This window comes from Pinus tabuliformis, chromosome 8 (genome assembly GCF_031772625.1).
Source record: "Pinus tabuliformis cultivar Carrire ecotype Pingquan chromosome 8, CPIR1, whole genome shotgun sequence".
NCBI lineage: Eukaryota > Viridiplantae > Streptophyta > Pinopsida > Pinales > Pinaceae > Pinus > Pinus tabuliformis.
Genome location: NC_142294.1, coordinates 217175187 through 217247275, shown reverse-complemented (window position 1 = coordinate 217247275; position 72089 = coordinate 217175187).

The window sequence follows — 72089 nt, the reverse complement described above, 5'->3', positions numbered from 1 at the left end:
CAATAGGGGAAAGACCTACTTCTATAAGGAGAATAAGGTAGGGTGTATTACTTTTAATTTTCAGTTTATACGTTATAAAACACTTCTGGATTTGCTCAATCTTTCTCCAGGATTCTCTAGAGATGTTGCAACCCCAAACCTCACATCCATATAAGATAATAGGAGTGAATAAAGTTTTAAAGAGGAACTTCTTTTTATCCCCCATTACGAGGTTTGTCGTTTTACAATTATTTTCAAGACGAAAATAAGCTTTCCACCCCCCATTAATCCTTTTCTCAATGTTATAGTTCCAGTTGAGCTTGTGATGAATATAAATTCCTAGGTACTTATAAGAATACACTTCCTCCAAGTTATTATTGTCATACATAAAATTAGCGTAAGTGTCCTTCTTGGATTTGATAATCATAACTTTTGTTTTGTCAGTGTTAACAGTCATACCCATGGTAGAGCAGAAATTCTTAAGAAGCCTGAGTTTGATAAGATCAGATGGGCACCTTGTGAGAAGAACAATATCATCGGCATAGAGAAGAAGGATGCCGACTATCCTTGCTAAGATCATGCTAGCACATCCTACTTCCTCTAAATAGCCTTCGAGCTTGTCGATGTAAATGCCAAATAGGGTAGGGGAGAGGGGGAAACCTTGTTTAACTCCGATATTACACTTAATATCTCTCGACCACCCCTCATTGCTCTTTAGCTTGGCAATTACATTCTTGTATAACCTTATAGTGGCAACTCTCAACTCGAAAGGAACCTTTATCTCTTCTAATCTATTCCAAAGGTTGTTTCTAGGAACCGTATCAAAAGCCTTTCTAAAGTCCACAAAGCAACAATAGAGATTGGATTTATCATTACGACTTTTCTCCACAATGATCCTAAGCATAATGAGGTGGTATGTTATTGAGTGATGCCTTCTAAAACCTGCTTGGCCTTTAGCCCGCTTACCTTCACTTTCAAGCTATATGCTTAGCTTATTTTCCAAAATACTACCATATAACTTGGCTAAGAGAGGGCTGATCATAATTGTCCAATACTTAGAGGGGTTATTTGTATCCCCACTTTTAAAAATAGGGATAATGAGGCTCTCAGTCCAAGGTTTAGGGAACCCTTGCTTGACTACTTGATTGAAAAGCTTGTGGATGTGGGGGATGAGGACATGACCTCGAATTTTTAAGATTTCCACCTAGTAACCTTAAATGTCCTTAGATTTCCCATTAGCCAGGTGATTAAGCCCAAACTCAATGTCTTCTAAAGAGAAGACTTATTTCATTGTGAGCAGGTTTTCCAAGTTATCCATGGCATTTGGAGATTCATAAATTTTTTTAAGATAGGAATTCCAATTGTGTGAAGCAATTTTATTATTATCTTTAGTTTTCCTAGTTAGGATCTACCTCCAAAATTTCTTAGGAGCTACCTTAGAGAGGTGTCAGAGATTCTCTTGTCTTTGACGAATGTACTGCCTCTTTCTCCTTTTAATTACGACTTTGTATATTTTTATCTTGTCCATTTTAAGAGATTCATCAACAACTTCCTTAATTTCTCTCGTCGCAATTTTTCAATCTTTGTCATACCATGGGTTAGTTCTGCTATTTCTTTTATTATTTGGAAATTCAATTGAGAACTTGTTAATAGAATATGAGAGGGTTGCAGTAAAATTATGATAGAGGTCTTCTATGTTGTCTATACTAGATAAATGAAGCAAATTAGTTTTTAATTCATTTAGAAAGAGATCATTTTTATTTCTATCAAATATTAATTTCTTTTGGATATAAGGATTATTTTCTATTGGATCTCTATGCATGACAAATTGAGAGTTATAAGTAAAGGCCTATGATCAGAGTTAGGCTGATGGTCATTTAAGATGTCAAAATTTATTATTTCATTGTATAATCGGTGATCGGAAATAACATAGTCTACCACGCTGCTACCAAGTCCATGGATGCAGGTCATCTTGTTGGAATTGGGCCACTTCTTTAGACCATTGCAAATTATGAGATCCTGAGCACTACAGAGCTTGACTAGCTCTGACCCAAACAAATTTTCCCCGAGGTCTTCAGAGTTCCTTTTGTACCTACTAGCCAAAGTAGGGTCTTCGTCTAACCAAAGAGGATTAGGGTTGGAATGATTTCGTAGAATAGTAGCTTGGTTGCTTGAAGTTCGAGCATTAAAGTCACCTACTAAAAGGATATTACCTTCATTCCTTAAGCTAGAAATATCATTCTCTAAACCATTGTAAGGGCTATCTTTATCTAGATTCTTCTTCTTATAGAAGTTAGAATTGATGGGGGGAAAGTAACATATTGCTATGTAGGTCTTTTTATTATTAATGTCACTAATCTCTATCCAACTATATTGGTTGTGACAGTCGTTTTTATAAATCCTAGCATGGGGGGAGATGTTCTTCTTAATGTAACAAGCTATGCCCCCAATGCGTCTAGTGGAGGATCGCTTGTTCCACGTAGACCATAACATAAAGCCATCTATGTTAGGGACCTTAGATTCTTCATGCTCCCAAGTTTCAATAAGCAAAGCAATATCAACATCATTTGAGATCCAACTTAGCTTGGGGCCTTTGATCCATTGGAAACCTCGACAGTTCCAAGAAAGGATCCGGAGCATGTTGAATTGCTATTTATTACTATCTTTTTGGTTTCTATCTCGAATAAAGGCTTTTCTATTTCTGATTATTGCCTATTTTCCTTTCTTTCTAGCTTATTTTACCATTTGAACCTCATTTCTTAATTCTTCTTGATATTTTGGAATGAGATCTTCATTTATAAATATTCCTATTCCTTTTAGACTTGAGGTTTTACTAAGTATGTTGTACTTATGATCAGTAGAGCTCACCTTTATTCAGATTAGTCTTCCTTTATTCGCGGTTAATTTCCCCAACCTTGTTGCTTCTATGAGACAAGTTGTTTCAAATTGTAATATATTATGTAATTATGTCTGGGCTATGGCTAAAGTATATTCATATACTTCCTCTTTTAAACTGAAGATTATAAGGTTCAAAGACCTTTTGTTACACTCGTGGTCTAATTCTATTAATTTTTTCATTTCATCTTTAATTGGTTTGATATCTAATTTATCTACCAAATTATTTAGGGTGAAGTGGCTATTAACTTTTTCTTCTAGTTCCTTAATCATGTCTTTCATTTTAAGACTCTCTAGAGTATCAACATCTCCTTGCTGGGATGTTTGGTTAGTATCTTGTTTTTGTTTTTCTATAACCTGCAGCCTAGTCTCCATTGCTTCCATTTTATTCTCCAATAGTTCTATTTTTTTTTTTTTTCTTTTTTTTTATCATGTCTTCAATAGATGCAAATTTATTTTTCAGCATGGCTTCTAACTCTGTTTGTAGCTTGGCTTCTCTTTCTTCTCTACGTTTTTCTAAAGAATCTATATACTCAGAAAGGCCTTGTAGAGTAACTGTGCTAGGTCTTCCTTTGGTAATCTTTGATAGCTTTGGTGAAATATTCATGCTTGAAAATATATGAGCAAATATGTATTAGAAAAAGAAAAATATAAGGAATGTGTGCACTTGATATCAGCAAACCTGACTGCAGATCACCTGTGCCCACCATAGCCTGCAGACCTGACTGGATCAAGAGAAATATTCTTGAGAACAATGGTCGTTGCAATTTCAAAATGTATACCAAGTAATTATGATCTACGAGCCTCAGAATATTCTTTGCCTTTGTCAAACTCGTTAGGGGTTAGGGATTGCTTCAACTATTTGGAGTTAGGGTTTGCCTGCACTGTTGTAACATTTGCTTCTGCACCTGTTCTCTAGCTGCCCCTCTCAAGCTCGCAAAATCGAACTTGTGCGGCGAGGTTAAATCGAACTCACAAAATTCAAATCCTCAGCACAAACTACCAAGCCCAACTGCACTTCGCCTGAGTCCACACCCTTCGTGGATGTGATCGTGCTTGTACTGCGATCTTCCTCACTACCCACTTACGGGGCCTTCCATTTCCCCTCGCTTCTACATGTGTACTCACATACCCTTCTCACCACGGCAAAGCCACAGAGAAGCTGCAGAAACCACAAAGGAATATTAGAAGCCGCATAAAATTTGAATGGAATTCGTTGAAAATATTAGAAGTCCCAAAAAATATGGAAGGATAGCGTAGCGGAGTATATGAAAGGAAGTCATAGAAAGTATTAGAAGCCACAAAAAATGTGGAAAGGAAGCCATAAAAGTATATGAAAGGAAGCCACAAAAAATATTAGAAGCTGCGAAGTCACGACCTAGAAGGGAATTCGGGAGGTACTCGAAATGTTCAAAAATTACCTTTTACTTTATATATATATATATATATATATATATATATATATATATATATATATATATATATAAAGAATCAAATATAATTATTTATATCAATTTATATATAAAAATTAAATACTAAGGTTTTAGTAATATTTGATTCTTTTTATTTTATTTATACATAAAGATATAATCAAAGATTAAAAACTAATAATAAAGATTAAATTAATAATATTTACATTATATTATATAACTAAAGATAAAAAAACTAATAAAAAAGAGATTCTAATATATATATATATATATATATATATATATATATATATATATATATATATATATATTAAGCTGTGGTTCATGGTCACTAAGTGGCTGCTACATCCACGGTAAATATTAGGGTGGTTCCACTCGAAGGGATCTGCCCGTCGGCCAATCTTAACAGGCCTAACCCTGAGGGCGTCGAGGAGATTTGACCCCGTGACCTTCCAATTGGGAAAGTGCTTAGCAACGGGAACTCGACCATTTGAGCTATCCCTTGGGGCTTAAAAAAGAGATTCTAATATTACTAAACACTAGTATAAATAATAATAATGCTAATATTTATATTATTAATAATAAAAGTATGGAACATAATAATAATAATCCAAAAAAAAACCAAGGGGTTTGGACAAAAACATAGAAAATTAAGAAGAAATGAGGAATCTTAGCGATAACCCTAGCCTCCTCAATGAATATATGATGCTTGGTGTTCTCTACATGTTTAGCCAAAGCTAAAGATTTGGTCCTCCGGTGCTTGATATGGACAACATGTTCTTTAATCCTCTGGTTAATAGAACGACAAGTTTCACCGATGTATGAGGTTCCACAGGAACAAGGGATGATATAAACACCTTTCATATTCATAAGGTTCACGTGGTCTTTAACAGACTTAAGAGAACTTCTAATAGTGTTAAGGGGTCTAAAGGTGGATGGAATATCATGCTTCTTCAGGATTCTTGCAATCTTTTTTTTCGTCCCTTGGATGAAGGGGAGGTGGACTCCTGAACTGCGATCAATGGGTTCTTTCTTGACCTTCGGATCTTTGCTAACTTTGAGGAAAGCTTTGACACGCTGCTGCCTATTATAGCCATTTTGGACAAAAACATTAAGGAGATGGGACTTTTCCTTAGAAAAGTGGTCTTCATCACAAATTCTAAAAGCGCAAGTGTTTAACCTCATGAGAACACCTATCTTTTGAGCACGAAAATAGTGGGAATTGGCATGAAGATATTGCTGACATATCTTCTCAGTAGGGAAATGGTGGGAATTGGCATGAATATACTAATCAGTATGAGTAGTCTTTTTTCGATATACCTCATGGGAAAAAGATCCATTTCCTAGAAAAGAGGACATCAAGAAAATGAACACTGATCATTGAGATGTTGGGAAAAAAGATCTAATTGTTAAAATTGTATAAGTTTAGTGTTTTGAGATTTTTAAACATATTGAATAGATTTATTTAAATAATAATGATTTTAATTCAAAACTAAAATATAAACTATTCAATAAACATTGTTACTATTTTTTTTAAATATTATTTCTAATTTTTTTTTAAATGATAGAGAATTATTAAATTTAGGAATCTCATCAAAATTCATAAAGATTTTGATTTTTGCTTCATTTTTATTAATTACAACATGGAACACAAAATAGATTCACCTAGATTGCCATAATTTCAATGTCAAAAAATTGATTCCCTAAATTAAATTTATCACTAAATAAAATTATATAATTTCATAACAATTTCACCTTTCAACAATCCAAATTTCAATTTCCATATATTTAAACTGAACAACACATACTAACTACAACATAACACTTATTAATCTATTATAATTAATAATTATATTTTTTATTTTCTTTGAACAAAAATATATTAAACTACTCACTAATCATTTCCTTTATGTATTATATATTTATCTTTTATTTTTTAGTTCTGGTGTTTACTCCCTTTAAGTTTAATTTCCTTCTTATTATTTATTTATTACTTTTCTTACCCATAATGACTCTGGTATGTATTCAAAACGATAATATTTTTTATTTTCTTTTAACAAAAATATATTAAACTACTTACTAATCATTTCCCTCATCCATTATATATTTATATTTTATTTTTTTACTTCTAGTGTTTACCCGTGTTTTTATTTTTTTACTTCTAGTGTTTACTGGTGTTTGCTCCCTTTAAGTTTAATTTCCTTCTTATTATTTATTTATTACTTTTCTTGCCCCATAATGATTTATTTATTACTTTTCTTGCCCCATAATGACTCTGGTATGTACTCAAAACGTGGATTAAAAATGATCATGGTAAATAAAAACTCTGGAAACATATTTCTCAAATTTTCTAACTTTAAAGAATTAAGTTGCAGTGCTATGTTATATCTTTATTTTTAAATTACTGTTTAATAAAATTGAGTTAACATTGTATTTTTTTAAATTTTTGGTTCAGTTGTTTCATCCAGCTAGGGTCTTTGGTTCAGTAGTTTCATTTTGAGTTGTGGTCCATGGGATTTTCTATAAATATGATCTGACTTTCTACAACTTTCCTAGCAATTTCTCTGGCTAGTTAAACTATAACGTTTCCAAATGCTCCATTATATTCACACTTTATGCACATGGTTAACTAACACACGTGTAGTGAGTTGAGTGGTGAGTTATACACATGCAACGGCAAAAACACTAAACGTGTGGGGACTGAGAGAAGCCCTAAGCGTGTAACGGTGGGATACTTCTGTACTAAGTGAGTCACGTGTTCTAAACGACTCTAAAGCGGAGCACTCTATTTTCATGACCACTAAACTATTTTCATGACCACCAAAGAGACCTATATATCAAGCCAAAAACTTGCAGATGAGACTCCATTTTTTATTTGTAGGGTGGATTAGTAGTCTTGTAATGAATTTGACTGGTATTCATTGTAATATCTGAAATAGTGAGTAGCAGAGTTTTCATTTCCGTTATGTCTGAGACTTGCGTGAGAAATATATATTATGAAGCATGATGGAAGAAATAGAAACATGGATGCATTTTGTGGAATGGGTAGAATTGAAAAGAATGAAAATCGTTGGAATCGGTTATTTTCTTTGTCCATATGTAGCTTGTGCACCGTTTATTTATGCGTTTCCTTTCTCTGGTACAACCGAAACGCGAAACTTCGGGTCTCTTTGAGGGCATAGTAGGAAGTAATTGTCTTTGACAAGTAAATAGCCATCAAAGCCAAGAATTTAAGGTAATGTTGCTAAAGAATTTAAGGTAATGTTGCTAAATCGACGTGAATTTAATCTTATTTTAAAGTTGGATCTGCTAACTTAGCAACAAAGTCGTCCGTCCACAAACAAACCATGAGATGGTATGCTGTGAAGGCTAATCATTCAGACGGTTATAGCATAAAGGCAATAGAAAAGACAAAGCATCGGCTCTCGGAGCTGTTAAATACATTGTGAAAATGATTGTTGTCATTAAAGTGGCATCAAAAGAAGAAGGGAAAGGGAAAGTAGTATGAAGTTGACGGAGGAATATTGTGACAATGCTGTTACAATTACAACCCACAGCATAGCGGGAAAAAAGCACCAGCAATGTCTTTATGACCCGAAGAATAACAGAGATTATGTGAATCAATAGACCTTCTCGATCAATGGTGTTAACGTTTTTATTGAACTGAAGCAATTGGTGTTACAATTACAACCCACAGCATAGCGGGGAAAAAAGCACCAGCAATGTCTTTATGACCCCAAGAATAACAGAGATTATGTGAATCAATAGACCTTCTCGATCAATGGTGTTAACGTTTTTATTGAACTGAAGAAATTGTACTAACGCTGTTAACGTTTTTTTTCAACTGAAAAAATTGTGCCAGTAACAAGCTCTTAGGCACAACACCCATAGACTCAGATCGCTGTTAACTTAGTGTCAGGTTAATGTAGAGGGCATTCTTGCCAGTGTTAGCGGAGAGTTTATCGAAATCAATTTGGTGGGAAGTTTCTTAGTAGCCTCTAATAATTTTTGTTTAAATATGGATAGAATTGATTTGATTAAATTTAAAAGCAATTTTACAATATAATTGATTTTATTAATTTTTTAATATTTTAAAAACATATTAATTAATAAATTATATAATTTTTAGTGGAAAGAACATATATTTTTATTTTTAAATTCAAGAAACATAATTTTTATAAGTCAAATGTTGCATATGGAAATTATTTATTTTGATTTTAGGTTTTAAAGTAAAGATTTTATTTTATAATTTCATTACTTTTGTTTATGTCAAGCAGGCGTAATTCATCCACATCAACTTAGATATTAAAAATTAAATATCCATAGACTAAAAAAGTAATGGCCACATCAATGTTTTTATATATAAAAGTTATAAGTATAAATATATTATTATTATATATTACAATATAATCTATATATATAATCTATATATATATATATGAAATTTTAAAATTTTATAGGGATATATTTTTAGGAAAATAAATTACATGAATTTTTTTTCCGTTATTAAAAACTCAAACACAATAATCAATTTAATGGTTTAAAAAATAATTTCTTCTGAGAAAAAAATTCTTCAATCACAGCTAAAAATCAAAATTTGCCTTATCACAATCTAGGAGATTAATCATTTGTATATTTGTCTTCAATAGAAGATTCATTTAATAATAACCGCCCTCAATACAAAAGTTATGGAGAAAAACTATGGTAAAAATTCACCTTAATTTTTTTGCAACCTCCAATCATGAATGAATATCAAGATATTTAAAAATGTATCAGTAACCATTTGTTCATCAAACACTATCATTGGATTTGGATTTCATGTAACATGTAACTAACCTAGATTTACAAGGATTTGCACACCCTTATCTATATTGCTTATTTGAACCCCACTTAAAAATATATTTAGTAACAGCTTGTTATTCAAACGCTAACAAGAGATTTCATGTAACGAACTATTGGATTTTATATAACACACCTAAATTTGCGAAGATCTGCACTTTCCGATGTGCACTTCCCTCATTCATATGCACAAACTTAAGATTGCTTCCCAAGATTATTCTAACAAGGTGAAAGTAATGCAATCTATCCTTCAAAATATATATATATATATATATATATATATATATATATATATATATATAATAAATATCCTAACTAATTAATTTTAAATTAACTAATATTCGAAAATCTTTATACCTGAATATCCTTTCATTACTAAATTATTATTTAATTAACTAAAATAACATAGGATTGAGTACAAGTTATAATGTATTTGTTTTTGAAGGAAAATAAAAATTAAGTGATAAACCAATATTTATATTATCATAACAATATTAAGTCCAGCTGAATCCATGATATATTTTCAGTTTGACGCGACATTAATGTTGGTCAATTAAGTCGTAAACGACGACTGAGAAATTACAGTCCAAGAATTCACAAGCACTCGGGCTTTTAAATTTTATTTAAAAACAATAACAAATACATTCCACAACTTAATCTTGGCATCTTTGTAAGCGGATCATATCACGATATCCAGTAATAGCATCATCTATATATATATATATTCTTTGTATTTGTATATTCAATTTACTATAGTGAAATTATAGTTAACCTTGGTAGTTTTAACTGTTGTTAATCATGGTGATAATTATTATTTTGCTAACTTGTTCTGTGTTTTCATATGGTGTACACTGGATCACAGTTATCGCGAGCATACCGTTCGCTGTGTAACGTATGTAATAATTGATAATTCGGGAAATCTCCAGATCATGGAGGTTAACCTTGAGTTGCGATTGATTTATATCAATATTTTAAATTGCATCCAAAACCGAGAAGAATCAGAACTTTTGGTTCAAGGTTTTAGAATTGATTTATATCAATATTTTAAATTGCATCCAAAACCCAGAAGAATCAGAACCTTTGGTTCATCAAGGTTTTAGAGTATTTACTCTTATAAGATCGATAATTTTCATTAGTATATGATTTGGCGAGCAGCTATCCTTAATGTACATGTACATATAATATCTTGATTATGGTAAAATACCAATAGAATGCATTCATCAATGATATATATTGAATGAATTTCCAATGAATTATATTAAATACTGGGTACCCTAATTAACTCGATAAAAATAAATTGAAGATAGATCCCCTCAGATTTGAAAATTCTGAATACTGATAAACTTCCTATTTCCGTACTAATACATTAGTTACACAACAATTTCAATTAGATAATAATTACGATATCTACAATTACATCTTACTCTTGCATCTTTGGTTCCAATTCTTATGGAATGGATATTTCAATTCTAGCTATGATCATCTCTATGCATTTTGTATGTTATTCCAAAACGAATCTATCATTCTGCAAAAAGTTAATTTTAATTGATTAACTACCTAAGGTTTTAACTTTGGAGATAAGGATTCACCTTATAAGTGCCTAAAGGCCGGACTCTTGGGATCCATAGAACGTTGACTCCATATTCCAAAACCAATCTATCATTGTGAAAAAAAGTTAATTTTAGTTGATTAACGACCTAAGGTTTTAGGTTTGGAGATAAAGATTCACCTTATTAGTGCGTAAAGGGTGGATTCTTGCCACCCATAGAACGTTGACTCCATATTAATCTTTCATCTGCATTGAACTTTTAGCTATTCTTTTAATATAAGAAAACAATTTTATATTATGTTAATTTTAATTTGTTCAATAGGATTTGGAGTCTTAGGGCAAGAGGTGTTCTAATCTCATTTTCAATCCCAAAGTTTAGGACATTTTATGTTAGGGTAGCATTCACGCAAGTAATTATAATTTTTGGTTTGGTTACCATTCATATGAGTAATTGTAAATTTGAGATATCTAAATTTTCATAATATATTATTACATTGGAATAAATTAAACATATTAGTGATGTTAGATACTCTAGCCACTTTCAAAAACCCCCTTCACCTACTTCTTGACACCTCCTTACTACATTTGCCACAACTACACCACCTATTCCCTCTTATCAATATATCAAACACACATAAAAATTTACACTAAGACATGTGCATATATACTCCTACAACTTTTCCATGTACAATTCCCAAGGACAACGATCAACCAGCCCTCTATATTGAAAAGATTCTAGACTAGTGAGTGCAAAACCATTACTAGAATCCCTTTTGCTAATTTCAGATAAGGCAACAAGCACAACGCAAAAATTCTCACATGCTTTTGTCCTATAATTTTTCTGCCTACCATTATAGAATTGTTGTAGCTAGCATATACGTTTGAGAACTTCAAACTGTCCAAGTTCTATGTTAGCATATAGCTCTTAGAACTTCAAATCTTCAACTTGTCAAGGTTTGTTCTTCACAAAGCTCGTTGATTTGTCAAGATTTGTGCTTCACAATGATGCTTGATTTCCTACTCCAAATATTTATATTAGGAGTGGATGGCATCCAAACAATTCAAAAATTGGAATATTGAAGCATGTCCTCCTCTACGATCAACACACTATTTAATTGCATGCTCCAACTAAAATTTTAGGATTGGAGTTCTCACTTGAGCATAGAGTGGAATTTGTGGAAAAGAAATGTACTGATGTGGGTGCATTGGGTGTAGGTACAAGCTCAAAGTTGGTTGAAATACAAGCTCAATGTACTAATTTTGGTGCATTAGCTACAGGTACAAGCTCAAATTTGGATGAAATACAAGCTTAGCGTTAGGATGGGATGCAAATATATATGGTAAAATATTGTATATCTAAGTCATTGGGGTTTGTAAGAATTTTAATATTAGATATCAGGCATCCTATTTTTCATGCTTGGTGTCAGTTAGATATTTGCTTGCTTGTACCTCTCTATTCCCATGAATAAATTGGAATACTTTAGAGCTACAATCACAATAATGATATAAGAGGTTGATGGGGAAATCTAGAGATCTTTCTCTTTATTACTAGTAGAAAGGAAAGGGATTATATCATCCCTTGAAGCTTGACACTGGAAATATAAATTTGTTTATTCTTGTCCTTCCTAGTAGTCCATGAATCTGTACCTTATTAAAGGATCAACCTAAATATTTCTACTCCGGGAAGGGATTTATAAAAGTATTAAACTCAATCTTAAGAAGAGAGTTTTCTTTCAATTTAGGGGTTTTATAAATCATAGTTACTATGTTCCATTAGATACCACAAATTCATCTATTTCCTACTAATAAAGACAAAATATCCATATTAGTCATTGGAAGCCATGATTGTGCTTTTAAATAGTTGTCCATTTGAGCCATAGGTTGTGCCCATGCACATTTATGCTCAGATTTAAAAAAAAATGAAAAAGTACTAATGAATGAACTTAATGATGCATGAACAAAGGCTTTTGTTGTAGATCTTTACCAAATGGAATGAGGAGCCCAAGACGAGCTAGGGAAGATATGGTAGTTGAGAAAGCACAGTAGGATAGCAAGAACTAGTACCTGACAATGAAACATTGCTAGAATGAGTACCTTACGATGCATCCCTACTTGTTTGAAATGTGGAATTAGTAGTTTCAGGTGGTCTTGCAGTGGCCTTTCCCTAGACAGACACCTTCTGAAGAGACTCTCCCTCACAAGTATCTAGTTAGTGCATTGGTGACTTGTCCCTATCTCACCTCTCACACTAGTTGGAAACATTTAAACAAATTCCTTAGTTCAACTAATTCAAACTAGCTTGGAGGTTTGTGGGAGGTTTTAGCCTTATAGATCCATTAAAACCCAATTAATGGCCTCATCTTGATGGAGGCATATTGCAGTGGGATAATTGTTCCATTGTTGTACAAATCCTTTGAAGGAAGTTGGAATTAGGAAGAAGAGGATGAATTTTTGGCTTACTTTTGTTGGTTCTTGAAGATGGATTGAGCAAATGCAAAACAACGTGGTAGGCTTGAATAGAGCTGAAGGACTTCAACGTGAGATATCTAATATTTTTTTTTATAAAGCCTTTGCTATCAAATCCTCATTTCTTCTTTTATAAGAATTTCCTAATTTTATTCCTTTCACTTTAGGCATTCATACTACATACCCTACTTTAGTAATCTCAATTATAATATTTCAAATATCTTTGTATAGGTTATTCCAACCTACAAATATAATACTAACATTAACATATTTTGTTGATTTATTTCTCAATATATACACCTTTTCAAAAAAAGTATCTCATATAAAAAATAATGATTTTAATGTTTTTCATATTTATTTTTTCCTATTAATATTTTGATTATTAAATTTGTTTTGAAGAAGATACATTCTCTTTTCTTAGTCCTTGTGGAAGGGTATGTAGAGACTCTGGAAAGGTATGTAAGGGTATGTAGAGACTCTGGAAAGGTATGTAGGGAAGTTGAAGTCTTATAGTAGGTTTTATGTGTTCCAATGTATTATTTTGTTTGATGCAATATTTTTTATTTAAAATTTTGGATCAAACCAAATGAAATGTTTGGGTTAGTCTGAAATCGAATTATGATACATGAGATGACATTTTTTCAAAGTTTCATATAGTACATGAAAACAAATTTTGGGCACAGGAAGTTTCATATAAGACATGAAATAAGAAAATTAACTACTCCATTGCTTTCACCATTAAGCAAATCGGTGCAACATCTTGAGCACTAAACCAAGAACATATTACATAGTCTAAGACCATCCATCCCCCAACATCTGATTTTGATCAAGAGCTTGATACTTCACTGGAGGAGTAAGGCAATAGGGCTAAGGAAATAGGGTTATTGATGGAGGATTCAAGTCAATGTTGATGTTATTCAAACAACCATGTATGAAATTTTCATAAAAAAAAATATTATAAATCGATGTTTTGAATAAATTTACAAATTTTCATTCAAAGAATTCCATATTAAAATTTCAGAAATTGAATATTATAATTAGAAGGCTTCAATATATTTACAAATTTTGATTTTGTAATGAATATTGTAGAATTTTAAAATAAATATATTTGTAACTCTTGAAATATATCTTTGCAAATTGCATAAACAAAGGAAAATAACTTACCACTCTCCTTCACATCCCTACAAAAATATGCCTGTCACTCTCTTGCAAAAATATCCCTATAAAAATCTTTATAGAATAAAAATTTAATATAGTAAAACAAAATAGAGATATTTAACATGATAAAAGAATAGGGATGGAACATATTTCCTATTATCGCAATATCTTTACAAATTGCATGGAAAAACACAAATAACTTAGATCCATTTTAAAGTGTAGGAATTTACAAGGCAAGTTCCTTAGATTGAATACCAAAGGACACCTCTCACAAATAGATCAGAGATCAGTACACCAATATTCTTGGTGTGGTTAAACCCCTTCAAGAGGGAAACCATCCACAACCTGAGCCAACGCGACCACTTTAGGAAATATTATTAATGCAAAAGAAATAAAATTTACATAAGCTTCTCTCCAAAATGGTCTCAGACAAATGACCACATATGCTCTTTAAATAGAGATCATGGACCAATCAGGTGTTAAGCCATGTATCAAGTATCGATAATGCCAAGGAGATAATGAGTTGTTAGATCACTTCAAGTCTAGAACATATCGTGACCGCCGGATTGTAAGTTACAAAAAGTACATATTAAACAAACACACTTTACCTAACTATACACTAGACCATGTTATACTTAATTATTTCCTATGTGCCAGAATATCCTAACATTCCCCCTTAAGAACAACTTGGGATAGGATTGAAGGATGTACAAAGATGACACAATATGAGAAGGAAGGAGGCATTAGAGCCTATCCCCTCGTAATGAAAACTTCCTGAACTCCAACCATAAATCAAATTTTAGTAAACTTCATCTTTGTGAGAACCTTTGTAAAGATATCTGCAACTTGATCATCAGTTGAATAATATTGCACTTCAAGAACATGGTCATGAATGAGCTTTCTAATGAAGTGCATGTGTAGTTCAATGTGTTTGTTGCACAGATGTTGGACTAGATCTTTGCATAGTTGAATGGAACTTTGATTATCACACCAAAGTGTAGTGAGATGCTTTGCTAGAAACCAAACTTTGATAGGATTTGACAAAGCCACAAGGCTTCCTTACTAGCTTCAATGGTGCCACGATACTCTGCTTCTGCTGAAGGAAGAGAAATGGCACTTCATTTCTTGCAAGTCCATATAATAGGTCCAGAACCAAGAGTGAAGACAAAAACTGTAGTAGACTTCAGATCATCAGGGTCACCAACCCAGTCAAAATCAATGAAACAAACCAAGAGAGGAGATGCTCTTGCACTATAATGAATCCCAAACTAAACTGTACCTCAAGCATAACAAAGTATTCTCTTATATGCTTTCGAATGGATTTCATGTGGTATGTGCATAAACCGAGCAAGAAGGCCAACAATAAAGGAAAGGTTAGGATGGGTACGGGTCAGATACAAAAGTTTTCGAACAAGCTTGTGGTATAAGGTAACATCAACCTCAGGGGAAGTATAAGTGACTAAAAGTTTGATTCGAGACTGAAAGGGAGAAAGGGTTGGCTTATAGTCTTCCATTTGAAAATGGCATAGAAGATGACATGCATACTTGGAATGAGAAAGCGAAATACCTTCTTTGGCTTGCAAGACTTGAAGATCAAGAAAATAATGCAAGTGTCCTAAGTACGTCATTTCAAACTTCTTTTTAAGGCTAGAATTCACATGGTTTATAAGGTTGGGATCACTACCAGTAAGGATACGATCATCAACATAAAGAAAAAGAATGATTAGGGACTTATCCACTTTCTTGGTGTAGATAGTATTGTCAGAATGACACCTAGAAAAGACAATATCTAAAAGAAAGCTATCCATTTTGGCATACCAAGCACGAGGGGCTTGCTTGAGACCATAAAGGGATTTCTTAAGCTGACATACAAGGCTAGAGTATTTTTTATAAAGCGTGGAGGTTGTTCCATATATATTTCTTCATGCAAGTCCCCATGTAAGAAGGCGGATTTGACATCCATTTGATGGACTTCCCATTTGAAAGAGGCAACAAGGGAAAGAAAAAGGTGGATAGATTTAATTTTGGCAACAGGGGAGAAGGTTTCAGTATAGTCAATGCCTTCAACATGTGAAAAACCCTTAACAACAAGACGAGCTTTATGTTTATCAACTTTTCCATCTATTCCAAACTTGGTTTTCTAAATGCATTTGCATCTAACAAGTTTTTTTCCATTTGGAAGAGGAACACGGTCCCATGTATCATTTTCCAATAATGAATGATATTCTTCATTCATAGGTGTATCCAAATTTGGATGGCATGAAGCTTCTACAAAGGTGTCAAGACCATAATTCGCTGAAACTTGAGCCAGTAAAGAAGAGTCTCTATCGAATTGAGAACATGTACGATGCCAATCTGTAGGATTACCTGCAAGTGCACCTGCTGCATCTCGAGTAGCGTGGACCCATTTTGGAAGCTAAGGAGTTGAACGAAGATTTCAAGAAGGTGGGGGAGGATTTTCATCCTCGTTGTCATCATCTGAAGAAGGAATATTTTCAGAAGTAAAAGAGATAGAGAGAGGTGGCACATCCGTCGAACTATGCTTGTAAGCTGATATATTTTCATCAAAATTTATATGTCTTCTAATGATTATATTTTTGGAGTTAGGTTGAAGAAGTCTATATCCTTTGACATCTTCAGAATATCCAACAAAAATACATTTTTCACTTTTAGGTTCGAAGGCTTTATGTTTCTCATCTAGAATATGGGCCTACGCTTCACTTTCAAAAACACGAAAGTGACTTACATCTGGTTTAATTGAGCTCCATGCTTCTTTTCGAGTAAGATTATTTAAAACCTTAGTAGGAGTGTGATTTACTATGTAATTTACATAGTTAATTGCTTATGCCAAAAAATTAAGACTAAGTCCTTTAGATTGAAGCATACAATTAGCCATTTCCTTTAAGGTGTGATTCTTCTTTTCAGCTACAACATTTTGTTGTGGAGTATATGGAACAATATGTTAAAATTTAATTCCATTCTCAATGCAAAAGTTGATGAATTTTTTGTTAAGATATTCTCCGCCATTATCAGATCTTAGCTTAAGAATTTGATGTCCAGATTGTTTCTCAACAAAGGCCTTAAAGACCAAGAACATATTAAAGACTTCACTCTTGAGTTTTAAGAAGTATACCCAAGTGCGTCTGGAGAAATAATCAATGAAAGTTAAGAAATACTTGTAAGAAGAGAATGAAAAAACTAGAAGTGGACCACATAAATCACTATGTACAAGCTATAAAGGGGCTGAGGCGTGCCAAGAGTCACATTTTTCAAAACTATCCTAACGATGTTTTCCAAGTACACATCCGAAACAAACACTATCTTTGCAAGATACCATAGGAAGACCTATCACCATATTTTCTTTACATAGATTTTCAAGGGAGCGATAGTTCAAGGGACCAAATCATTCATGCAAAAGTTTTCTCACTTCATCATTATGAGAAACAAATACCGATGGAAGAGTGGATGACCTAAATTTTTCAAACTTATACAACCTTATAGAATCATTAGCAAGCAAAGTCGCTAAAATCATTCTAGGATTTCTTAGGTCCTTAATTACAACATCATGAGGTGAAAATTTGACGGTTTTACCTTCACCTGAATGAGTTATATGATATATAGATAGAAGGTTGTAGGATAAGGTAGGAACACATAATACATCATTAAATTGACCATTGTTTATATGAATAGTGCGGGTCCCTACAATATTAAGAGAAATATCATCACCAACACATATATTTTTGGTGTTACAATCATTTAAAGAAGAAAACATGGCTTTGTTTTTGGTCATGTGCTAAGAAGCTCTAGAATCAATGAGCCACTCATGAGAATGAGAAGAAGAAGATACATTTAGTGCATAACTAGACCGAGATGCTTGAAAACCACATGCAGAAAGTGTTATTCCTAAAGATGAAGTTGAAGTTAAAGAGTACTCCAAATGGATGTTATGCTTCTTCATTGGTGCTTCCAAGGCTTACATCTTCTTAAAGCATTTGGATTCTAAGTGACCATCATGATTACAAAAGTTGCAATGTCTATCAATATTCTTCCCTTTGTTTTTATTTCACTTATCATTTTGTTGAGTTGATTTTTCATTTTGATAATAAACTTTCTTAAGACCCTTGTTTGGTTTAGGACCATTTTTTTCAGGATGTTGTTTCTTAGGATTCTTTGAACTTGGTTGTTGCTTGGCTGCTAAGGATTTCTTAGAAGATATTCCAGTATTAAGAAGACCAATATGTAATATTTTTTCTTGTTCTCTTATTAAAGAATCACAAAATGCATCAAAAGAGGGGGACTTGTAGTCATTTCCTTAAGAAATACAAGTTTCTCTAGTGGAATGGAAGGTGGAAACAAACACAGAGTAGGCTGGTCCTAACTTGGTAAGAATGGAATTCATAAGGCTACCATCTTCCTTCTCAAACTCAACACCTTCCAAGAGAAGTATATGGGTCTTGAAATTGGACCAAAAATCTTCAATGGAAGAAAAATTATTGGAGTCCAAAGTAAGCAGATTATTTTCTAGTTGATGAGCTGTAATTTCATTTTTAATTCCAAAAGCAGTACTGAAATTTTTGATTGCTTCATCAGGGGTATCAATTTATGCGATATGGAATATAAGTTCTGGAGAAATAGACATCCCTATCAACCCACATGTTTTATCTTTCTTATTTTCCCATTTGGCTAGCTTATATTAATCTTTAGGTTTAGACTCTTGGCATGTGGCTATTTTGTAAAGACCTTTACTTCTAAGTAAATCCACCATGTAGGATAGCCATTGGAAGTAGTTGGTGTTGTTAAGAATAACTAGGCATGGACTTTATATTTTAAAAGAAACTGAAGTTGTAGATGATGAAACTAAGTGTTCCAACAGAAATATCTTAAAAAAATAGGATGATTAAAAAAAACGGCTCTAAAAATGGCTTTCAAATGAAGAAGTTATGCCTTTTTGAAGAAAGGTTGTTGAAGATGCCAAGAAACTACCTGAATGTTTGGAAGTTGATGATAATGTTATTTAAAAAAGATTCCCCCCTTTTTTCCAAACTTAATCTAATTAGCTCACTTTAAAAAAAAATAACTTTATGTGACCCACTTTTATAAATAAGTGAAAGTCACTTTTACAATGTTACTTTATGAACTATCCACTAAATTGTAACTTAAATAAAAGATAAAGTGACTCACTTTTTATAATGGGTGAGAACACATTTACATAAAGTAACATTAAAACATAAGTTACATGTGGTTTCTGAAAAAGTAACTCGACAAAAGGAAATACTTGAACGTAAGACCTCCATTCTCATAAAGTAACTTTAGACCAAGTGAACTAGTTAAAAGATTTAGTAATTGTTGGAAAGGAGGAGGGGGATTATTTTTTATTTTTTTGTCATCGGAGGTTTGGGATGCATGCTTACTTGAAAAACCCCTTCTACCTACAAAACAAAAAAGCAACCGTACAATCCAAACAAACAAACAAAATTATGCAAGTTTACGACTTAAATTTAGATTTGGGGTTAGTTCCCCATAAACTAGATATTTTACTCAATGTTTCTGATTTTCCGAGATCGCACTAAGGCACAGTGGAAAATAGCATACACATGAGAAAAATCCTTTTTTTTCTGTTTTTGGTTTTCCGAGACCGCAGAGAGTCACAGGGAAAATAGAATATATAGAAATGAAAGGTATAAATCCGATAATAAAAAATTATAGATGACTATAAACCAAAATAAAAAGCGAGATAAATAACTATAGCTACAAATAAATACTATATACCTCAAGATTTGAAAAATGACATAACTAGGGCTACCAAAAACCTTTTTGCGTGAAACAAAAGGGGTTCCTCACTAGAACGAATGCTCCTAACACAATGGAGTAGTCGGGTCAACTCGAAAGTGATTAGAAATGATAGATATAGGAAACTACAATTGGACGTAGTTGTATCAACTTTGGATTTGGATCACCAATGGATGCGACCCTCGAATGGCTCTGATACCATGTAGGGATTTACGGGGTAAGTTCCTTATGTTGAACACCAAAGGAAATTGCTCTGAAACATATCACAGATTAGTACACCAGTATTATTAACGTGGTTAAAAACCTCAAAGAAGGAAACAATCCATGGCCTGAGACAACGTGATCACTTCAGGTAATATTATTAATGCAAAAGAATGAAAATTTACATAAGCTTCTCTCCAAAACGGTCTCAGACAAATGACCCTCCATTCTCTTTAAATAGAGATCATGGACCAATCGGTGTTAAGCCACAAATCAAGTATTGATAATACCAAGGAGAGAATGAATCGTTAGATCACTTCATGTCTAGAACATATCCTTATACAAAACCTTTTCATTGAATATGACATCTCTGCTCCTAAAGATTTTGTGTTTTTCATAATCATAAAAGTGATAGCCAAAATCATTGACACTGTATCCAATAAGGTACATTTCTTTGATTTTGCCTCAATATCTGTTCTATTTTCTTTATTAATGTGGACAAAGGCTTCACAACCAAAAGTATTTAAAAATAATTAGTTTACCTTTTTACTTGTCCATGCCTCCTATGGAATATCAACATCCAAGGAACTTGAAGGCCCTTTATTTATTAGATAAACAACAATATCTATAGCATCTACCCAAAATTGTAAAGGCAATCCTGCATGCAATCTAATGCACCTTGCACACTTCATGATTGTCCTATTCATCCTTTCTCACACACCATTTTGTTTTGGTGTTCCTAGAACTATCTTCTCTATGCAAATTCCATTGTCTGAACAGTACCTATCAAACTCTTTGCTGCAATATTCTGCTCCATTTTATGATCTAAGACACTTCAACCTTCTTCCTGTCTCATTTTCAACCAAAGCTTTCCATTTCTTGAAAGTATCAAATACATCAGATTTATTTTGAATACATTAAATCTAGGGCTTTCTGGTTGCATCATCAATTAAAGTAACATAATAACAAAAGCCACCGAGAGATGATACCTGAGTAGGCCCCCATACATCTGTATGCACAACTTATAATTTTTTGCTCTTGTTTTCACTCCAAACTCAGAGGAATCTAAATCTCTTATGTTTTTCATAAACAAATTTTCACAAAATTTTAGATCAACGTGCTTCAAACCTGAAAACAAATTTCTTGAGCGAAGAATCTGCATCCCCTTCTCACTCATGTGTTGAAGCCTATGATGCCACAATTTTGTATCTAATCCTGTAGAGGTTAAAGCACTAAAAAAATTAGAAATACCATTGCATAAATACAATGTACCCACCTTTTTTCCTTTTGCTATTACCAGGGATCCCTTAGTGACCTTCCAGGTTTTATCTATAAAATTAGTCACACAGCCTTCACCTCCCAACTGCCCTGTTGAAATTAGATTTTTCTTCAAATCTGGAACATGCCTTACCTCCTTCAATAGCCATTGATTTCCATTCTTTTGTTTTATGAAAATTGTACCCATTCCAATGATTTTATAAGGTTTATCATCACCCAATCGAACTAGTTCAAAATCTCCTTGAACATAATCATGAAAATGTTTTCTATTAGGTGTGGCATGGAATGAGGCCCCTGAATCTACCACCCATGCATCAATAATATTTTCTAATGAAGGAATCAAAGCATCTTGCAACACATCACCTGTCACATTCACTTCATGGATGTTTTCTTGCTACGCGTCTCCTTCTTTTCCCTTCCAAGACTTGTAGTATTTCTTCAGGTGTCCTTTCATCCCATATTTCCTGCACATTATTCCCAATTTGGACTTGGATCTGCCTTTCCTTGACTTACTGGGATATCCTGGGCCCTTTCCTCTTTCCATTTTTCTTCCCCTAGTCTCTGCAATCAAAGCATTACCTGATGTCTCACCGAAGCTTTTATTTCACATTTCCTCGCTAAGGATTGCATCAACAACATCATCAAACTTTAAAGTACTAGATCTAGAGGCATAGTTACTAATGGCCATAACTAAACCATTCCAACTTTGTGACATAGTTGTAGCCCTTAATTATTCGGTTTATGTAAAAGATATTCAATGATAGAAACATAATTTTTACTTCTTGCCGATGTGTCTACTTAGAGAGTGCCGAAGAAATACTCGGAAGATGCGTCATTAATGGTTGTTCAAGTCCACTATAGATGTGATTAGTGATTAAAAATTTCATGGTCCTTAATTTTTACATTATTTGTAACGTTATGTTTTTTTTTTTTTTAATAAATTGTTTTAATATCGGTATAAAAAATGAAATAAATAGCTTCTATCTTCGGACCAGCTAGCCACTCATATGTAGTTTTTTTTCCCGTTTATGACAAATGGTTAGTTCTACCGATTTCATCTCATTCATTTTTATTGGGGTTTTTTTTATTGATCTTAATATTTAATTTTATTGGCCATTTTTGTAACATGATTGAAAATTATTTTTGAGAAATATCTGAATATTAAAATCATTGGATTACATTAATGAGAATTTTTGTTATATAAAAATAAAAAATAAAATAATAAGAGGTAAATTTTTAAATGTTTTTCAGATTAAATTTTAAATGATTAATTTTTTTGGTATTGAACTGAATTTGAATTAAAACATGGTAACTATGGTTTTTAAGATAAACAACATATTATCTTTTAACAAATTTAATGATTAAATAATAATGTTCTTTTTTAGTTTTTAATTTTAGTTATTTATAAAAAACTTTTTACTTTTTGTATATTAAATTTAACTCTTAATTATATATTAACTATTGGTTCTATTTTTAAACCATTTGAAGCAATCACACAAAATGAAATCTGTTAAACAGAACATCAACCAACATCAACTAAAATGAGTCCATAAAATTAATTGTTTCTCTGCAAAAGTTTATGTTAGTGAACTTTTGTTTGGAAGATATTAATATCATTGCCAAGGAAGATCACTACATCAAAAGAAGATTCAGAGAAACACATGAGATATAGTAATGGCTACTATATGTCTTCTTCCCATCAGAACAATGAGATTTAAATTTTCAATCTTTTGAGTTTCAACGATTTCACATTTACTGGATTAACCAATTGAAATGCTTACTGGATTAACCAATTGAAATGCCTCGAAAACTAACTTTTATATATTATTTAAACTACAATATCACTATATTAATATTATGTTTAAACTGATTTTTAATTTTAATATCTTAGATTATCTATTAGTTTGTCTTTGACCAAATTTATTTTTTGTCGTTTATCTATAGTTTAACATTAGGAAATCAATTTTTATTATTTTTTAAATTTATTTATTTGTAAATTGATTAGTTGAGGTCTTATTATGAGTTTTTGAGTAACTTCTTAATTTAATAGTTGCTAATTATTTTTTTTAGTTTTATTTCCCTTTTATTTAATTTTATGATTTTTTTTTTATTTAACTTTTTTATTTTTTGGAAGTAAAAAGAAATAAAAAACTTATGATTTAGAAAAAAAAAATATTGTAAAAAAACTTATAAAAAAATCAATATTAACCCTGGTTTTATAAATGATTTGTGATCTAATATATTTTATTAGAAAATTGTTAATTTTTAAATTTATGTTAAAACGTAATATATAAAATCTATATTAATATAAAATCCATATCAATATAAAGTAAAATAATCCATTCAAAGATGAATGTGAAATTTTAATATTACAATTTGGACTTTCATATAAATGAAATTAAATAATTTTTCTTTCCTTCTAATTATCACTATTTTTTTTCTTTTTGAGTTACTGTTTCTTTCTTTTTTTGGTTTTATAATAGAAATATTAGGCTAAGTCAAAGTGGAAGAGGACTCCAGTTGGTCAGAAGATTATGGATTTAGCTCCCCTAGATAAGATCATTGCCAATATTTCGATAGGTTAATATATTTTTAATGAATTACCTAAGAACATATGTAACCTCCAAATCACCATTCTTATTTGGCAAATTGAAGGGTTTGGCGAAAGGTGAAAGGTGAAAGTTACAAACAGAGAGGGGAAGAACAACAGAGTGGTAAAGTTTGGTGAAAAATAGAGTGGTAGTGTTTGGTGTTTTATGGTTGTTGCATTGGATGCACATAGGCCATTGACATCGACCATTGACAGTGCTATTCAATCTCCATTATTCAGATTTTTAGATCTTTCAATGACTAAATGTTTTATTTATTTATATTTTCTGGGTTTGTTTTGATTTTGTGGTATGTCGACTTGGAATCCCTCAATTCTGAATATATTTTCGGTCTTTTGATATCTTGGCTATGTTTGTTTTTATGTGCATCCATTGTCAAACATATTGAAAGCCTATTGAAGTAGCAGATCCTCATTGAACTCCTTTGCTAAATCACTAAATCAAAACCAAAGATAATTAAAGGAAAGTTTTGTTATTTGGAATGCAAACTGGTTTTAGAGTAGATCCTCATTCAACTGCTCTACTAAATCACTAAATTAAAACCAAAGATAATTTTAAAGGAAAGTTTTGTTATTTGTAATGCAAATTGGTTTTAGACAAATTAAACCTTTGAAGTTCACAACGAATAACCGGTTTGTAAATTTTTTGAAAATTTATATATTTACCTATTGTTATAAACTCTTTTCATCTAATTGAAGTAATTACACATATTCTTTATTCACATGCCTTATTAAATTCAAATATATTTTATTTATCTTAGCTCAATTACATTCAAATATATTTTATTTATCTTAGCCCAATTACATTTGATTATGTTATTACATTATATTTTGTTTATAGTCTATAGTGTAATAATTTTTTGTTCAAGTTTGAATATGTGATGATTGTATCTGAAGATTTTTATTAATTTTAAATTCAATAATAAAATATTAAAATATTTTTTAAATTTATAAAGATTTTTTCAAAAGAAATCACATTGAAGATTTTGGTCAACCTGTTTCGAACTAATGAGTGTGGTTCATCTTCACGACATGATGAAGAAATAGTTCTATGAAGAAGGTTAAATAGGGACAGCGGTCAACCTAACAGCTAGAAGATAACAACTATATTTGACTAGGGGAGGGAAAGGGGAATGTTTAATAATATTTAGATAAATTTTATTAATTTATTGATTGTTTATTTCACACACACACACACACACACACACACACACACACACACATATATATATAGATAGATAGATAGATATCAACTTAATAATATCTATACTTGATAAGGGTTTTAATGATATTTGACTCTTTAATTTTATTTATCAATATAACCAAAGATTAAAAAATATAATAATTAAAGATTAAAATAATAACTAATCATAATTTTATTGTATTATATTAAATTAAAATATAATATACTAATAAATAATATTTATATTATATATATATATATATATAAATATATAAATATTATATAGTAATTTATGATGATGATGATGGTGGTGGTGGTTAACGTCCGCTGAGACCAAACTTTGGTCTATCAAACCTAAAGAAACAAATTATTTAGTTTGATTAAAATTTTATTTCTATGTTCAAAAAGCTTGGAGAGAAGCTCACTATAATTTTGACATTGTAAAAGGCTAGGAAGGTCAGTATTGCGACAGAGATTATGAAACTGAGATCTAATGTGGTTGTATGCGGGGCACTCAAAGAGGAAGTGGTTTTCATCCTCGATGTTCCTATTCTCACATAGATGGCCGATTCTTTCCATCCATGGTGTTTTAGGAACTGCCCAACGACCTGTTTCACTATGGAGCTCATGAGAATTCATTCTAATCTTTGCTATATTAATTTTCTTCTTTGAGCTAGTTAAAATAGAGAGATACTTTTGATCTTCTAGGGTGGGATTGATGCCATTATTATAATAACTTAATTTTCTTTTAGCCGCTAAATCTTTTTGACACCACATTTTTTCTTTGAACTTAGAAGTAACAATATCTTTAATGTTATTAATGTTTTGCAATGCATCATTTTCGTTGATCTCCCAATAGTTTAACCAGGCCCTCATGTCTTTATACCACCCCTGTTTGAGCCTTACGTGGTTTTGGTTGGAATTTAAAGCTAGTTTAGGAAGTCTATGATCTCCTATGTTATTGAGTTTGTGCTTGTACAGCAAAAGCCTAATCATAGCTGGGCTCTCAATAGGGGAAAGACCTAATTCTATAAGGAGAATAAGATAGGGTGTATTACTTTTAATTTTCAGGTTATACATTATAAAACACTTCTGGATTTGCTCAATCTTTCTCCAGGATTCTCTAGAGATGCTGCAACCCCAAACATCACATCCATATAAGATAATAGGAGTGACTAAAGTTTTAAAGAGGAACTTATTTTTATCCCCCATTACGAGGTTTGTCATTTTACAATTATTTTCAAGACCAAAATAAGCTTTCCACCCCCCATTAATCCTTTTCTCAATGTTATAGTTCCAGTTGATCTTGTGATGAATATAAATTCCTAGGTACTTGTAAGAATACACTTCCTCCAAGTTATTATTTTCATACATAAAATTAGCGTAAGTGTCCTTCTTGGATTTGATAATCATAACTTTTGTTTTGTCAGTGTTAACAGTCATACCCATGGTAGAGCAGAAATCCTTAAGAAGCCTGAGTTGCTTATCAAGATCAGATGGGCACCTTGTGAGAATAACAATATCGTCAGCATAGAGAAGAAGGATGACGACTATCCCAGCTAAGATCGTGCTAGCACATCCTGCTTCCTATAAATAGCCTTCGAGCTTGTCGATGTAAATGCCAAATAGGGTAGGGGAGAGGGGGCAACCTTGTTTAACTCCGATATTACACTTAATATCTCTCGACCAGCCCTCATTGCTCTTTAGCATGGAAATTACATTCTCATATAACCTTATAGTGGCAACTTTCAACCCGAAAGGAACCTTTAGCTCTTCTAATCTATTCCAAAGGTTGTTTCTAGGAACCATATTGAAAGCCTTTCTAAAGTCCACAAAGAAACAATAGAGATTGGATTTATCATTACGACATTCCTCCACAATAATCCTAAGCGTAATGAGGTGGTATGTTGTTGAGTGATGCCTTCTGAAACCTGTTTGGCCTTTAGCCCACTTACCTTCACCTTCAAGCCATATGCTTAGCTTAGTTTCCAAAATACTACCATATAGCTTGGCTAAGAGAGGGCTAATCATAATTTTCCAATAATTAGAGGGGTTATTTGTATCCCCACTTTTAAAAATATGGATAATGAGGCTCTTAGTCCAAGGTTTAGGGAACCCTTGCTTGATTGCTTGATTGAAAAGCTTGTGGATGTGGGGGATGAGGACAGGACCTCCAATTTTTAAGACTTCCACCTGGTAACCTTAAATGTCCTTAGCTTTCCCATTAGCCAGGTGATTAACCCCAAACTAAATGTCTTCTAAAGAGAAGACTTCTTTCATTGTGAGCAGGTTTTTTAAGTTCTCCATGGCATTTGGAGATTCATAAAGCTTTTTAAGATAGGAATTCCAATTGTGTAAAGCAATTTTATTATTATCTTTAGTTTTCCTAGTCAAGATCTACCTCCAAAATTTCTTAGGAGCTACCTTAGAGAGGTGTAAGAGATTCTCTTGTCTTTGACGAATGTACTGCCTCTTTTTCCTTTTAATTACAACTTTGTATACTTTTATCTTGTCCATTTTAAGAGATTCATCAAAAACTTCCTTAATTTCTCTCCTCGCACTTTTACAATCTTTGTCATACCATGGGTTAGTTTTGCTATTTCTTTTATTATTTGAAAATTCAATTGAGAACTTGTTAATAGAATATGAGAGGGTTGTACTAAAATTATGATAGAGGTCTTCTATGTTGTTTATACTAGAAAAATGAAGCAAATTAGTTTTTAATTCATTTAGAAAGAGATCATTTTTATTTCTATCAAATATTAATTTCTTTTGGATATAAGGATTATTTTCTATGGGATCTCTATGCATGACAAAATTGAGAGTTATAAGTAAAGGCCTATGATCAAATTCAGGCTTGTGGTCATTTAAGATGTCAAAATTTATTATTTCGATGTATAATGGGTGATCGGAAATAACATAGTCTACCACACTGCTACCAAGTCCATGGATGCAGGTCATCTTGCTGGAATTGGGCCACTTCTTTAGACGATTGCAAATTATGAGATCTTGAGCACTACAGAGCTTGACTAGCTCCGACCCAAACAAATTTTCCCTGAGGTCTTCAGAGTTCCTTTTGTACCTACTAGCCAGAGTAGGGTCTTCGTCTAACCAAAGAGGATTAGGGTTGGAATGCTTTCTTAGAATAATAGCTTGGTTGCTTGAAGTTCGAGCATTAAAGTCACCTATTAAAAGGATATTACCTTCATTCCTTAAGCTCGAAATATCATTCTCTAAACCATTGTAAGGGCTATCTTTATCTAGATTCTTCTTCTTTTGGAAGTTAGAATTGATGGGGGGAAAGTAACATATTGCTATGTAGGTATTTTTATTATTAATGTCACTAGTCTCTCTCCAACTATATCGGTTGTGACGGTCGTTTTTATAAATCCTAGCATGGGGGGAGATGTTCTTCTTAATGTAACAAGCTATGCCCCCAATGTGTCTACAGGAGGATCGCTTGTTCCAGATAGACCATAGCATAAAGCCATCTATGTTAGGGACCTTAGATTCTTCGCAATCCCAAGTTTCAACAAGCAAAATAATATCAACATCATTTGAGATCCAACTTAGCTTGGGGCCTTTGTTCCATTAAAAACCCCGACAGTTCCAAGAAAGGAACCAGAGCATGTTGAATTTCTATTTATTACTATCTTTTTGGTTTCTATCTTGAAAAAAGGCTTTTCTATTTCTGATTATTGCCCATTTTCCTTCCTTTCTAGCTTCTTTTACCATTTGAACCTCCTTTTTTAATTCTTCTTGATCTTTTGGAATGAGATCTTCATTTATAAATATTCTTGTTCCTTTTAGACTTGAGGTTTTACTAAGTATGTTGTACTTATGATCAGTAGATCTCACCTTTATTCGGATTAGTCTTCCTTTATTCTCAGTTAATTTCCCCAACCTTGTTGATTCTATGAGACATGTTGTCTCAATTTGTAATATATTATGTAATTCTGTCCGGGCTATGGCTAAAGTATCTTCATCTAATTCCTCTTTTAAACTGAAGATTATAAGGTTCAAAGCCCTTTTGTTACGCTCATGGTCTAATTCTATTAATTTTTTCATTTCATCTTTAATTGGTTTAATATCTAATTTATCTACCATGTTATTTAGGGTGAAGCGGCTATTAACTTTTTCTTCTAGTTCTTTAATCATGTCTTTGATTTTAAGACTCTCTAAAGTATCATCATCTCCTTGCTGGGATGTTTGGTTAGTATCTTGGTTTTGTTTTTCTATAACTTGCAACCTAGTCTCCATTGCCTCCATTTTATTCTCCAATAGTTCTATTTTATTTTCTATTTTTGTTTGTATCATGTCTTCAATAGATGCAAATTTATTTTCCAGCATGGCTTCTAACTCTGTTTGTAGCTTGGATTATCTTTCTTCTCTATGTTTCTCTAAAGACTCTATACACTCAAAAAGGCCTTGTAGAGTAACTGTGATAGGTCTTCCTTTGGTAATCTTTGGTAGCTGTGGTGAAATATTCATGCTTGAAAATATATGAGCAAATATGTATTAGAAAAAGAAAAAGATAAGGAGTGTGTGCACCTGATATCAGCAAGCCGGACTGTAGATCACCTGCGCTCACCATAGCCCACAAACCTGATTAGATCAAGAGAAATATTCTCGAGAACAATGGTCGTTGCAATTTCAAAATGTATACCAAGTAATTATGATCTATGAGCCTCAGAATATTCTTTGCCTCTGTCGAAATTGTTAGAGTTAGGGATTTCTTCAACTATTTGGAGTTAGGGTTTTCCTGCACTGTTGGACCCTTTTCTTTTGCACCTGTTCTCTAGCTGCTCCTCTCAAGCTCGCAAAATTGAACTCGTGCGGTGAGGTTAAATCAAACTCGTAAAATTCAAATCCTCAGCACAAAACTCTCGCTACCAAGCCCAACCGCACTTCACCTGAGTCCACACCCTTCGTGGATGTGATCGTTCTTGTACTGCAATCTTCCTCACCACCCACTTACAGGGCCTTCCATTGCCCCTCGCTTCTACACATGTACTCACGTACCCTTCTCACCACTGCAAAGCCACAGAGAAGTCACAGAAACCACAGAGGAATATTAAAAGCCGCATAAAATTTGAATGGAATTTGTTGAAAATAATATATATATGTGTGTGTGTGTGTGAGAGAGATATATAAAGAATCAAATATAATTATTTATATCGATTTATATATAAAAATTAAATATTAAGGTTTAGTAATCTTTGATTCTTTTAATTTTATTTATATATAAAGATATAATCAAAGATTAAAAACTAATAATAAAGATTAAATTAATAATATTTATATTATATTATATAACTAAATTTAAAAAGCTAATAAAAAAGAGATTCTAATATTACTAAAACACTAGTATAAATAATAATAATGATAATATTTATACTATTAACAATAAAAATATTGATCATAATAATAATAATCCAAAAAAAAAAACCAAGGGGTCTGGACAAAAACGGAGAAAATTAAGAAGAAATGAGGAATCTTAGCGATAACCCTAGCCTCCTCAATGAATATATGATGCTTGGTCTTCTCTGCATGTTCAGCCAAAGCTAAAGATTTGGTCCTTCGGTGCTTGATATTGACAACATGTTCTTTAATCCTCTGGTTAATAGAACGAAAAGTTTCATTGATGTATGAGGTTCCATAGGAACAAGGGATGATATAAAAAGCTTTCATATCCATAGGGTTCACGAGGTCTTTAACAGACTTAAGAGAACTTCTAATGGTGTTAAGGGGTCTAAAGGTGGATGGAATATCATGCTTCTTCAGGATTCTTGCAATATTTTCTATCGTCCCTTGGATGAAGGGGAGGTGGACTCCTAAATTGCGATCAATGGGTTCTTTCTTGACCTTGGGAGCTTTGCTCACTTTGAAGAAAGCTTTGACACCCCGCTTCCTATTATAGCCATTTCTTGCAATATTTTCTATCGTCCTTTGGATGAAGGGGAGGTGGACTCCTAAATTGCGATCAATGGGTTTTTTATTGTGTTGAAAAGTGTGCAACAAGAAATGCTTGTTGATAATACAACAAGATGATGGAGCTTAGTGAAAAGAGTCGCCTTCACTAAGTGGGCCCTCATGCTATTTTTGGCGCAAGTCTATTTTTAGACTATGTCTATTTTTAGACATATGGATCATGTCTATGTTTATGGATGATTGATCAAGTTGGGAAAAATAGATGGACTTCTATTTTTGATGAAAGTGTGAGTGATCACAGTGTGAGTGATCAAAGTCTATTTTTAGACTGGCTGTCAAAAATAGAAAAGTCAAATATTATTATCTCACAATAATATTTGGACTATAAACTTGATCTTAATCTCTTGGAGCACTTCAGTTTGAGCTACAGAGGTGGCACATGCAGTTGTCAGAAGGAAATACGCTTTTCTTATGAGTCAGTTGAGTTGTTGCATGCATGACTTCAGTTAGAACTCAAGTGAGTTGAGTTTAGTGGACTGGAGGTACAGTTGATGGGGTTGTGTTCAGTTTGACTTAGTTAAACTAGTTGTAGTTAGTCTAACTGCAGATAGACTAATGATGAGTTGTTAAACTAATTATTAACTCATAATACAACTAAAGAATACATCAGTTAACTCAGTTGCATGTCAGTGCATGTTCAGTTCAACAGAGACAAGCGGTAGAGAATCAGATTGCTATCAGTTGTGACTATAGTTGTGCATCAGATCTTGCACAATCAAGGGATTGAGTATGCCAATGAGTTTGATCACGTATTTGGCCCACATTTTAGCCTTTGCTCACGTCCACAAAGTGTGAGTGACTATTTTGCAGGTTAAAAACGAGTTTGGGAAGCCATTCTCATCAGTTCTTGAGCAGGTATTGAGCAATGGAGGCAGGCAAGCAGCGGAGGAGATTTGGAGATCAAATCTGAGCTGTATTGTGTGTAACAGGTGGAGATACTTGTGAGAAGTATTATGCTTTGTATTGTTACATGATTCAATCAATATAATATACAGATATTGTAGGGTTTTTAGCGAGATGCTTTCCCCGGGATACATACTGTGTTTATGAGTTTGATTGATGCTTCTATCTGTGCCTGTGAATGTTTCTGCTTCTGTAAATTGATGATCAACGTAGAGGAGATTATGTATTATACATGTTCCGCTTATAATTGTATGATCAGGATAATCTCTGTGAATATGTGTTAAATTATTCAAAATTTCTACATGGTATCGGAGCTGCTTGATTTGTAGAAGAGATTTTTACAGGATATCAAGCGAGGATTGATCATCAGATCTATTAATCAGGAAGTGTTTACATTTTATTTCTTCAGGCAGAGTCTGTAATCGGGCCAGGTAGCCTCTGGATTCATCCTTCTTTTGGAAGGTGAGATATCCGGTGAATGCCCATACAGTCGATCTCTGTACAAGAAATACTTTGTTCTCACGAATTTTAGATCGGAAGCGATTGAGTTTTGTGCTGGTGGAATTCGAATTTAATTCCAAAGCAAGAGATAGAACTCAGAAACATTCAGTGTGAGAATGGAGACAGTATGCCCCAGTATCTCACGAAGTTCACCCAATGCCGGGATGAGCTGGGAAGTTTGGGGGTGTCTGTCGGATGAGGATGGTGAGTCTAGCACTCCTTGACCTTCCTAAGAGTTGGCATAGCTACCACGACTCGGTGAATGGAAGGGAGAAACTACCAAATTGGGAACGACTATGGTCAGATTTGATGCAGGAGGAGATTAGACGGAGCACCAGAGACGGTTCTTCATCCATGCAGGATGAGGAGAAGTGTGCCTTAGCGAGTAAGGCGAAGAAAGGGAAGGGGAAGGTTTCTCTTTCCAAATCCAGTTCTTCCAGTGATGGGAAGAAGGTTGACAAGGCGAAGGTGAGATGCTTTCGTTGTCATGAGTTGGGTCATTATGCTACTAATTGCCCAAAGAAAAAGTCCAAGAAGGGATCCGGGGATCTGAAGGTGAGGCAGCCTCACGTGCTTCACAGTTTGAGTTGGACTTCACACTCTTCGCATGCATGGTTTCATCCATGATGGGAAGTGGTTGGTTTCTTGACAGTGGAGCTTCAGTAATTTGGAGGAGAAAGATCTCCAGATACTCATAGGGATGGGTAATGATGAGAAATATAGTGTCTCAGGTGTAGGCACGGTTATTTTTCAGAGGGAGCATGGAGCTCGCCTTACCTTGACCGATGTCAAGTATGTACCAGGACTGAAGAGAAACTTGGTGTCGATCGCGATGCTGGAAGACAGAGGCTATGATGTAGTCTTCAGTAAGGGAAAGGTTTTCCTTAGAAACATCATCACCAGACAGGTGAAGAAGATTGGTTCACTGGTCAAGAACATGTATGCTCTTGAGGTTCAAGATGCATGCAAAGCCTTGAGCAGCAAGGCAACTGATGGAGACTTGGTGGTTGAGAGGGAGCATATATTACCTCTCAACATGCAGAGCCAGAAGAAGTCTCAGACGATTGTGGAGGAGCCACGATTGGTGCAGCAGCTTCAGGAGATTGTGGAGGAGCCACAACAGGGGAAGCTGAGAGGAGATCAAGTAGAGACATCTACTCATCCAGAGACCTCCAGTAGGGGGGAAACTTCAAGCCAGGTGGGCTGAGGGATCGCATGTAGCCATACCTCCAGGTAGGAGGTGGGGTGATGTGGATTGATTGTCCCAAGGAGGAGGGGCAGGATCCTTGAGGTACCCAACCTCTTGGATGAGACCTTGCTACGGGAGCCCCAATGTGTAGTAGCAGGAACTGATTGATTGGGTAGAGACAGATGCGGATGGAGCGGCAGAGAGAGCGACAGTGTAGGGAATCCCAGGACAGCGCATAGCTAGCAGGCTGTAGCAATGCGAGAGGTACAAGTGTTTTGCGCAGTGCTAGGTGGCACAGAGAGGTGTGCAATGGTGCGAGATGCATGGAGATGTTGCAGTAGCGCAGATGTCAGAGAGGGAGCACTTGTCAGCTGCAGGTAGAGCTTCAGCATCAGAGGGTGTTTATATCCCAACAGGGAGGTCAGTTGGGAGGTGCAGTGTGGATGCAATGCTGGGAGATAGAACCAACAGCAGCACAGATGTAGTCAGAGATCAAAGTGACAGAGGCTAGAGTAGTCAGATACTGAAGAGCACAGAGATGCAAAGTTTCAGTTGACAGAGGCAATAACAGTCAGATACTTTGATGAGAGAGCAAGTGGACCAGCTAGATGAGTTGCATGGAGAACATTCCAGAGTTACAGGATCGGGTTTGAGAGGAAGCCTTTCTTGTTGAGAGGGAGTGTTGAAAAGTGTGCAACAAGAAATGCTAGTTGAGAATACAACAAGATGATGGAGCTTAGTGAAAAGAGTCGCCTTCACTAAGTGGGCCCGCAGGCTATTTTTGGCGCAAGTCTATTTTTAGACTATGTCTATTTTTAGACATATGGATCATGTCTATGTTTATGGATGATTGATCAAGTTGGGAAAAATAGATGGACTTCTATTTTTGATGAAAGTGTGAGTGATCACAGTGTGAGTGATCAAAGTCTATTTTTAGACTGGCTGTCAAAAATAGAAAAGTCAAATATTATTATCTCACAATAATATTTGGACTATAAACTTGATCTTATTCTCTTGGAGCACTTCAGTTTGAGCTACAAAGGTGGCACATGCAGCTGTCAGAAGGAAATACGCTTTTCTTATGAGTCAGTTGAGTTGTTGCATGCATGACTTCAGTTAGAACTCAAGTGAGTTGAGTTTAGTGGACTGGAGGTACAGTTGATGGAGTTGTGTTCAGTTTGACTTAGTTAAACTAGTTGTAGTTAATCTAATTGCAGATAGACTAATGATGCGTTTTTAAACTAATTATTAACTCATAATACAACTAAAGAATACATCAGTTAACTCAGTTGCATGTCAGTGCATGTTCAGTTCAACAGGGACAAGTGGTAGAGAATGAGATTGCTATCAGTTGTGACTATAGTTGTGCATCAGATCTTGCACAATCAAGGGATTGAGTATGCCAATGAGTTGGCTCATGTATTTGGCCCACATTTTAGCCTTTGCTCACGTCCACAAAGTGTGAGTGACTATTTTGCAGGTGAAAAACGAGTTTGGGAAGCCATTCTCATCAGTTCTTGAGCAGGTATTGAGGAGTGGAGGCAGGCAAGCAGCGGGGGAGATTTGGAGATCAAATCTGAGTTGTATTGTGTGTAACAGGTGGAGATACTTGTGAGAAGTATTGTGCTTTGTATTGTTACATGATTCAATCAATATAATATACATATAGTGTGGGGTTTTTAGCGAGATGCTTTCCCCAGGATACATACTGTGTTTATGAGTTTGATTGATGCTTCTATCTGTGCCTGTGAATGTTTCTGCTTCTGTAAATTGATGATCAACGTACAGGAGATTATGTATTATACATGTTTCGCTTATAATTGTATGATCAGGATAATCTCTGTGAATATGTGTTAAATTATTCAAAATTTCTACATCTTGACCTTGGGATCTTTGCTCACTTTGAAGAAAGCTTTGACACCCCGCTTCCTATTATAGCCATTTCTTTCAATATTTTCTATCGTCCCTTGGATGAAGGGGAGGTGGACTCCTAAATTGCGATCAATGGGTTCTTTCTTGACCTTGGGATCTTTGCTCACTTTGAAGAAAGCTTTGAAACCCCGCTTCCTATTATAGCCATTTTGGACAAAAACATTAAGGAGATGGGACTTTTCCTTAGAAAAGTGGTCTTCATCACAAATTCTAAAAGTGCAAGTGGCTAACCTCCTGAGAACACCTATCTTCTCAACAGGAAAATAGTGGGAATTGGCATGAAGATACTGCTGACCTATCTTTTGAGTAGGAAAATGGTGGGAATTGGCATGAATATACTACTCAGTATGAGTAGTCTTTTTTCAATATACCTCATGGGAAAAAGATCCATTAACTTTCCTAGAAATGAGGACATCAAGAAAAGGAAGACTGATCATTGAGATGTTTGGAAAAAAAATCTAATTGTTAAAATTGTATAAGTTTAGTGTTTTGAGATTTTTAAATATATTGAATAGATTTATATAAATAATAACGATTTTAATTCAAAACTAAAATATAAACTATTCAATAAACATTGTTACTATTTTTTTTTATAAATATTATTTCTATTTTTTTTTTAATGATAGAGAATTATTAAATTTAGAATCTCATCAAAATTCATAAAGATTTTGATTTTTGCTTCATTTTTAATTACAACATGGAACACAGAATAGATTCACCTAGATTGCCATAATTTCAACGTAAAAAAATATTCACCTAGATTTCCATAATTTCAACGTCAAAAAATTGATTCCCTAAATTAAATTTATCACTAAATAAAATTATATAATTTCATAACAGTTTCACCTTTCAACAATCCAAATTTCAATTTCCAACAACACATACTAACTACTACATAACAATTATTAACCTATTATAATTAATAATAATACTTTTTATTTTCTTTTAACAAATATATATTAAACTACTCACTAATCATTTCCTTTATTTATTATATATTTATCTTTTATTTTTTAGTTCTCGTGTTTACTCCCTTTAAATTTAATTCCCTTCTTATTATTTATTTATTAATTTTCTTGCCCATAATGACTCTGATATTTCTTCAAAACGATAATATTTTTTATTTTCTTTTAACAAAAATATATTAAACTACTTACTAAGCATTTCCTTCATCCATTATATATTTATCTTTTATTTTTTTTACTTCTATTGTTTACTGGTGTTTGCTCGCTTTAAGTTTAATTTCCTTTCTTATTATTTATTCATTACTTTTCTTGCCCCATAATGACTCTGGTATGTACTCAAAACGTGGATTAAAAATGATCATGGTAAATAAAACTCTGGAAACATATTTCCCAAGTTTCCTAATTTTAAAGAATTAAGTTGCAGTGCTATGTTATATCTTTATTTTTAAATTACTGTTTAATAAAATTAACATTGTATTTTTTTAAATTTTTGGTTAAGTTGTTTCATTTAAATTTTTGGTTAAGTTGTTTCATCCAGCTAGGGTCTTTGGTTCAGTTGTTTCCTTTTGAGTTGTGTTCCATGGAATTTTCTCTAAATATAATCTGAATTTCTACAACTTTCCTAGCAATTTCTCTTGCTAGTTAAACTATAACGTTTCCAACTGCTCCATTATATTCACATTTTATGCACATGGTTAACACACACGTGTAGTGAGTTGAGTGGTGAGTTATACACATGCAAGGGCAGAAACACTAAACGTGTGGGGACTGAGAGAAGCCCTAAGCGTGTAACGGTGGGATACTTCTGTACTAAGTGAGTCACGTCAATACTGCTTCTTCTAAACTATTTTCATGACCACCAAAGAGACCTATATATCAAGCCAAAAACTTGCAGATGAGACTCCATTTTTTATTTGTAGGGTGGATTAGTAGTCTTGTAATGAGTTTGACTGGTCTTCCCTGTAATATCTGAAATAGTGAGTAGCAGAGTTTTCATTTCCGTTATGTCTGAGACTTGCGTGAGAAATATCTATTATGAAGCATGATGGAAGAAATAGAAACATGGATGCATTTTGTGGAATGGGTAGAATTGAAAAGAATGAAAATCGTTGGAATTGGTTATTTTCTTTGTCCATAGGTAGGTTGTGCACCGTTTATTTATGCGTTTCCTTTCTCTGGTACAACCGAAACGCGAAACATCGCGTTTCCTTTCTCTGGTACAACCGAAACGCTAAACTTCGGGTCTCTTTGAGGGCATAGTAGGAAGTAATTGTCTTTGACAAGTAAATAGCCATCAAAGCCAAGAATTTAAGGTAATGTTGCTAAATCGACGTGAATTTAATCTTATTTTAAAGTTGGATCTGCTAACTTAGCAACAAAGTCGTCCGTCCACAAACAAACCATGAGATGGTATGCTGTGAAGGCTAATCATTCAGACGGTTATAGCATAAAGGCAATAGAAAAGACAAAGCATCGGCTCTCGGAGATGTTAAATACATTGTGAAAATGATTGTTGTCATTAAAGTGGCATCAAAAGAAGAAGGGAAAGGGAAAGTAGTATGAAGTTGACGGAGGAATATTGTGACAATGCTGTTACAATTACAACCCACAGCATAGCGGGAAAAAAGCACCAGCAATGTCTTTATGACCCGAAGAATAACAGAGATTATGTGAATCAATAGACCTTCTCGATCAATGGTGTTAACGTTTTTATTGAACTGAAGAAATTGTATTAACGCTGTTAACATTTTTTTTTAACGAAGAAATTGTGCTAACGCTGTTAACGTTTTTTTTCAACTGAAAAAATTGTGCCAGTAACAAGCTCTTAGGCACAACACCCATAGACTCAGATCACTGTTAACTTAGTGTCAGGTTAATGTAGAGGGTATTCTTGACAGTGTTAGCGGAGAGTTTATCGAAATCAATTTGATGGGAAGTTTCTTAGTAGCCTCTAATAATTTTTATTTAAATATGGATAGAATTGATTCGATTAAATTTAAAAGCAATTTTACAATATAATTGATTTTATTAAATTTTTAATATTTTAAAAATAAGTTAATTAATAATAAATTATATAATCTTTAGTGTAAAGCACATATATTTTTATTTTTAAATTGAAGAGACAGAATTTTCATAAGTCAAATGTTGCATATGAAAATTATTTATTTTGATTTTATGTTTTAAAGTAAGGATTTTATTTTATAATTTGATTACTTTTGTTTATGTCAAGCAGGCGTAATTCATCCCCTTCAACTTAGATATTAAAAATTAAATATCCATAAAGTTAAAAGACTAAAAAAGTAATGGCCACATCAATATTTTTATATATAAAAGTTATAAGTATAAATATATTATTATTATATATTATAATATTATCTATATATATGAAATTTTATAGGGATATATTTTTAGGAAAATAAATTACATAAATTTTTTTCAGTTATTAAAAACTCAAACATAATAATCAATTTAATAGTTTCAAAAATAATCTCTTCTGAGAATAAATTTCTTCAATCACAATTAAAAATCAAAATTTGCTTTATCACAATCTAAAAGGAGATTAATAATTTGTCTTCAATATAAGATTCATTTAATAATAACTGCATGGAGAAAAATTATGGTAAAAATTCACCTAAATTTTTTTGCAACCTCCAATCATGAATAAATATCAAGATATTTAAAAATGTATCAATAACCATTTGTTCATCAAACACTATCATTGGATTTGGATTTCATGTAACTAACCTAGATTTACAAGGATTTGCACGCCCTTATCCATATACACAAACCTAAAATTGCTTATTTGAACCCTACTTAAAAATATATTTAGTAACGGCTTGTTATTCAAACGCTAACATGAGATTTCATGTAACGAACTATTGGATTTTATATCACACCTAAATTTGCGAAGATCTGCACTTACCGATGTGCACTTCCCTCATTCATATGCACAAACTTAAGATTGCTTCGCAAGATTATTGTAACAAGGTGAAAGTAATGCAATCTATCCTTTTATATATATATATATATCCTAACTAATTAATTTTAAATTAACTAATATTCGAAAATCTTTATACCTGAATATCCCTTCATTACTAAATTATTATTTAATTAACTAAAATAACATAGGATTGAGTACAAGTTATAATGTATTTGTTTTTGAAGGAAAATAAAAATCAAGTGATAAACCAATATTTATATTATCATAAGAATATTAAGTCCAGCTGAATCCATGATATATTTTCAGTTTGACGCCACATTAATGTTGGTCAAGTAAGTCGTAAACGACGACTGAGAAATTACAGTCCAAGAACTCACAAGGACTCGGGCTTTCAAATTTTATTTAAAAACAATAAAAAATACATTCCACAACTTAATCTTAATTAAGGCATCTTTGTAAGCGGATCATATCACGATATCCAGTAATAGCATCATCTATATATATTCCTTGTATTTGTTGATTCAATTTCCTCTAATTAAACTATCGTTAACCTTGGTAGTTATAACTGTTGTTAATCATGGTGATAATTATTATTTTGCTAACTTGTTCTGTGTTTTCATATGGTGTACACTGGATCACAGTTATCCCGAACATACTGTTCGCTGTGTAACGTATGTAATAATTGATAATTCGGGAAATCTCCAGATCATCGAGGTTAACCTTGAGTTGAGATTGATTTATATCAATATTTTAAATTGCATCCATAACCGAGAAGAATCAGAACTTTTGGTTCAAGGTTTTAGAATTGATTTATATCAATATTTTAAATTGCATCCAAAATCCAGAAGAATCTGAACCTTTTGTTCATCAAAGTTTTAGAGTATTTACTCTTGTAAGATCGATAATTTTCATTAGTATATGATTTCGCGAACAGTTAGTTATCCTTAATGTACATGTACATATAATATCTTGATTATGGTAAAATACCAATAGAATGCATTCATCAATGATATATATTGAATGAATTTCCAATGAATTATATTAAATATTGGGTACCGTAATTAACTGGATAAAAATAAATTGAAGACAGATCCCCTCAGATTTGAAAATTCTGAATACTGATAAACTTCCTATTTCCGTACTAATACATTAGTTACACAATAATTTCAATTAGATAATAATTACGATAACCACAATTATGTTGGAATGTTAATTTCAAACTGCAGACTTTTTCTGCGATGCGATCGCAGATTGCATATCGCACTTTCCCCCTCGTCACCCTTCGCTGCATGCTTGTATTGTCTGCGATGCGATATTTGCGATGCTATCGCAGATCGCAAATCGCATGAATTAAAGGTTATAGAGGCGGTGGCACATCCTCTCTCTTGTTGCGATGATATGGTGTGATAAGCCATGCATTAAATTCCAGCAAGATTTTTTGAGGAGTGTAATTAATGATATTTACTAGGGTCGGTAAATGTAGGTGAAAACTTAAATTTTATTATTTTTATTTTCACGGAATAAGGGAAAAGCAACACATATTGTAAAAGATATTTTTGTGTTGTTCAATATAAAAAGAAAATGCAAGAGCAGAGACCCGTAGAGAGACATAGATTATTAGCAAGAAGAAGAGTTCTTTCTTCTCTGCAACGCACAACAGTGCTGGACTTTTATAATTTTCTGAGATAGTGGAATTAGTTTCTGGAACCGAAGTTCCTGTTGTAAATCCCTCTGAGTTGAGAAAGACAATTCTGTAACAGTTTTTATTATTATTTTATATGATTAAAGATCCTGTATAAAACCAGAGTGTTGTTCTCTGTGTGTTATTTTGTGTGTTTGAAATAAACAGAAATTTCCATCATGGTATGAGAGCTAGTCTAGGCACTCGGTGATTCAAAAACAAGAGTTTGTTTTTTCACCGTAGGAGCTGTAAGAAGCTTATTGAGCAGATTTTTCCCAACAGAGAAAGTTTTTTTTTACAGTCAGTATCTCTTTTTTTTTTTTTCTTCACAAGTTAAGATGGCAGATGCTGGAACTGGTTTGACGAATCCCCAACTGCCACAGTTTAATGGGAAAAATTATAGTTATTGGTCCATAGCAATGAAAGCATTGTTAGCTTCTCAAGAACTATGGGAGCTGGTTGAAACTGCCTATGTTGAACCGGCAAATGCAACAGCGTTGGCTGCTTTGACAACAGCAGAAAGAGACCAGTTGAAGAGTGACAAGAAGAAGGATGCCAAAGCCCTCTTTTTTCTCTTCCAATCAGTGCATGAAAGTGTTTTTCCGCGGATTGCAGCAGCAACAAAATCTAAGGAGGCATGGGATATTCTCAAAACTGCCTATCAAGGCATGGAGAAGGTGAAGACTGCAAAGTTGTAGATGTTGAGGAAAGACTTTGAAAATCTCAGCATGAAGGAATCTGAAACAATAGATTCCTTCTTCACTCAGGTTATTGGCTTAATAACCCAGATAAGATCTCATGGTGAGATTCTTGAAGATAGAAGGATTGTAGAGAAAATCTTGAGATGTTTACCCTCAAGGTTTGAATCTATTGTGGTAGCAATAGAAGAAACAAAAGATCTCTCACAGTTCACGGTAGATGAGCTGAGTGCTTCTCTTTTGTCTCATGAACACAGACTGAGTAGAGGAACAGATTCCTCTTTTGAGCAAGCATTCAAGACTCAGATGTCTTTTGGCCAAGGAAAAGGTCGAGGCACAGCAAACAACAGAGGTCGTGGAAGAAGCCAAAACAGAGGCAGAAATTATCCTGCAAGCACAAGCAGAAGGAGCTGCAATCAGAACCAAGATGAAGATTCAAGCAAACAACAAGCTCATGGACAAAGGTATGACAAATCCCAAGTCCAATGTCATTATTGTAAGAAATATGGGCACTATGCCAATGAATGTAGGAAAAAGCAAAGTGACATGAATAATAGGTAGAATGTTAATTTTGCAAATGAAGAAGATAAGAACCCAAACAACGTGCTGTTAACATGTAACATAGCACAAGAAAAACAAGAAGATTTTTGGTTCTTAGACTCAGGTTGTAGTAATCACATGACTGGAAATATTGCAATGTTTGCCAATCTGGATCAAAATGTGAAATCTGAGGTAACAACAGGGACTGATGATACGATATCTGTCAAGGGTAAGGGCAGAGTTAGTATTCGAGCAAAAAATGGAGAACTGATGATTGTGCCAGATGTATACTATGTACCTGGTCTGAAATGTAATCTTTTGAGCATTGGACAGCTCATTAACAAAGGTTACAATGTGTTCTTCAAAGATGATTTGTGTACTATCAGAGACATACCTCCAAGTAAGAAGATCATTGCACAGGTGCAGATGACCAGCAATAGAATGTTTCCTCTCAAACTCAGGGAAGATTTGAAGGAAGGCAGAACTATTGCGGCTGTAACACAAGAAGTCTTTCAGGAACAAGTGAAAGATGTGAATTGGTTGTGGCATTTGAGATTTGAACATCTCAATTTCAGAGGCCTGAATCTGTTGCACAGAAAGGGAATGGTAAAGGGATTACCATTGATCGAGAAACCAGACAGCCTTTGTGAAGGCTGCATCTTGGGCAACCAACACAAAGAAAGCTTCCAGCAGGAAAGAGTATAAGGGCAAAAGCACCATTGGAAATTGTTCATTCTGATGTGTGTGGACCGATGCAAACACCATCATTTGTCGGAAATAAATATGTTTTAACTTTCATTGATGATTACACCAGAAAAACATGGGTGTATATGCTGAAACAAAAGAGTGAAGTGTTTGAGAAATTCCGCCACTTCAAAACTCTTGTTGAGAAATAGTGTGGGCATTATATCAAAGTGCTCAGAACAGATAGAGGAGGAGAGTACATCTCCCAAGACTTCCTGCATTTTTGCAAAGAGAATGGCATACAAAAGGAGTTCACCACGAGGTATACACCTCAGCAAAATGGTGTTGCTGAAAGAAAGAATAGGACCATTCTTGACATGGTCAGAAGTATGCTGAAGGAAAAGCACTTGCCGCATGAGTATTGGGCAGAAGCTGTCACTTGCGCAGTTTACATCTTGAATAGATGCCCAACTAAAGCTGTCATGAACAAAGTACCAGAAGAAGCATGGAGTGGTCAAAAGCAAACTGTCACTCACATGAGAGTATTCGGTTGTGTGGCATATGCACATGTACCGGATCAGCTAAGGAAAAAGCTTGATAGTAAGGGGGAGAAGTGTGTCTTTATTGGCTATTGTGATGAGTCAAAAGCATACAAACTCTATAATCCATCCACCAAGAAATTAATAGTAAGCAGAGATGTGCAGTTCATTGAAGATGAAGCTTGGGATGGAAGCTTAGAGAAGACAGTGAATGTGAAGACAATTGTGTCTCACGAAGAAGAAGAGGAAGGGACAGCAGCTAATAATCCTTCCTTAATGGCTCCTCCTCCACCACAGCAAGTACAACAAACCACACCACAATCTGGAATTCAAACAGCCTTAAGAAGTCAAGGAATTGCTTCTCCAAGCACACCACAGGGATCAGAAATACCCTCAAGTTCAGATGGAACTCCAAGCACACCAAGAAGACCAAGATTCAGAAATCTGAATGAGATTTATGAACAAGGAGAGGTAAGTAACAATACCGGTCTGAATTCATTATTCGCTTTATATTGTCATGTTGATGACCCTGTTCATTTTGAAGATGTTGTAAATGAAGATAAATGGATTGAAGCAATGAATGAAGAAATTGGTGCAATTGAGAAGAGTAAAACATGGGAGTTAGTGGACCTCCCTGAAGGCAAAGATGCCATTGGAGTTAAGTGGGTCTACAAGACCAAAAGCAATGCTGAAGGCAAGATTGACAGGCACAAAGCAACACTTGTTGTGAAAGGCTATAAGCAGCAACAAGGCAAAGATTGTGATGAAACCTTTGCACCAGTAGCAAGGATGGAAACAGTCAGAACAGTGTTGTCTATTGCAGCACAACACAAATGGAAGATTTATCAGATGGATGTTAAATCTGCATTCCTGAATGGAGTATTAAAAGAAGAGGTTTATGTTGATCAACCTCCGGGCTATGAAGTTGAAGGCCAAGAGCATAAAGTTTGTAAACTGAAGAAGGCTCTTTATGGGCTGAAGCAAGCTCCAAGAGCATGGTACAGCAGAATAGATGCTTATCTGATTGACAATGGGTTTGACAAGTGTGATGGTGAACCCACACTCTACATAAAACAGAATGACGGTAAGATTCTTATTGTTGTTTTATATGTAGATGATTTGATTTTTACTATTAATGATGCTTCCCTCATTGCTGATTTTAAAGCAGTCATGAAAAGTGAATTTGAAATGACTGACTTGGGCTTCTTAAGATATTTTCTTGGAATTGAAGTAGACCAAACCGAAAATGGCATTTTTATTTCTCAAGATAAATATGTAGAAGCAGTGTTGAAGAGATTTAACATGCAGAACAGCAAAGCAGCTGTCACTCCAACTGTAATGGGGTTGAAATTGACCAAAGAAGACAGTAGTAAGGATTTTGATCGAAAACTATACAAGAGCATAGTTGGCAGCCTTATGTACTTGACTGCAACTAGGTCGGACATTATGCACGCTGTGAGCTTAATCTCCAGATTTATGGAAAGACCGAAAGAGATTCATTGGCAAGCGGCCAAGAGGATTCTAAGGTATGTGAATGGAACGAAGGGGTTTGGTATTTTATACACCTCTTCTGAAAGTTTCATGTTGACAGGTTACACTGACAGTGATTGGGCTGGAAGTGTTGATGATAGGAAAAGCACATCGGGATATGTGTTTCATATGGGATCGGGAGCCATCTCATGGGCTTCCAAGAAGCAACCAGTTGTGGCTTTGTCAACAGTAGAGGCAGAATATGTGGCAACAACAGCAGCAGCATGCCAAGCAGTGTGGCTGAGAAGAGTTCTCAGAGATTTGTGTCATGAACAGAAAAAGGGCACAACCATGTACTGTGACGATAGCTCAGCAATAGCATTGTCTAAAAATTTTGTTTTTCATAAAAGGACAAAGCACATAGACACCAAATTTCACTTCATATGTGAATTGGTTAACAATGGTGAGATTGTTTTGCAGCACTGCAGAACAGAGGAACAGTTAGCTGACATCCTGACAAAACCATTGGCAAAGAAAAGCTTTGATCATTTCAGGAAATGCCTGGGTATGCAGAAAAAACCCAGCAGTTAAAATTAAAGGGGAGTGTTGGAATGTTAATTTCAAACTGCAGACTTTTTCTGCGATGCGATCGCAGATCGCATATCGCACTTTCCCTCGTCACCCTTCGCTGCATGCTTGTATTGTCTGCGATGCGATATTTGCGATGCGATCGCAGATCGCAAATCGCATGACTTAAAGGTTATAGAGGCGGTGGCACATCCTCTCTCTTGTTGCGATGCGATGGTGTGATAAGCCATGCATTAAATTCTAGCAAGATATTTTGAGGAGTGTAATTAATGATATTTACTAGGGTTGGTAAATGTAGGTGAAAACTTACATTTTATTATTTTTATTTTCACGGAAGTAAGGGAAAAACAACACGTATTGTAAAAGATATTTTTGTGTTGTTCAATATAAAAAGAAAATGCAAGAGCAGAGACGCGTAGAGAGACAGAGATTATTAGCAAGAAGAAGAGTTCTTTCTTCTCTGCAACGCACAACAGTGCTGGACTTTTATTATTTTATGAGATAGTGGAATTAGTTTCTGGAACCAAAGTTCCTGTTGTAAATCCCTCTGAGTTGAGGAAGACAATTCTGTAACAGTTTTTATTATTATTTTATATGATTAAAGATCCTGTATAAAACCAGAGTGTTGTTCTCTGTGTGTTATTTTGTGTGTTTGAAATAAACATAAATTTCCATCAAATTACATCTTACTCTTGCATCTTTGGTTCCAATTTTCATGGAATGGATATTTCAATTCTAGCTATCACCATCTCTATGCATTTTGTATGTTATTCCAAAACGAATCTATCATTCTGCAAAAAGTTAATTTTAGTTGATTAACTACCTAAGGTTTTAACTTTGGAGATAAGGATTCACCTTATAAGTGCCTAAAGGCCGGACTCTTGGGATCCATAGAACGTGAACTCCATATTCCAAAACCAATCTATCATTGTGCAAAAGTTAATTTTAGTTGATTAACGACCTAAGGTTTTAAGTTTGGAGATAAATATTCACCTTATTAGTGCGTAAAGGCTGGATTCTTGCGACCCAGAGAACGTTGACTCCATATTAATCTTTTATCTGCATTGAATTTTTAGCTAAAGTTTTAATATAAGAAACCAATTTTATATTATGTTAATTTTTATTTGTTCAATAAGATTTGGAGTCTTAGGGCAAGAGGTGTCCTAATCTCATTTTCAATCCCAAAGTTTAGGACATTTTAAGTTAGGTTAGCATTTAGGTAAGTAATTATAATTTTTGGTTTGGTTACCATTCATGTGGGTAATTGTAAATTTGATATATCTAAATTTTCATAATATATTATTACATTGGAATAAATTAAACATATTAGTGATGTTAGATACTCTAGCCACTCTCAAAAACCTCCTTCACCTACTTCTTGACACCTCCTTACTACATTTGCCACAACTACACCACCCATTCCCACTTATCAATATATCAAACACACATAACAATTTACACTAAGACATGTGCATAGATGCTCCTACAACTTTTCCATGTACAATTCCCAAGGAAAACGATGAACCAACCCTCTATATTGAAAAGATTCTAGACTAGTGAGTGCAAAACCATTATTAGAATCCCTTTGCTAATTTCAGATAAGGCAACAAGCACAACGCAAAAATGCTCACATGCTTTTGTCCTATAATTTTTCTGCCTACCATTATACAACTCTTGTAGCCAGCATATACCTTTGAGAACTTCAAATTGTCAAGTTCTATGTTAGCATATAGCTCCTAGAACTTCAAATATTCAACTTGTCAAGGTTTTTGCTTCACAAAGCTCGTTGATTTGTAAAGGTTTGTGCTTCACAACGATGCTTGATTTCCTACTCCAAATATTTATTTGAGGAGTGGATGGCATCCAAACAATTCAAAAATTGGAATATTGAAACATGTCCTCCTCTACGATCAACACACTATTTAATTGCATGCTCCAACTAAAATTTTAGGATTGGAGTTCTCACTTGAGCATAGAGTGGAATTTGTGGAAAAGAAATGTACTGATGTGGGTGCATTGGGTGTAGGTACAAGCTCAAAGTTGGTTGAAATACAAGCTTAATGTACTAATTTGGGTGCATTAGATACTAGTACAAGCTCAAATTTGGATGAAATACAATCTTAGCGTTAGGATGGGATGAAAATATATATGGTAAAATGTTGTATATCCAAGTCATTGGGGTTTGTAAGCATTTTAATATTAGATATCAGGCATCCTATTTTTTTTTCTTGGTGTCAGTTAGATATTTGCTTGCTTGTACCTCTCTATTCCCGTGAATAAATTGGAATACTTTAGAGCTACAATCACAATAATGATATAAGAGGTTGATTGGGAAATATAGAGATTTTTCTCGCTATTACTAGTAGAAAGGAAGGGGATTATATCATCCCTTTAAGCTTGACATTGGAAATAGAAATTTGTTTATTTTTGTCCTTTCTAGTAGTCCATGAGTCTGTACCTTCTTAAAGGATCAACCTAAACGTTTCTACTATGGGAAGGGATTTATAAAAGGATTAAAATCAATCTTAAGAAGAGAGTTTTCTTTCAATTTAGGGGTTTTATAAATCATGGTTACTATGTTCCATTAGATACCTCAAATTAATCTATTTTCTACTGATAAAGACAAAATATCCATATTAGTCACTGGAAGCCATGATTGTGCCTTTAAATAGTTGGCCATTTGACCCATAGGTTGTGCCCATGCACATTTATGCTTAGATTTAAAAAAAAAAATGAAAAAATACTAATGAATGAACTTAATGATGCATGAACAAAGGCTTTTGTTGTAGATCTTTACCAAATGGAATGAGGAGCCCAAGACGAGCTAGGGAAGATATGGTAGTTGAGAAAGCAAAGTAGGATAGCAAGAACTAGTACCTGACAATGAAGCATAGCTCGAGTGAGTACCTTACAATGCATCCCTACTTTTTTGAGATGAGGAATTAGTAGTTTCAGGTGGTCTTGCAATGGCCTTTCCTTACACAGATACCTTCTGAAGAGACTGTTGGGTCCCTATAATACTAGTGATTAACCCATTAATATTGTAGTTATACCCCTTATTAATATTGTTGTGCCCCTATTGCCCCCAAATTTTTATTACTGTGCCCCATAAAATCCCTCTATTGTTATTTTTGTGCCTTTATATTATTATTGTTAGGTCGGCTGGATTATATTCTGACTCCTTAGGCTCCTATATATAGAAAGGAGGTTTTGTCATTTGTATCATCCAAGAATTATTCATTTATGTAATGTAAAGGAGGTTTCCCCCTCGAAGAGGCTGAATTATAAGACATTTATCTATCTTTTCTTGAGCTGGTTTCATAACATTTGGTATCAGAGCTTTGGATTCTAGGGTTTCGCTGCTCCGAACAGGTCATCGTGGAATTTTCGCTATAACTTTTTTTCTGTGATGTTTCAGAATTTGCAAAAAAAACCCATTTGAGAAGAAATCACGTTGAACCTTGGGTCCGAATTTGATAGCTTTTCGCGCGATATTTTCGGATATATGATCTGAGGAAGTTGGTCTTTTTGTAGACTCCTGAATTACATTCAAAACAGGTGACCTGGGGAAAATCGTCATAACTTTCTCTCTGGGGATCATATTGAAGTTTCGTAAGAAGGTACAGAAAGAGGGTAGACTGTAGTTTCTTGTGGATGTTTTACAGATCCAAAGGTCGAAACAGGGACTCGTGGCACGTCATACAAGTTTGCTCTACTGAACTATTCTATAATCACGTCACTGTGGGAGATTTCGCATAACGCTTCCTTGGAGAATCCAATTTGCGTCAGACTTGTGGCATTGGAAAGAGGACAAAGAGGGCTACTATAGCTCACAAATTCAAAACTAGATAATCAGAAAGTACAAAGATACATCAGAGGCAATATCGAGCTAGTACAAAGTGAAAAAAGGTGTGTAGATTTTCTTTAATTTTTGCTTAAGCTTGGTTTGAAAATTTATTTTGAAGGAATTCAAAGGGAATATTAGAGAATTATTATCGGTAATTGATGCCCCGAGGAAAGAAAATGCAAACACCTAGTAAGGAACCTAAAAGCTCTAGCATGACTCATGAAGAAGAAGAAGAAATGCTATATGATATATCAAAATTACAAGAACAAGTGCAACAAGTGGCACTTGCACAAAAAGCAACAGAATCTAAGATGGATGGTTTAAGGAAAGATGTAGAAGCTAAGATGGATGGTTTAAAGAAGGGTGTAGAAGCTAAGATGGATTGTTTAAAGAAAGGCATAGAATCTAATATGGATGGCATGGAAGCTAAGGTGAATGGCATGGATGCTAAAATTGATGGCATGGATGATAAGATGGAATAATTGAAGATAAATATGAATAAGTTGCTACAAGAAATGGTCAGTAAGGGTGAAAGGGTACTAAAGGAAACTCATGATGAGAACAAAAGAAATGTTAATCATGATTCCATAGACTCTAATGTTGGATCGAAGACTCACCATATTCCAAAAATCGATATGAGGAAGTTTGATGGCAGGGATCCCGCCACATGGATATTACAGATGGAGCAATTCTTCGATATCAATAATGTGCAAAACACACAAAAGGTACGTATGGAAACTTTATATTTGGAACCAAATAAGTTTGTATGGTATCAATGGCTTTGCTCTCGTAAACAATTTATCACTTGGGCAATTTTTACGGGAGAATTGATAACACATTATGAGGATACAAAAAGCAACACTTTTTTTAGCCAATTGATAAGTCTCAAACAAAAGGGTTCAATAATGGAGCACATTGAGGAGTTCCAAAAATTGAACATAAGGGTAAAAGATATTCCAGAGGAGCATAGGATTGATGTGTTCATAGGGTCTTTAAAGGATAATATCCAACATGATGTTCGCCTTTGGGAACCTGATTCATTAGAGAAGGCATTTAGGTTAGCAAGAAAAATGGAAAGCAAAATTATGGCAACCAGGAAGCATACCACTCACAACTATAAAGACGGAAGTGTTGTTGCCGCTAGTCTTCCACAACCTATAAGGTTGACACCACAACAATTGGAAGAAAAAAGAGCAATAGGGCTTTGTTACAATTGTGATAGCAAATACACTAAAGGTCATAAGTGTGCTGAGAAGAAATTATTCTACATAGATTGTGAAGAGGAAGAAGAAAAGGAGCAAGAAAGGTCACAAGAAGAGGATATACTCCAAGAACAAAGCCTAGATAAAGAAGAAATGAATCCGACCATATCTTGTAATGCATTGGCGGGAATTACCACTCCTCAAACCATCAAGATAGAAGGACAAATCAAGAAGAAAAAGGTAATAGTGTTGATTGATTCAGGAAGTACCCACAATTTTATTCATTGTAAGGTAGCAAGAGAATTGAATTGCTTCTTATATCCAGCACCAGAGTGTCAAGTGATGGTTGCAAATGGAGGAACAATAAATTGCTCGGAAAGTGCCATAATATCAAGATATCCATGGGAGAATATGTATTGACTAGCCCAATGCTTTCCATTCCAATGGGAGGTGCTGATGTTGTACTAGGAGTCCAATGGCTACAATCCTTCGATACAATAGCTTTTAATTTTCAAGAACTTTTCATGAAATTTTTTGTGGAAGGAAAGGAAGTTGAATTAAGGGGTATTGCAGGGAAACCGGGAAAGATAATCAGCTCTAACGGTATGACAAAGCTTCTAAAAAAGGAACAAAGAGGTGTAATTGCACAATTATGTTCGCTAGATGTGTCCACAGTGGAATCATCTATTTCTACATATCTCAAAAAAGTCTTGGACAATCATTCCAAGGTATTTGAGACTCCCAAATTTCTCCCACCTATTCGTGATCATGATCATGCTATTCATTTGATTCCAGGAAATGTTCCTCCAAACATCAGGCCGTACAGATATCCCTATGCCCAAAAGAGTGAAATTGAACGTATGGTTGGAGAAATGCTAGAGGCTGGTATAATTCAACCAAGTCAAAGTTCTTTCTCTGCTCCAGTCGTATTGGTGCACAAGAAGGATGGATCATGGTGCATGTGTCCGGATTATAGGGAGCTCAACAAGCTCACTAATAAAGATAAGTTTCCCATTCCTGTCATTGATGAATTACTGGATGAATTGCATGGATCAATTTACTTCACCAAGTTGGATCTTCATTCGGGATATCATCAAATCAGAATGAAGATTGAAGACATTCCGAAAAAAACATTTAGAACTCATGAGGGTCATTATGAATTTTTGGTCATGCCTTTTGGCCTTACCAATGCACCTTCAACATTTCAAGGTTTGATGAATTCAATTTTCAAACCATTCCTTAGAAAATTTGTGTTAGTATTTTTTGATGATATACTAATCTACAACAAGTCTTGGAAGGATCATGTTGAACATGTTGACAAGGTGTTACAACTATTGGAGGAGAAACAATTATATGCAAAAAGATCCAAATGTTTCTTTGGAGTACAAGAGGTGGAATATCTGGGTCATATTGTATCTCATGAAGGAGTTAAGGTAGACCCTAGCAAAATTAAAGCCATTAAGGAATGGAAAATTCCCACATCCATAAAGCATCTGCGAGGATTTCTCGGGTTGACAGGGTATTATCGCAAGTTTGTTAAGAATTATGGGAGAATAGCAGCACCTCTAACAACATTATTGAAGAAAGATGCATTTTCATGGACCCTAGAAGCAACAAAGGCATTCGAACATCTTAAAGAGGCAATGTGCCAAGCACCGGTCTTAGCTACACCGGACTTCACAAAAACCTTTGTTGTGGAATGTGATGCTTCAGGAAATTGAATTGGTGCTGTTTTAATGCAAGATGAAAGACCCATTGCTTTTGAAAGTCGTCCAATCAAGGGAAATTTTTTACACAAAGCTATTTATGAGAAGGAAATGTTGGCAATACTCCATGCACTTAAGAAATGGTGACCCTACCTAATGGGAAGACACTTCAAGGTAAAAACGGATCATGATAGCCTTAAATACTTTTTAGAACAAAGATTATCCTCTGAAGAGCAACAAAAGTGGGTCACAAAGATGTTGGGTTATGACTTTGAAATCATCTACAAAAAAGGGAAGCAAAATGTGGTGGCAGATGCACTCTCAAGAAAGGATGAGGATGTGGAAGCATTGTTGTGCGCCATTTCTATTATCCAACCAGATTGGATAAACAGAGCAAGGGAGGAATGGAAGAATGACGAAGAAGTGTGGGCACTTATTCGAAAGTTACAACAAGATTCCAGTATGTCTGATACATTTAGCTGGAAAAATGATTCGTTATGGTACAAAGATCGCTTATACCTCTGTAAGAATTCCCAGCTAAAACAAAAGATTCTTATGGAATTGCACACTTCTCCCTTAGGAGGGCACTCAGGATTTTTAAAAACATACCACAGGGTTAAGAAGGAATTTTTTTGGGATGGCCTTAAATTAGATATTCAAAAGTTTATGGCAGAATGTTTGGTTTGCCAACAAAATAAAGTTGAAACAATTAAGTCACCAGGTCTATTACAACCTTTATCCATTCCAAGCCAACTTTGGGAGGAGGTTTCAATGGATTTTATCACAGTTTTACCAAAGTTTGAGTGAAAGAGTGTCATCATGGTGGTAGTTAACAGACTTACCAAGTATGCACACTTTTGTGCATTATCACATCCATTTAAAGCCAGTACAGTTTCTACTACATTTATGGAAACAATTCAAAAGCTACATGGAAACCCAAAGATTATTGTAAGTGACAGAGATCCCATTTTCACTGGAAATTTTTGGACAGAATTATTTTCTTGTCTTGGTACTCAGTTAGATCATAGCTCATCTTATCATCCTCAATCTGATGGGCAAATTGAGATAGTAAACAAATGTTTGGAAGGATATCTTCGTTGCTTTGTATCTGATAAATAGACATAATGGGTCAAATGGTTGCCTTTGGCTGAATGGTGGTATAACACTTCCTTCCATACAGCAACAAAAATGACCCCATTTATGGCACTTTATGGGTATCAACCACCATCTATCACATCATATTTAAGAGAAAATTCTAAGGTTTAGGCAGTGGAACATCACATCGAACATCAACTACAAGTCCTCCAACTCTTAAAGGATAGCCTCGTGTTGGCACAGAATAGAAGGAAACAACAGGCAGATCAACATCGCAGTGAAAGAAGTTTTGATGTAGGTGATTGGGTATTCCTACGGCTACAACCATATAAGCAAATGTTCCTCAAGCAAGCTAAGAAGGATAATAAATTATCACCAAAGTATTATGGTCCGTACAAGGTGTTGCAAAATAGTGGTACTATGGCATACAAATTGGAGCTTCCTGCAGCTTCTCGATTGCACCCAGTTTTCCATGTTTCATGTTTAAAGAAGGTTATAGGCAACAAGCTCACACTTCAAACAATATTCCCAGAACTTGACGAGGAAGGAAAAATTATATTGGAACCAGAAGCAGTCATAGAAACAAGAACTCGACAGCTACAAAATCGATCAATTTCAGAGTATCTTATCAAGTGGAAGAACTTATCTGCTGAAGATTCCACATGGGAGGATGAAATTTTATGCAGAAGTATCCAGAACTACTCAAGCGTTGAGGACAACACTTTTTTGAAGGAGAGGGGCATGTTGGGTCCCTATAATACTAGTGATTAACCCATTATTATTGTAGTTATACCCCTTATTAATATTGTTGTGCCCCTATTGCCCCCATATTGTTATTACTGTGCCCCATAGAATCCCTCTGTTGTTATTTTTGTGCCTTTATATTATTATTGTTAGGTCGGCTGGATTATATTATGACTCCTTAGGCTCCTATATATAGAAAGGAGGTTTTGTCATTTTTATCATCAAAGAATTGTTCGTTTATGTATTGTAAAGGAGGTTTCCCCCTCGAAGAGGCTGAATTATAAGTCGTTGATCTATCTTTTCTATCTTTTCTTAAGCTGGGTACATAACAGAGACTCTCCCTCACAAGTCTCTAGTTAGTGCATCGGTGACTTTCCCCTATCTCACCTCTCACACTAGTTGGAAACATTTAAACAAATTCCTTAGCTCAACTAATTCAAACTAGCTTGGAGGTTTGTGGGAGGTTTTAGCATTTCAGATCCATTGAAACCCAATTAATGGCCTCATCTTGATGGAGGAATATTGCAGTGGGATAATTGTTCCATTGTTGTACAAATCCTTTGAAGGAAGTTGGAATTAGGAGGAAGAGGATGAATTTTTGGCTTACTTTTGTTGGCTCTTGAAGATGGATTGCACAGATGCAAAACAAGGTGGTAGGCTTGAATAGAGCTGAAGGACTTCAAAGTGAGATATCTAATATTTTTTTTTTTTATAAAGCCTTTGCTATCAAATCCTCATTTCTTCTTTTATAAGAATTTCATAATTTTATTTCTTTCACTTTAGGCATTTATAGTACATACCCTACTTTAGTAATCTCAATTATAATCTTTCAAATATGTTTGTATAGGTCATTCCAACCTACAAATATAATACTAACATTAACATATTTTGTTGATTTATTTCTCAGTATATACACCTTTTCAAAAAAAGTATCTCATATAAAAAATAATTCTTTTAATGTTTTTCATATTTATTTTTTCCTATTAATATTTTGATTATTAAATTTGTTTTGAAGAAGATACATTCTCTTTTCTTACTACTTGTGGAAGGGTATGTAGAGATTCTGGAAAGGTATGTAGGGAAGTTGAAGTCTTATAGTAGGTTTTATGTGTTCCAATGTATTATTTTGTTTGATGCAATATTTTTTATTTAAAATTTTGGATTAAACTAATTGAAATGTTTGGGTTAAAATGAAATTGAATTATGATACATGAGATGACATTTTTTCAAAGTTTCATATAGTACATGAAAATAGATTTTGGGTACAGGAAGTTTCATATAAGACATGAAATAAGAAAATTAAGTACTCCATTTCTTTCACCATTAACCAAATTGGTGCAACATCTTGAGCACTAAACCAAGAACATATTACATAGTCTAAGACCATCCATCCCCCAACATCTAAGTTTGATCGAGAGCTTGATACTTCACTGGAGGAGTAAGGCAATAGGGCAAGGAAATAGGGTTATTGATGGAGGATTCAAGTCAAAGTTGATGTTATTCAAACAACCATGTATGGAATTTTCATATACAAAATATTATAAATCGATGTTTTCAATAAATTTACAAATTTTCATTCAAAGAATTCCATATTAAAATTTTATAAATTGAAGATTATAACTAGAAGGCTTCAATATATTTACAAATTTTGATTTTGTAATGAATATTGTAGAATTTTAAAATAAATTTATTTATAACTCTTGAAATATATCTTTGCAAATTTCATAAACAAAGGAAAATAAGTTACGACTCTCCTTCACATCCCTACAAAAATATGCCTGTCACTCTCCTGCAAAAATATCCCTATAAAAATCTCTATAGAATAAAAATTTAATATAGTAAAACAAAACAAAGATATTTAACATGATAAAAAAAATAGGGATGGAACATATTTCCTATTATCGCAATATCTTTACAAATTGCATGGAAAAACACAAATAACTTAGATCCATTTTAAAGTGTAGGAATTTACAAGGCAAGTTCCTTAGATTGAATACCAAAGGACACCGCTCACAAATAGATCACAGATCAGTATACCAGTATTCTTGATTGTGTTAAACCCCTCAAAGAGGGAAACCATCCATGACTTGATCCAACACGACCACTTTAGCAATATTGTTAATGCAAAATAAATAAAATTTACATAAGCTTCTCTCCAAAATGGTCTCAGACAAATGACCCTCCATGCTCTTTAAATAGGGATGATGGACCAATCAGGTGTTAAGCCATGTATCAAGTATCGATAATACCAAGGAGATAATGAGCCGTCAGATCACTTCATGTCTAGAACATATCATGACCGTTGGATTGTAAGTTACAAAAAGTACATTCTAAAGAAACACACTTCACCTAACTATACACTAGACCATGTTATACTTAATTATTTCCTATGTGCCAGAATATCCTAACATTCCCCCTTAAGAACAACTTGGGATAGGATTGAAGGATGTACAAAGATGACACAATATGAGAAGGAACAAGGCATTAGAGCCTATCCCCCCATAATGAAAACTTCCTGAACTCCAACCATAAATCCAATTTTAGTAAACTTCACCTCTGTGAGAACCTCAGTTGAACAATATTTCACTTCAAGAACATGGTCATGAATGAGCTTTCTAATGAAGTGCATGTGTAGTTCAATGTGTTTTTTGCGTTGATGTTGGACTAGATCTTTGCATAGTTGAATGGAGCTTTGATTATCACACCAAAGTGTAGTCAGATGCTTTGCGAAAAACCAAAATTTGACAAGATTTGACAAAGCCACAAGGCTTCCTTACTAGCTTCAATGGTGCCACGATACTCTGCTTCTGCTGAAGAAAGAGAAATGGCACTTCGTTTCTTGCAAGTCCATGTAATAGGTCCAGAACCAAGAGTGAAGACATAACCTGTAGTAGACTTCAGAACATCAAGGTCACCAACCCAGTCAAAATCAATGAAACCAACCAATAGAGGAGATGCTCTTGCACTATAATGAATCCCAAACTAAACTGTACCTCAAACATAACAAAGTATTCTCTTATATGATTTCGAATGGATTTCATGTGGTATGTGCGTAAACCGAGAAAGTAGGCCAATAATAAAGGAAAGGTTAGGATGGGTATGGGTCAGGTACAAAAGTTTTCCAACAAGCTTGTGGTATAAGGTAGCATCAACTTTAAGGGAAGTATAAGTGACTGAAAGTTTTACTTGAGACTGAAAGGAAGAAGGGGTTGGCTTATAGTCTTCCATTTGAAAATGGCATAGAATAACACATGCATACTTGGACTGAGAAAGCGAAATACCTTCTTTGGCTTGCAAGACTTGAAGATCAAGAATATAATGCAAGTGTCCTAAGTATGTCATTTCAAACTTCTTTTTAAGGCTAGAATTCACATGGTTTATAAGGTTGGGATCACTACCAGTAAGGATAAGATCATCAACATAATTAAAAAGAATGATTAGGGACTTATCCACTTTCTTGGTGTAGATTGTATTGTCAGAATGACACCTACAAAAGATAGTATCAAAAAGAAAGCTATCCATTTTGGCATACCAAGCCCAAGGGGCGTGCTTGAGAACATAAATGGATTTCTTAAGTCGACATACAAGGCTAGAGTCTTTTTTTATAAAGCAGGGAGGTTGTTACATATATATTTCTTCATGCAAGTTCCCATGTAAGAAGGTGGATTTAACATCCATTTGAAGGACTTCCCATTTGAAAGAGGCAACAAGGGAAAGAAAAAGGTGGATAAATTTAATTTTGGCAGCAGGGGAGAAGGTTTCAGTATAGTCAATGCCTTCAACATGTGAAAAACCCTTAGCAACAAGACGAGCTTTATGTTTATCAACTTTTCCAACTAGTCCAAACTTGGTTTTGTAAACGCATTTGCATCTAACAAGTTTTTGTCCATTTGGAAGAGTAACAAGGTCCCATGTATCATTTGCCAATAATGAATGATATTATTCATTCATATCTGCATCCAAATCTGGCTGGCATGAAGCTTCTACAAAGGTGTCAGAATCATAATTCACTGAAACTTGAGCCAGTAAAGAAGAGGCTCTATCGAACTGAGAACATGTACGATGCCCATCTGTAGGATCACCTGCAAGTGCACTTGCTGCATCCCGAGTAGCGTGGACCCATTTTGGAAGCTGAGGAGTTGAAGGAAGATCTTGAGAAGGTGGGGGAGGATTTTCATCCTTGTTGTCATCATCTGAAGAAGGAATATTTTCAGAAGTAGAAGAGATAGAGAGAGGTGGAACATTCGTCGAACTAGGCTTGTAAGCTGATATATTTTCATCAAAATTTACATGTTTTCTAATGATTATATTTTTGGAGTTAGGTTGAAGAAGTCTATATCCTTTGACATCTTCAGAATATCCAACAAAAATACATTTTTCACTCTTAGGTTCTAAGGCTTTATGTTTCTCATCTGGAATATGGGTCCACGCTTCACTTCCAAAAACACAAAAGTGACTTACGTCTGGTTTAATTGAGTTCCATGCTTCTTTTCAAGTAATATTCTTTAAAACCTTAGTAGGAGTGTGATTTACTATGTAATTCACATAGTTAATTGCTTATGCCAAAAAATTAAGACTAAGTCCTTCAGGTTGAAGCATACAATTATCCATTTCCTTTAAGGTGTGATTCTTCTTTTCAGCTACAACATTTTGTTGTGGAGTATATGGAACAACATGTTACAATTTAATTCCATGCTCAATGAAAAAGTTGATTAATTTTTTGTTAACATATTCTCCGCCATTATCAGATCTTAGCTTAAGAATTTGATGTCCAAATTGTTTCTCAACAAAGGCCTTAAAGACCAAGAACATATTAAAGACTTCACTCTTGAGTTTTAAGAAGTATACCCAAGTGTGTCTGGAGAAATAACCAATGAAAGTTAAGAAATACTTGTAAGCAGAGAATGAAAAAACTAGAAGTGGACCACATAAATCAGTATGTACAAACTATAAAGGGGCCAAGGTGTGCCAAGGGTCACATTTTTCAAAACTATCCTAATGATGTTTTACAAGTACACATCCGAAACAAACACTATCTTTGCAAGATACCATAGGAAGACCTATCACCATATTTTCTTTACATAGATTTTCAAGGGAGTGATAGTTTAAGGGACCAAATCATTCATGCCAAAGTTTTCTCACTTCATCATTATGAGCAACAAATACAGAGGGAAGAGTTGATGACCCAAATTTGTCAAACTTATACAACCTTATAGAATCATCAGCAATCAAAGTCACTAAAATCTTTCTAGGATCTCTTAGGTCCTTAATTACAACATCATGAGGTGAAAAATTGACGGTTTTACCTTCACCTGAATGAGTTATCTGATATATAGATAGAAGGTTGTAGGATAAGGTAGGAAATCATAATACATCATTAAATTGACCATTGTTTATATGAATAGTTTGAGTCCCTACAATACTAAGAGAAATATCATCACCAACACATATATTTTTGGTGTTACAATCATTAAACAAGAAAACATGGCCTTGTTTTTGGTCATGTGCTAAGAAGTTATAGAATCAATGAGCCACTCATGAGAATGAGAAGAAGAAGATACATTTAGTGCATAACTAGACGAAGATGCTTGACAAGCACATGCAGAAAGTGTTATTGCTAAAGATGAAGTTGAAGTTGAAGAGTACTCCAAATGGATGTCATGCTTCTTCATTGGTGCTTCCAAGGCTTACATCTTCTTAAAGCATTTGGATTCTAAGTGGCCATCACAATTACAAAAGTTGCAATTTCTATCAATATTCTTCCCTTTGTTTTTATTTCCCTTATCATTTTGTTGAGTTTATTTTTCATTTTGATACTAAACTTTCTTAAGACCCTTGTTTGGTTTAGGGCCATTCTTTTCAGGATGCTATTTCTTAGGATTCTTTGAACTCGGTTGTTGCTTGGCTGCTAAGGATTTCTTAGAAGAGATTCCAGTATTAAGAAGACCAAGATGTAAGATTTTTTCTTGTTCTCTTATTAAAGAATCACAAAAGGCATCAAAAGAGGGGGACTTGTAGTCATTTCCTTAAGAATTAAAAGTTTCTCTAGTGGAATGGAAGGTGGAAACAAACACAGAGTAGGCTGGTCCTAACTTGGTAAGAATGGAATAGATAAGGTTACCATCTTCCTTCTCAAACTCGACACCTTCTAAGAGAAGTATAAGGGTATTGAACTTGGACAAAAAATCTTCAATGGAAGAAAAATTATTGGAGTCCAAAGTAAGCAAATTATTTTCTAGTTGATGAGCTGTAATTTCATTTTTAATTCCAAAAACAGTACTGAACTTTTTCATTGCTTCATCACGGGTGTCAATTCATGTGATATGGAATCTAAGTTCTAGAGAAATAGACATCACTATCAACCCACGTGTTTGATCTTGCTTATTTTCCCATTTGGCTAGCTTATATTCATCTTTAGGTTTAGACTCTTGGCATGTGGCTATTTTGTAAAGACCTTTACTTCTAAGTAAATCCACCATGTAGGATAGCCATTGGAAGTAGTTGGTGTTGTTAAGAATAACTAGGCACGAACTTTATATTTTAAAAGAAACTAAAGTTATAGATGATGAAACTAAGTGTTCCAATGAAAATATCTTAAAAAAATAGGATGATTAAAAAAAACGGCTCTAAAAATGGCTTTCGAATGAAGAAGTTATGCCTTTTTGAAGAAAGGTTGTTGAAAATGCCAAGAAACTACTTGAATGTTTGGAAGTTGATAATAATGTTATTTAAAAAAAATTCCCCCCTTTTTTCCAAATTTAATCTAATTAGCTCACTTTAAAAAAAATAATAACTTTATGTGACCCACTTTTATAAATAAGTGAAAGTCACTTTTACAATATTACTTTATGAACTATCCACTAAATTGTAACTTAAATAAAAGATAAAGTGACTCACTTTTTATAATGGGTGAGAACACTTTTACATAAAGAAACTTTAAAACATAAGTTACATGTGCTTTATGAAAAAGTAACTCGACAAAAGGAAATACTTGAACATAAGACCTCTATTCTCATAAAGTAACTTTAGACCAAGTGAACTAGTTAAAAGATTTAGTAATTGTTGGAAAGGAGGAGGGGGTTATTTTTTTTTTTTTTTATCGTCAGAGGTTTGGGATGCATGCTCACTTGAACAGCCCCTTTTGCATACAAAAAAAAAAAACAACCGTACAAACCAAACAAGCAAACAAAATTATGCAAGCTTACGACTTAAATTTAGATTTAGGGTTAGTTCCCCATAAACTAGATATTTTCCTCATTGTTTCTGATTTTCTGAGATCACACTAAGGCACAGTGGGAAATAGCATACACATGAGAAAAATCCTTTTTTTTTTTTTTTTTCTATTTTTGGTTTTCCCAGATCACACAGAATCACAGGGAAAAAAGAATACATAGAAATGAAAGGTATAAATCCGATAATAAAAAAATTATGGATGACTATAAACGAAAATAAAAAGCGAGATAAATAAATATAACTGCAAATAAATACTATATACCTCGAGATCTGAAAAATGACATACCTAGGGCTACCAAAAACCTTTTTGCGTGAAACAAAAGGCGTTCCTCACTAGAACAGATGCTCCTAATACAATGGAGTAGTCAGCTAAACCCGAAAGCGATTAGAAAAAATAGATATAGGAAACTACAGTTGGATGCAATTGTATCAACTTTTGATTTGGATCACCAATGGATGCAACCCTCGAATGGCTCTGATACCATGTAGGGATTTACAAGGTAAGTTCCTTAGATTGAACACCAAAGGACATTTCTCTCAAACATATCACAGATTAGTACACTAGTGTTATTAATGTGGTTAAAAACCTCAAAGAGGGAAACAATCCATGGCCTGAGCTAACATGACCACTTCAGGTAATATTATTAATGCAAAAGAAAGAAAATTTACATAAGCTTCTCTCCAAAACGGTCTTAGACAAATGAACCTCCATGCTCTTTAAATTGATATCATGGAACAATCGAGTGTTAAGCCACAAATCAAGTATCGATAATACCAAGGAGAGAATGAATCGTTAGATCACTTCATGTCTAGAACATATCCTTATACAAAACCTTTTCATTGAATATGACATCTTTGCTCCTAAAGATTTTGTGTTTTGCATAATCATGAAAGTGATAACCAAAATCATTAACACTGTATCCAATAAGGTACATTTATTTGATTTTGCCTCAATCTTTGTTCTATTTTCTTTATTAATGTGGACAAAGGATTCACAACCAAAAGTCTTTAAAAATAAGTAGTTTACCTTTTTACTTGTCCATGCCTCCTATGGAATACCAACATCCAAGGAACTTGAAGGCCCTCTGTTTATTAGATAAACAACAATATCTATAGCATCTACCCAAAATTGTAAAGGCAATCCTACATGCAATCTAATGCACCTTGCACACTCCATGATTGTCCTGTTCATCCTTTCTGACACAACATTTTCTTTTGGTGTTCCTGGAACTATCTTCTCTATGCAAATTCCATGCTCTGAACAGTACCTATCAAACCCTTTGCTGCAATATTCCCCTGCATTTTTTGATCTGAGACACTTCAACCTTTTTCGTGTCTCATTTTCAACCAAAGCTTTCCATTTCTTGAAAGTATCAAATACATCAGATTTATTTTGAATACATTAAATCCAAGGCTTTCTGGTTGCATCATCAATTAAAGTAACATAATAACAAGAGCCACCAAGAGATGATACCTGAGTAGGCCCCCATACGTTTGTATGCACAAGCTCTAATTTGTTGCTCTTCTTTTCTCTCCAAACTTATAGGAATCTAAATCTCTTATGTTTTTCATAAACACAATTCTCACAAAATTTTAGATCAACATGCTTCAAACCTGAAAACAAATTTCTTGAGTGAAGAATCTGCATCCGCTTCTCACTCATGTGTTGAAGCCTATGATGCCACAATGTCGTATCTAATCCTGTAGAGGTTAAAGCACTAAAAAAATTAGAAATACCATTGCATAAATACAATGTACCAACCTTTTCTCCTTTAGCTATTACTTGGGATCCCTTAGTGACCTTCCAGGTTTTATTTGTAAAAGTAGTCACACAGCCTTCACCTCCCACTGCTCTGTTGAAATTAGATTTTTCTTCAAATCTGGAACATGCCTTACCTCCTTCAATAGCCATTGATTTCCATTCTACTGTTTTATGAAAATTGTACCCATTCCAATGATTTTATAGGGTTTATCATCACCCAATCGCACCAGTTCAAAATCTCCTTGAACATAATCATGAAAATGTTTTCTATTAGGTGTGGCATGGAATGAAGCCCCTAAATCTACCACCCATGCATCAATAATATTTTCTAATGGAGGAATCAAAGCATCTTGCAGCACATCACCTGTCACATTTGCTTCATGGTTGTTTTCTTGCTATGCGTCTCCTTCCTTTCCCTTCCAAGACTTGTAGTATTTCTTCAGGTGTCCTTTTGTCCCATATTTCCTGCACATTATTCCCAATATGGACTTGGATCTGCCTTTCCTTGACTTACAGGGATATACTGGGCTCTTTCCTCTTTCCATTTTTCTTCCCCTAGTCTCTGTAGTCAAACCATTACCTGATGTCTCACCGAAGCTTTTTTCTTGCATTTCCTTGCTAAGGATTGCATCAACAACATCATCAAACTTTAAAGTACTAGATCCAGAGGTAGAGTTACTAATGGCCATATCTAAACCATTCCAACTTTGTGACAATGAGAATAGAAATAACATAGCTCTAACTTCATCATCAAATGTTACCCTTACATAACTTAATTGACTAGTAACTGTATTAAATTAATTTAAATGATCAACAACAGATCCACCTTCTGACATCTTCATATTAAAGAAACACTTCATAAGAAATACCTTATTTGAGGCTGAGATTTTTTCATATAGTTTGACCAATGCTGACATTAAACCATCTGTTGTCGTTTCCTTTGAAATATTAAAGCTACCAACACCGCTAGGCACAGCTGTATTGTTCCAAGTGCCTTTCTATTGAGAATATCCCATTCTGTGTCTGTCATATTTGTTAGCTTCTTTGTCTTTTTGCTCAATGGTAGGTATAGATCTATCTGGTACAAATAATCTTCCATCTTCATCTTCCGTAGCTGGTAGTTTTGGCCATTAAATTTTTTGACCCTAAACCTACCATATTCCACCATTGCTCCCACTCGAACCAGGAACCATTCTCTCCTATGAGTTTATCATCCAAATAGACCTTCAGCTCTAATACCAATTGTTAGAAAATTATATATTACAGAGCAATGGAACACATAAAATATATTGTATAAATATAAACACAGAAAACACATAAAACTAGAGAGACACAGATATACATGGTTCACCTAATTTGGGCTACATCCATGGAGAAACAACCAGTCCTTGCTTTTATATTATCCAAGAAACTGAAGAGATACAACCTATAACAGATCCGCTGTAATTCCCTCTTCATTCTCACACAATCTCTCTCTCTTTCTCACTTAGAATACAGATCTACATAGATGTAATACAATTCCCTCATATTTAGCAAGGGGTTGCCTTCTAAGGAAAAAAACCTAAATTAAACGTAACTTCTACCGTCAGATATCTACCTAATGAATGGCCCAGATTAACTACAAAATTACAACATTTTACAAGGCAATTTTACATCTATTTTTAGCTTCGGGGGCACTGCCCCCGATCCACCCCCCTAGACCCCCCTTTCAGCGCAAATATTACGAACTGGGGTCCAATGTGGTGATACCTCTGAATAAAGAAGATAATCAAGCTCCACACCCAATGATCGAATTCCAGTCTCTTTCATAAATGTAGGTATATTACTCATAAATATATGCAGTTTAACCATGTCCTCACGTATGTAATGAACACATCTTAATAAATAAGTAATTTTTGCTACATATCCATCAATAGTTAACTATCCTAATTGGAGATTTTGAAACTCCCTTGCATTTTCATCATAGAAACATTAAGTCAAATAGTTGTTCTTGAAGTATTGCTGAAATCTTTCCTAGGTAATTCCTTGTTCATCCACTCCTTGAACTACTTTAACCTCCTCCCACAATAACATTGATTTCCTTTATAATTCGTAAATTTCTAGATGAGCTTTCAAATTATCATTATATTCATAAATTTGGAAATATTTAATAATATTAACTAGCCAAACTTCAATAGCCTCCTCTGACTCACCATCGAATGTTGGGGGTTTTATTTTCTTAAACTTCCCTTGCAATTCCATTTTCTATCTTTTTACTCCATTTTGTGCTGTTTCCGAGGAGGTATTTCCACACTCTTCATATTTGATTTTGTTCTGATTTCATCCTCTAATTATTGAGTTTTACTTCTCTTAGGAGGGCTAGGTTCCCTTCGTCTGTGGGATTCTACTCTATTACCATTATCAACAATAGAGGATGAATTCCTCTGATTCTACATGTTTGTTAAGATTTTGATAATCCTTACTTGATCTCGCATCAACTCTTCATTGTTATCTTGTAGCTTTTCCTTCTCTTCTTTTAACTGTTGCACAATTCCCATCGACATTGTCGTGGTAGTCCAAGATTCTTCCCCTAGCTAGACCCATGCTTTTGGGTTTTGTCCTTATAATGGTATTGAGCTAGGACAAATAGTGATTTAGGTAGATGTTGTAGTCATTATGTCACTACCTCTCCTCATTTCTGTGGAACAAAAAACATAGTTTTCTCATCAATGTGGTCATCCTACATAGGCCACAATGTAGTTACCATGGATCTGATACCATCTGCAATAAACTTGCACAATATATATATATATATATATATATATATATCAACTCCTTGTTTGCTATTATATTGGTTCATTAACTTTAAAAGTGTAAGCTTTAATGATAATTTTTTGGTCACATCATATAATGTATTTCATGGTAGGTGACCTAAGGTTTAACTCTAGCACACGTATTAGATTTTATTTCACGCTATACATTTTAATGCAAGTTCTAAGTGTTAATGTATACACTACATATATATAAGTTTACAACTGTGCCAATCTTTCGAACCTTATCAACACTCATCAATTATCTGCGATGTGGTAATTAAAAACTCTGGAGTGGTAATATTCTAGTTCTAAGACTCTCATTCATTAGGTTACTGATTGACGACTTAGATTGAAGGGAGTGGTTAGAGGTAACTACCTTCCCATATAGGCACTACAATAGAGTCATTCTCTCAATCCTTTCCACTGCGAAAAGTTTTGTAACTACACTGGAGGAAATTGTTGGCTTGAAACCTTTATTTATTTCCAATTCGCCACTGATCGGGTAACAGATTGACCCTACTAAGTTGAAATTTCCCTTAGTTTATTATAAGGGTTTTTATGCCCCTTTACTTGTTATCAATGTATTGTGTATCGGTTGGAGGTTTGGGTTAATACATGGAATGGTGAGTGATACTTGCATCTTTGCCTCGACCCTCTGCTTCTGTTGAGACTTGAATTTATTTTTGGCAGTATCATCAATTTAACCTACCCATAAGTAATCTTTGTGTGTAATTTTGATTCTAATATTCTTTTTATCTTTACTAGTAATTTATGAAATTGTCTTTAGTGCGAATTTTTGGACTTTCTGGTGTCGGAATCCCACGGAAAAATTTGAGGTGAAATCTTGATTTGTGTTATTTAAACTCGTTTTTTAAATGCATATTTGGATTCAACAAACTAAAAAACCCCTAGAACACTTTGATTGTGAGAATTACCCATTAAGCTTGTGATTTAATTAAATTGCTGCCGAATTTTAGAGAAATTTGATCGGAAAAACCAACCAGAAAAGCTTCCAAAATGTCGCACTAAAGACAACTCAGTAATTTATTTTCACAAATTCTATGTGAAGGAACTGATTTAGATATGTAGACTTGTTGAAGGGTAGGGGTCCTTGTCAGGAGGAAAGAGTCGATTGTGCGGACACAACCAACCTCCCTAGGAGCCTAAGACTCTCTAGTGACAAACAAGACAAACAAGAGCAATCCTTCTCTAAACATGCATTTACTATATGGGAAATCAAGTGTTTAGATCCTACCTGTAATCCAACGCTGTTGTAGCAGTCCAGCTCCGCTGATCCGGATGAGCTCCTCCTTCACTTTGAAACCTGCATACACTAACAATCAAACGATTAAATAGCACTTGATAATCTCATAGAATAAAACATATTTAACACATAGACCAAGGAGTACATGAAACAACTCATAAATAACAAGTTATTGAGAAGAATGGACTCATTTGCATTAATAGGTAACAAAAGGAACAAATACAACCTAAGCCTTGGTGTTTTGCAAGTCCCTCCCAGGGTCCATCAAGATTTCTCCTTTACTTTGACAAAGCTCACCCACTTCCAAATAGAACAAGCAAAGATGGCAATCTCTCCTCACAAGTTTCTAAATGGGAGTCCAAATTCCTGCAGCATTTACCCTTAGAAATGTATAGCTTTCAACCTCCCCTCCTTCTGGCCCAATGCCTGTATTTATAGTGCTCAAGAGGAAGTTAATCAGGTCCACCATCAATGGGATAATCCCCTCTTTGGATGGGATAGCTCCCCTATTGATGGGATAAGTTCCTCTTTGGTAGGAGTGCATGAACCATCTGGAGGCGCTCAATACACGTCGAACAACCTTCTAGAATGCTCTAGAAATGACCACAAGTGACTTTTTAAAGATGAAACTTGCGCATTTTAACCTTTACAGGGGGACGCACCTGCCCCTTTACATACAGAGCATCCAAAGACGCAGCTTTTGTGAACATTGGATGCGTACCCGCAGGTAAGGTTGAGAGAACCTGCGTCCCCAGAGATAAATACATTTAGAAAGACTTTCTCTCTTTTTTGGAGTTTGACATGGAGAGCAGAGGCATAAGACTTGCCTAAGAGGGTAGCATGACTGTTGATAGAGCCATACTCACTGTAAATAGTCATGGTGACATTTTTTAGTGTAACAGATTGCCCCCTAAAGTGCGAAGCCTGAAATAGATTAGGGTTTTGTATTATCTAGGAAGGGTGAAGCGCTTTATCATTTCAAGGATTATCTCGTGGAGAGCCTGGTCAGAACCTGCAATTTTCAACACAAAATACATGTATAAGATTATATCATCACTGAGGTAGGCATTCCCATACTCAGATTAAAACTTTAACTAACAGACTAACTACTCTGATACAGGAATGATCTTGCAGTACATCATAATCATAGACTTTTGTAGACACAGTATGGGCGCAGCCATCTGTTTATGATTAGTCTACTTAGATAATGAATACAAAACTCCTCGCAGCCTGGATGGTGGAAACTAGATCCAGGGTCTTCATTTCTACTTCTCGAATTGGTACGATTCTAGCCATGCGAATAAATGAGTTGATGTCGAGCATGGTGGAAACCACTTGATTACCAGTCGATGATGTAAACTGTTAACAAGTGTGAGAGAGACCACCAGTAATGTCAATGGTTCTCAAAGTACCCAGTACAATCCATGAGATGTGAATGAATGAGTTGATGTCGAACATTTCACGGAATCCTTTGATCGAAAGTCAATGATGTAAACTGACGTCAAAGGCGAGAAACCTGCCATTGATGCATGCAGACTTCAAGGTACTGACGATTTCTAAGTCATCTCTCTAGATAATGTGCTGATGTCGATAGAAAGTGACCCGTTGCAGGCAAGCCCGCAACACGAAATCATTGTTCAAGTTGAAGAAATGTTGCTGTAAGGACTGACTCAGGGATGGTCAAATGGATGACAAGTATTTTGCAGATGAAAGTTTTGCTTGCAGACCTCTTGAACACATAACGACACGACAGATGGCTTGGTGCTGAATAACTCAAAGTTAATCCCTGGAACCCGGCTGAAGACTTTCAAAGTGGTTTGATCAACTGTGAGGTAAAGGATTTCCCAACCCAGGTGAATAAAAAGTGTCGTGTTCAAGAGTGGTAATAAAGTTTCTTCTGAGACAAAAGGTAACAAATAGGCTCATTCTTCTCTCTTTTCCCCCACCATTTCTGGCAAGTACCTCTTTATTTTTAACAAGCTTGAGGAGGATAACATATGCTTGATTATAAGCTCATCCTTCGGATGAGTCCAACCTAGTTTTGATTCGAACCCTAGGAAGGAGTGGTTCGTTCCTGTTTGTAATTGAACAGGTCCTTTACTGTGAAATGTTTAACGAGCCCAGTATAGGAGAAACTCGGCGTTTTTCAATTTTTAGAGAGTCTGAAAAACTTAAGAAGACTCCAAGTTGAACTTTTTCATAGATTTGTGTCCCTCAAGCTCGAAAAAGTATAAAATAATACCTGGGGGAACCGCTTGATCTTGCGACCAAGGAGTACTTTCATAATTAGTGTCACTGACCTGAAAAGTAAAAAGCGATCAAGGACACGTCGTTTTATTTCCGTATCGAGTTTGAAACGACAAAAACCCGGCAATCTTTTCCTGATTTTACGGTCAGAAAAGAGCTATAAGGGGACCGTCTTTTAATTCCGTTTTAACGAGTGTAAAAGAAACGCTCGGCAATCTTTTCATTTTTTAGGAGTCAGAAAAGGGTTTAAAAGATGACTCTGATATTTTGGTTTGTGAAAATGACAATTTTCCCTCTAAGTCCCTTTGTCCTGCTCAAAAACAACACATTACTCATACCTGTTTAAGATAGGCAAAAATACATCGAAAAACATCCTTCCATGGTGAAAAATGAACAAATTCATCCAAAAAACCTATAAAAAGACTTTTTACCATGTCATTTTTACCATTTTACTGTTGAGGTTGAAAAAAGGTCTTTTGGCAAGAAACTTCCCGTGGTCGCTGCGGAAAACCCGACCGTCAGAATCGAACGCCGTCTCTTCCAGGTATTTTACAACATCCTACTCTTCAATTTCATCCGATTAAAATTGTATTTTAGGTTTTAGTTTTGTTTTTTGGGGGGTTTTAGGTTTCAAAATGCGCTCTGCGGTGGACGGAGGTGCCCTTCGGGTGACCTGCGTCCCCCGACTTTTTCCTATACAGGAAAAAGGTCGGGGGACGCAGCCCACCTTCAGGCCAGCTGCGTCCTGACGCCCTGTGTTCTAAAAGCGGGGTGCGTCCTCCGTGAAATGCGGAATTTGAAACCCCAATCCTCACAAATAACCATTCAAATTTCCCCAAATTAATTCTAATCATTGTTTCTTGGTGTGTAGGGCACTCACCATGTTGGATTGGAGAGAAAGAGAGCACGAGGACGTTGATTTAGCTGTAATTGAACATCAACCTTCCATTGATGCCCTAAAAGCATGCGGGCTATATAAATACTGGGCCATACCTGGCATGAGGGCTCAGGTGAGATTCTTAGAATGGCTGGTTGAGAGATGGAACGTTCAAGAGCAATGCTTTTACATAGGAGGGCACCAGCTCGAGATAGAGCCCTCTGATGTATACTTTCTCACTGGCTTGCCAAATAGAGGCGAGCAACTCAATCTAGCCGGGACTAGGCCGGGTGGCCAATCCCTTGCTAGTCTCCGGGCAGATTGGTGCACACCCAATGCACACCATGCGAAAGGCGTGGAAATCAAACACATCTCTCTGCGTGAACTCAAAGTTATAGATTTCACGGTTACCAGAATTTGCGGCGCAACCGCTTTACATATTGCTTCCGGGTCCCCAATGCGGATGGCGATTGACTGTTACCAAGGCACCATTTTCAACTGGTGTGATGTTGTGTCGGCTAATATGAAGAGCCAACTGACTAAGGCAAAGAACGGACGACTGAAGACCTTTGGATATGGGCCTCTAGTCGTGAGCTTTGCCTTAGAGAGAGTTCCGATGCTGATCCCTCAGCAACTCACTGTTGATATCTTGGGTCCTCGGGAGCCAAAGCTGGTACGATGGGTTGCGGTGATGGCCCGGCATCCTGACGAGGGCGCGGCGGTTGTTCGATTCACTGATAGTTATTTTCACTGGTTAGAGGACCAGGTTTTTTCGATCCAGGACTTTCCGTATGCCGGAGTAGATTTTCGAGGTGATCCGGACACGGTTCTTCCACAGGGAGAACAATGGGACGACAGAGGTACTTTATTTTTCACAAGTTTTCAAATTATGTATTTTTTTTGTTTTTTATATATATCGTCTCAAAACTGACAGTAAAAATTTTCAAAATGCAGATGTTGGTCCACAGCGCCCAGCCAACCTCCGGCCTTTTGAGAGGAGACATCCAGTTGCACCGGTACCGGCCCCACAGGACGCGGCTGCAGAGACACTAGCTGAGTTGGAGCAGGATCTAGAGCGTCTGACTGCGGATATACCTGAGACTACCATGGATGATATTCCTATCAGACTTCAGCGCTATGTAGTCGCAGTCCCTGGACCGTTTAGGAGATTTTTGCGTAAGGTAGCCCGTGCAGTGGTGTCGTATAGGGAGCACCACCAGTGATTGGCTAGTCACTTTGTAGACACATGTGACATTTTTGACTTTTTGTACTTTATCATTTTTGCCGATCATAAGGTGTTTTTCAACCTATGATCGAAGACG